This window comes from Petromyzon marinus, chromosome 1 (genome assembly GCF_048934315.1).
Source record: "Petromyzon marinus isolate PM22_M1 ecotype Great Lakes invasive population chromosome 1, UKy_Petmar_22M1.pri1.0, whole genome shotgun sequence".
Lineage (NCBI taxonomy): Eukaryota > Metazoa > Chordata > Hyperoartia > Petromyzontiformes > Petromyzontidae > Petromyzon > Petromyzon marinus.
In genome coordinates this window covers 14,687,639-14,758,510 of record NC_133667.1, presented here as the reverse complement: position 1 = coordinate 14,758,510, position 70,872 = coordinate 14,687,639, and the positions used below count along the sequence as shown (strand labels likewise).

General features: G+C 53.2%; 2 protein-coding genes across 5 annotated transcripts; one reads left to right on the top strand and one right to left on the bottom strand.

Moving 5' to 3' along the window:
* Positions 1–27,647: 27,647 nt before the first annotated feature.
* On the top strand, positions 27,648–42,257 carry CLCC1 (chloride channel CLIC like 1). Of its 4 annotated transcripts, none has more exons than XM_076062914.1 (12): positions 27,648–27,843; positions 29,419–29,623; positions 30,433–30,549; positions 31,505–31,612; positions 32,633–32,884; positions 33,976–34,116; positions 34,959–35,055; positions 35,257–35,354; positions 36,018–36,164; positions 36,654–36,944; positions 37,317–37,899; positions 41,066–41,204. In XM_076062914.1, the coding sequence occupies exons 1-11, from the start codon at positions 27,806–27,808 to the stop codon at positions 37,878–37,880; spliced, it is 2,058 nt and encodes a 685-aa protein (XP_075919029.1). In that variant the 5' UTR covers positions 27,648–27,805; the 3' UTR covers positions 37,881–37,899; positions 41,066–41,204. The 4 variants fall into 4 exon arrangements, with proteins under 4 accessions (XP_075919029.1, XP_075919018.1, XP_032812069.1 ...); XM_076062903.1 differs by having other exon boundaries at positions 27,649–27,843; positions 37,317–37,862; positions 41,066–42,257; XM_032956178.2 differs by having other exon boundaries at positions 27,654–27,843; positions 37,317–37,812; positions 41,066–41,203.
* A 1,761-nt stretch (positions 42,258–44,018) lies between these two features.
* On the bottom strand, positions 44,019–51,877 carry LOC116941623 (uncharacterized). The gene is made up of 4 exons (XM_076060226.1): positions 51,858–51,877; positions 51,188–51,421; positions 50,388–50,550; positions 44,019–49,615 (listed from the first exon to the last, which is right to left on the bottom strand). The coding sequence occupies exons 1-4, from the start codon at positions 51,875–51,877 to the stop codon at positions 49,322–49,324; spliced, it is 711 nt and encodes a 236-aa protein (XP_075916341.1). The 3' UTR covers positions 44,019–49,321.
* Between the last annotated feature and the right edge of the window lie 18,995 nt (positions 51,878–70,872).

Sequence of the window (70,872 nt, the reverse complement as noted above, 5' to 3'; positions counted from 1 at the left end):
ATGGTGCTCGCGGATTGAAAGAGGTCGCTGGAAAGTGCAAAAAAACGATGTCAGGATGCATAAGTAAAACTCGACCCCCACTTGCAGGTAGTGTAATCTCTAGGAGCACGGACAGACACACACCCTCTTCCCCAGCATGCAGCAGAGAGAGAGAGTAATACGGGAGGGAGAAAGAGATGGGGGAGGGCTGGGGGCGAGAGTGGGAGACAGAAGGGGGAATGGAGAGAAAGGGAAATATAAAGAGAGAGATAGGAGGGGAGAGAGAGAGAGAGAGATGGAAGGAGGCAGGGAGGGAGATCGGGGGACGGCGGAGAGTGCGGGAATGAGAGAGGAGAGATGAAGAGAGGGGAGAGCATCTTCTTGTTTCCTCTGATCGAATAAAAATAGTTATAAAAAAGAGAGCGAGAGAGAGAGCGAGCGCGACATGGAGTAGGAAGAGAGGGGGTAGAGAGAGAGGGGGGGCAGAGAGGGGGGTAGAGAGAGAGGGAAGGGGTAAGGAGAGCAGTGCGAGAATTTTTTTTTGTAAAATCTTTCATTTAAAAAGGAGGTGGGGGGGTTTACATAAAGCAAAGCATTAAAAAAAACGAAATGATGAACGAAGCAAAGTGCCGACTACAACGAGCATCTTCTTATTTCCTCTGATCGTAAAAAAGAGAAAAAAGAGAGATTGGGAGAGAGATGGAGGGAGAAGGGGGGGAGATAGAAAGAGCTGAAGAGAGAGAGAGAGGGAGACTCATGGATCCGATGTAATCTGCAGCGCGCGTAGTTGAACGCGGACGGCGCTTTGTGGTGGTGGTGGTGGTGGTTGATGGTGGAGGTTCACGAATCCACCTCGATTCGGGGTCGGGGGAGGTAGTAAGTGGTGGTGGCTCGTGAAAGACGCCGCTGCTGCTGCTGCTGGGCAGTTGGAGGCAGTCGCCCCTCCGACAACAACGGAGGGCAGAGGAGCGACGCTCACAACAACGAGCGGAGCGCTGGGTGGATAAAACGCAGCGAGTTGGCACAGCAGGGGGCACAGGTGGTGCATCGGCCACTCATCGCAGCCAGTCGACCCATGATACCAGTGTTGGCCATAGGTGCTCGCTAACAGAACTTTCCCCAACAGTTTGTTAAGGCTACATAGGGGATCTTTGTCTTCGTGTGTGTGGAGGAGGCTCGTGCAGGACGCTGCTGCTGCTTGGCAGTTCGGAGGCAGTCGCTCCTCCGACAACAACGGAGGGCAGAGGAGCAACGCTCACAACAACGAGCGGAGCGCCGGGCGGGTAAAATTGCGACAAGTTGGCAGAGCAGTGGGGACACAGGTGGTGCATCTGCCAGTCATCTCAAGGCACCACCTGGGTCTGTCCCGTGACCTCCTCCCAGCAGAAAAATGCCTTCCAACACTTCACGTGACAGCCTCAAAGTGTGCACCTAGCCTGGCACAGGCGCCGCCGTGACGTCACCGCCACTTAGGGGCGAATGGCGGTTGTTGTTGTTTTGTTGATGTTGGGGAGCGGTGGTGCAGCGGTTAGCAGTGCGCTGCTGCTTACGAACACCGCCGGCGGCCCGAGTTTCATTCCCGCTCACGGACCACCAAACAAAGACAAAGATCACCCGTGTAGCCTTCAACAGACTGTAGGGGCAAGTGCTGTTAGCGAGCACCTATGAAGGGCGGGCACGGCACACGAGGGGGTGGGTGGCCAGCACCACGCCCGGACGCCTTTGTCTCTCTAATGACGATGTCGACACACCGCACGGGGTCACTCATTTGAGGCCGAGTCGACCTTAGGGGAGGCCCAGGACCGGTCTCGGATATAATCGCTCCGTCTCTCGCTCTCTCTCTCTCTCTCTGGAGCTGCCTCTCTCCGAGGCTCCTTTCCGCCAGCAGTGGAGTGAGCAAGGCAGTCGCAGCAGGCGCTGAGCCCTCAACCTTCCCGGTTATCTCAGGTGGGGTGGGGGAAGGGGGAGGGGTTGTAAAACGTTGGACCTCGCTCGCGCGCCTTGAGTCTCTGTCAGTGCGTGCGTGCGTGAGTTTGTTTCATTGCACCGAGAGCGAAACCCGAAGGTCGCGGCCAAGGTTACAAAAGAACCACCTTGGCGTGAACGGACAATCGCCACTGGGGAGACAAAGGCGGCCGGGCGGGCGTAGCGGTGGCCAACCACATCCGCACCGTTTGCCACAATGCCGGCCTTCGCGTCGGCTGCTGCTGCTGTTAACTCGCTCCTAAGAGCACTTGCCCCCCCCCCGCCCAACAGTCTGTTAAGAGGCTATACGGGGGATCTTTGTCTTTGGTGTTTTTATTATTATTATATCTCCCCCCCCCCGCCCCCCCCACCACACACCCCGGGCACAGGCGGCGTTAATAACGGGCCGCGCTGTCCATTACACAACTGACTGCGGCGTCAGATTGTTTATCCGCCTTCTACTTAGATGCATTACCGCCAGCGCGAAGGTCCCATTAATACTGCAGTGTACCACCCGCATGTGTGGGTGGGTGGGTGTGGGTGGGTGAGTAGGTGTGTGTGTGGGTGGGTGTGGGTGTGTGTGGGTAGGTGTGGGTGGGTGGGTGTGTGTGGTTGTGTGTGGGTGAGTGTGGGTGGGTGTGGGTTGGTGTGTGTGGGTGTGTGTGGGTGGATGGGTGTGGGTTGGTGTGTGTGGGTGGGTGGGTGTATGTGGGTTGGTTGGTGTGTGTGGGGAGCGGTGGCGCAGCGGTTAGTGCGCTGCGCTACGAACCCGGCGACCCGAGTTCGATTTCCGCTCACGGCCAACACCCAATGACGATTATTTGAACCGGTCCTGGGCCTCCCCTAGGTCGACTCAGCCTCAAATGAGTACCTGGTGCGGTGTGTAAACATCGCCACTAGGGAGACAAAGGCGGCCGGGCGTGGTGTTGGCCACCCACCGACTACCTCGTGTACCGTGCCGGCCTTCATAGGTGAGCGCCGTGGTGGCTATGAGATGTTAACTACCTCGCCTGGTATACAGGAGGTTGTGGGTTCGATGCCGACCTTGACGATGCCTGCTGTTGTATATGTGGAGTTTGCGTGTCTCTCTCTCTCTCTCATCATCACGGTGGCTATGAGATGTTAACTACCTCGCCTGGTATACAGGAGGTCGTGAGTTCGATCCCGACCCTGACGATGCCTGCTGCTGCTGTATATTTGGAGTTTGCGTGTCTCTCTCTCTCTCTCCGTGGACCCGTGGATCTTTCTCCGGGTCCTACGATGATTCCCCTCCACATTTAGAATCAACGGTCACGCGTTCGGAGCATTTGACTGCTGTACATTTCCACGTGATAAGCCCACTTAGTTGAGCTATCATTTGTGATGGCCAGGTCGCTTCTTTAATTAAAAAATATATATATTAAAAATATATATTATATATATTAAAAATATATATTAAAAAGCGCTACATAGCTCAGTGGCGCCTTATCTGGTAAAATAACTCAAATGGAAATAGGTCGGTAGATCGCTCTTACTTGCTAACAGCACTTGCTCCAAAAATCTGTTACACCTATACGGGGCAGGAAGGGGGGGGGACTTTGCATTTGTCTTTGGAGTGTACCAACTACCCGATTGGTTGGAGGGGGTGGGGCGCTGTGTGGTGGACTCATCCATCAGTACTGTCGGTAGGCTGCGTCACAGCTGCAGGTGTTCTGTATTAATAATAGATTGTATCAATGTTGATAAAAGAGACGCCTGGGCTTGCGTCTGTGTATATCGCCAGACACGCCGCAGCGGCTTTCGGGCTCAGCCATCGAAACAAAGGCGGTAGGCTTCTGCGGCCGTCTGGAACGCTCTTCCTCACCGATGTTAGGAAGCCACTGGGATCTATGCACTTTAAAAAAAATCTTCGTCTAGATTAACAAACTCTGTTCTTTATAACAGCTTTTTTGTGTTTAGTTCGCTACACACCGCCGCCACCACCGCCACCAAAGATGCCCCGTGTAGCCTCTAACAGACTGTTGGGGCAAGTGCTGTTCGCGAGTAGCAACGCTCTTTCCTTCCGATATTCGCACGCCAATGGGGGCTATGCCACCTTTTACATCGTCTAGATGGACAAATTCATTTCCTTTAGGGCCGCTTTTTGTGTTTAGTTTGTTGTTCTTCCCCCCCAGCCCGTACCTCCGATCAGCACGGTTGGCTACATACATACTGCCCATGGACTAACACTACCTATAGAGTCAACGCTGCGCCTCCGATGAGAGACTGAGAGAGTGGAGAGCGAGACAGAAAGACTGGGAGAGAGAGACTGGGAGAGAGCGAGATACACAGAGAGAGACTGAGAGACACACACAGAGAGAGACTGAGAGAGAGAGACACACAGAGAGAGTATGGGAGAGCGCGAGACACACAGAGAGAGAGAGACTGGGAGAGAGACACACAGAGAGAGAGACTGGGAGAGAGCGAGACACAGAGACTGGGAGAGAGCGAGACACACACACAGAGACTGAGAGACACACACAGAGAGAGTATGGGAGATAGCGAGACACACACAGAGAGAGAGACTGGGAGAGTGGAGAGCGAGACAGAAAGACTGGGAGAGAGAGACTGGGAGAGAGCGAGACTCACACAGAGAGAGACTGGGAGAGAGCGAGACACACACAGATAGAGAGAGACTGAGAGAGAGACACACAGAGAGAGACTGAGAGAGAGACACACACAGAGAGAGACTGAGAGAGAGACACACAGAGTATGGGAGAGAGCGAGACACAGAGACTGGGAGAGAGCGAGACACACACAGAGACTGAGAGAGAGGCACACACAGACAGAGTATGGGAGATAGCGAGACACACACAGAGAGAGACTGGGAGAGAGCGAGACACCCAGAGAGAAAGACTGAGAGATAAACACACAGAGAGAGTATGGGAGAGAGCGAGACACACACAGAGAGAGACACAGAGAGAGACACAGAGAGAGAGACAGAGAGAGACACACACACACAGAGACAGAGATAGACACACAGAGAGAGTATGGGAGAGAGCGAGACACACAGAGAGAGAGAGAGACAGAGAGAGAGACACACACAGAGAGACAGAGAGATAGACACACACAGAGAGAGTATGGGAGAGAGCGAGACACACACACAGAGAGACAGAGCGAGAGACACACACACACAGAGACACACACAGAGAGTATGGGAGAGAGCGAGACACACACAGAGAGAGACAGAGAGAGACACACACAGAGACAGAGAGAGACACACAGAGAGAGACTGGGAGAGAGCGAGACACAGAGACTGGGAGAGAGCGAGACACAGAGAGAGAGAGACTGAGAGAGAGACACACACACAGAGAGAGACTGAGAGAGAGACACACACACAGAGAGAGACTGAGAGAGAGACACAGAGAGACTGGGAGAGAGCGAGACACACAGAGAGAGACTGAGAGACACACACAGAGAGAGACTGAGAGAGAGACACACAGAGACTGAGAGAGAGACACACACAGAGAGAGACTGAGAGAGAGACACACAGAGAGAGAGAGACTGGGAGAGAGCGAGACACACAGAGAGAGACTGAGAGAGAGACATACACAGAGAGAGTATGGGAGAGAGCGAGACACAGAGAGAGAGAGACTGAGAGAGAGACACACACAGAGAGAGACTGAGAGAGACACACACACACAGAGACTGAGAGAGAGACACACACAGAGAGAGACTGGGAGAGACACACACAGAGAGAGACTGGGAGAGAGCGAGACACACACACAGAGAGAGAGACTGAGAGAGACACACAGAGAGAGAGAGAGACTGAGAGAGAGACACACAGAGAGAGAGAGACTGAGAGCGAGACACACACACAGAGAGAGACTGAGAGAGAGACAGGCCTTCAAGGAGCAGTGGGCGCTGGAGGAGGCCGATGGACTGCGAGAAGGGCTGCGTGCAGATGCAGCACTTGTCGTAGTTAAAAAAAAGATAGCGAGAGAGAGCGAGAGAGTGACATGGAGTAGGAAGAGAGGGGGTAGAGAGAGAGGGGGGCAGAGAGAGGGGTAGAGAGAGAGAGAGAAGGGGTAAGGAGAGCAGAGCGAGAAATCTTTTGTTAAATCTTTCATTAAAAAAGGGGGGGTTACATAAAGCAAAGCATTACAAAAAAAACGAAATGATGAACGAAGCAAAGTGCCAACTACACCGAGCATCTTCTTGTTTCCTCTGATCGTTAAACAGAGAGAGAGAGAGGGAGACTAGGGGAGAGAGATATTGGGAGAGAGAGACTGGGAGAGAGAGAGTGGAGGGGGAGACAGAGATTGGGAGAGAGGGAGAGACTGGAAGAGAGCGAGACACACAAACAGAGGGAGACTGAGAGAGAGACACAGAGATGGAGGGAGACTGGGGGAGAGAGAGTGGAGGGAGAGACAGAGATTGGGAGGAGAGAGAGAGTGGGATGCAGGGATTTTGAGAGACGTGACCAAAGCACGCGTGGATGGATTGGCGACGGCCGAACAGACGGGGATATTTGATTTGCGGCTGCTGAAATTGATTCTTGACAAGTGAGTGGATGGGATGGGTGATTTATGGACGCGAGAAAACCGCTGGCGATACGAGAAACCGACGCGACAACATTTGGTTCCGGGGCAGTGGATAGAGAGTGTGCCGAAGGGGTGGAAGTGGGTGGTGGTGGTGGCGGCGGTGGTTGGCGGTAGGGGAAACATTGGATTTTGGGGAACGTTTGGAAAAAAATATGGACGGTTTTGTTCTCGTGTAACGCGGTGTTAGCAGTCGCGTTCCTGAAGCGCACCGCCTTACGGAAACATCGCGTGGCAAAAAATAATTTATCCCATCGGTGAGTGGGGGGGAGGGGTAAAGCAACAGTCCTTGATAACGCGCGAGAAATGCGTAATGCGCGGGGGGCGCCCCCGAACGAAGACCGAGGCGGTGGGGTCGCAATCTGGAAGGATCCAGCAGCATCCCGACGCAGCTACGCCACGAGGCAGCCGTCACAGCGACCGCTCGTTGCTGACTCGCGCGACCCGCTAAGCGGTTCCGCTTCTGCTCGACCGCGTTACGTAAAACAAATAAAATGTTTGCGTTCCCAAACACATTCGTCGCGCTATCCCGTGTGCCCGATTGGCGTTGTGGAACCGACACGCGGCGTTATAGGATGACAGAGCTGCACAAACGTCTGTGGCAGTGGGGGGGAGGGGGGGGTCTCAACCCGGGGGCACGCGGATCCCCTGGTGGGTAACGTGGCAAATGTCCCCGGGGGGGGGGGGGGAAATGGGGGTTACGTGGGGCACTTCATAAACGTGTTGAGATGACACCGTACTTGCGAGTGATCCGTTGCATTCATCGCGTGTGAATCCGCCAATGCGAAATAACCTACGATGCGTTTTTGAATCCGTGTGGTGAAACCAAGGGTAGCGTAGACAATACCTTCCACGTGGTAAAACCTAGGGCGGCATAGACAATACCTTCCACGTGGTAAAACCAAGGGTGGCGTAGACAATACCTTCCACGTGGTAAAACCTAGGGCGGCATAGACAATACCTTCCACGTGGTAAAACCTAGGGCGGCGTAGACAATACCTTCCACGTGGTAAAACCAAGGGCGGCGTAGACAATACCTTCCACGTGGTAAAACCTAGGGCGGCGTAGACAATACCTTCCACGTGGTAAAACCAAGGGTGGCGTAGACAATACCTTCCACGTGGTAAAACCTAGGGCGGCATAGACAATACCTTCCACGTGGTAAAACCAAGGGTGGCGTAGACAATACCTTCCACGTGGTAAAACCTAGGGCGGCATAGACAATACCTTCCACGTGGTAAAACCAAGGGTGGCGTAGACAATACCTTCCACGTGGTAAAACCAAGGGTGGCGCAGACAATACCTTCCACGTGGTAAAACCTAGGGCGGCATAGACAATACCTTCCACGTGGTAAAACCAAGGTGGCGTAGACAATACCTTCCACGTGGTAAAACCTAGGGCGGCGTGGACAATACCTTCCACGTGGTAAAACCAAGGGCGGCGTAGACAATACCTTCCGTGTGGTAAAACCTAGGGCGGCGTAGACAATACCTTCCACGTGGTAAAACCTAGGGCGGCATAGACAATACCTTCCACGTGGTAAAACCTAGGGCGGCGTAGACAATACCTTCCGTGTGGTAAAACCAAGGGCGGCGTAGACAATACCTTCCACGTGGTAAAACCTAGGGCGGCGTGGACAATACCTTCCACGTGGTAAAACCAAGGGCGGCGTAGACAATACCTTCCACGTGGTAAAACCTAGGGTGGCGTAGACAATACCTTCCACGTGGTAAAACCTAGGGCGGCGTAGACAATACCTTCAACGTGGTTAAACCTAGGGCGGCGTAGACAATACCTTCCACGTGGTAAAACCTAGGGCGGCGTAGACAATACCTTCCACGTGGTAAAACCTAGGGCGGCGTAGACAATACCTTCCACGTGGTAAAACCAAGGGCGGCGTAGACAATACCTTCCACGTGGTAAAACCTAGGGCGGCGTAGACAATACCTTCCACGTGGTAAAACCTAGGGCGGCGTAGACAATACCTTCCACGTGGTAAAACCTAGGGCGGCGTAGACAATACCTTCCACGTGGTAAAACCTAGGGCGGCGTAGACAATACCTTCCACATTGTAAAACCTAGGGCGGCGTAGACAATACCTTCCACGTGGTTAAAACCTAGGGCGGCGTAGACAATACCTTCCACGTGGTAAAACCTAGGGCGGCGTAGACAATACCTTCCACGTGGTAAAACCTAGGGCGGCGTAGACAATACCTTCCACGTGGTAAAACCAAGGGCGGCGTAGACAATACCTTCCACGTGGTAAAACCTAGGGCGGCGTAGACAATACCTTCCACGTGGTAAAACCTAGGGCGGCGTAGACAATACCTTCCACGTGGTAAAACCTAGGGCGGCATAGACAATACCTTCCACGTGGTAAAACCTAGGGCGGCGTAGACAATACCTTCCACGTGGTAAAACCTAGGGCGGCGTAGGCAATACCTTCCACGTGGTAAAACCAAGGGCGGCGTAGGCAATACCTTCCACGTGGTAAAACCAAGGGTGGCGTAGACAATACCTTCCACGTGGTAAAACCTAGGGCGGCATAGACAATACCTTCCACGTGGTAAAACCAAGGGTGGCGTAGACAATACCTTCCACGTGGTAAAACCAAGGGTGGCGCAGACAATACCTTCCACGTGGTAAAACCTAGGGCGGCATAGACAATACCTTCCACGTGGTAAAACCAAGGTGGCGTAGACAATACCTTCCACGTGGTAAAACCTAGGGCGGCGTGGACAATACCTTCCACGTGGTAAAACCAAGGGCGGCGTAGACAATACCTTCCGTGTGGTAAAACCTAGGGCGGCGTAGACAATACCTTCCACGTGGTAAAACCTAGGGCGGCATAGACAATACCTTCCACGTGGTAAAACCTAGGGCGGCGTAGACAATACCTTCCGTGTGGTAAAACCAAGGGCGGCGTAGACAATACCTTCCACGTGGTAAAACCTAGGGCGGCGTGGACAATACCTTCCACGTGGTAAAACCAAGGGCGGCGTAGACAATACCTTCCACGTGGTAAAACCTAGGGTGGCGTAGACAATACCTTCCACGTGGTAAAACCTAGGGCGGCGTAGACAATACCTTCAACGTGGTTAAACCTAGGGCGGCGTAGACAATACCTTCCACGTGGTAAAACCTAGGGCGGCGTAGACAATACCTTCCACGTGGTAAAACCTAGGGCGGCGTAGACAATACCTTCCACGTGGTAAAACCAAGGGCGGCGTAGACAATACCTTCCACGTGGTAAAACCTAGGGCGGCGTAGACAATACCTTCCACGTGGTAAAACCTAGGGCGGCGTAGACAATACCTTCCACGTGGTAAAACCTAGGGCGGCGTAGACAATACCTTCCACGTGGTAAAACCTAGGGCGGCGTAGACAATACCTTCCACATTGTAAAACCTAGGGCGGCGTAGACAATACCTTCCACGTGGTTAAAACCTAGGGCGGCGTAGACAATACCTTCCACGTGGTAAAACCTAGGGCGGCGTAGACAATACCTTCCACGTGGTAAAACCTAGGGCGGCGTAGACAATACCTTCCACGTGGTAAAACCAAGGGCGGCGTAGACAATACCTTCCACGTGGTAAAACCTAGGGCGGCGTAGACAATACCTTCCACGTGGTAAAACCTAGGGCGGCGTAGACAATACCTTCCACGTGGTAAAACCTAGGGCGGCATAGACAATACCTTCCACGTGGTAAAACCTAGGGCGGCGTAGACAATACCTTCCACGTGGTAAAACCTAGGGCGGCGTAGGCAATACCTTCCACGTGGTAAAACCAAGGGCGGCGTAGGCAATACCTTCCACGTGGTAAAACCTAGGGCGGCGTAGACAATGTTATTCATTGGTGCCATCGAGCGCGTGAACTAAATTCGTCGACGCACGAACGGAGCGCCTGTCAAATCTTCGTCTCTTTCCCTTTTTGCATTCCGCTTGCAAGTTACCGGCTCGAGGTCGGATAACCTCACATAAAATGGACGATTGGTTGAAACAAAAAATGTTGACGCTCATTGTCCGTCGCACGTTTATTTCTTGGTCAGTGCAAGTGGGGCGGGCGGGCGGGGGGGGAGTTGGGGAGGAGGTGTGACAGTAGCCCAAATAAAAGTTGAGATCAAAATGGGACCTTTTTAACCAGCATCAAAGTGTGGAAAAAAAAATTGCTCACTTCAGCAATTGTTTATTGCTGGGGTTGTTTCCACCTGACTTTGTGTTGCGCCCGAAACGTCGTGATTTAATTAATTTTATTTTCTACCTACGTGACTTTACCGAATGAACCAAAGAGTATGGATCCCTGCAGTCGCGAAAACTTCAAATCTCGATTAAGAATAACCAGCAGGGTGAGCAGCTCATCCCCAGCTATAAGTGCTCTGACACGTGTGGCATTGTCTTTGTACTGTTTGGTGTTGTTCTCTGGTCCAACACTGTTTGAGACTAGGCTCTAAAGAAAGCTGTCTCTGGTGTGGACCAATCAGTTTTAAAGACAATGCGTCATCATATGATACCAGGGCGTGCATTTTTTTTTTGCATGTTCACCACAAGTATACGTGGTCAACGCGCACATGATTCCTTGCAAAAGGTTTCAGTTTGGTGTTTGAACATCTTAACACCTCCCGTTTTAGTATGGCCAGAAAGGGTCAAACCTATTCTTAGTTTTCATACAAAAAGGTGTCCCATGGTGTAGCTGCTCTGATACGCGTGGCATTGTCTTTGTACCGTTCGCCTTTTGGCGCTGTTCTCTGGGTCTGACACTGCTGGTCGTGAGACTTTGGGCCATGAAGAAGGCTGCTGCTGCTGCTGCCGTGTAGGCCAGTCAGTTTCAAAGACAATGCTTCGTGTATCGTTATCAGAGCACGTTTGTTAGCATGTTCACCACAGGTACTGCGCGTGGTTAATGCAGTGACTTGATTCCTAGCCAAAGGTGTCTACCTGGTGTTTGACCATCTTAACACCTCCTGTTGTATTGCCAGAAAGGGTACAAGGTTGAGAACAACTGCTCTGCAGGATTTATCAAGATGATGGGGGAGGGGGGGGATTAAAGAGGCTTTATCTATATGCGGAAATGATACGCGAGGCGTTAAGACGTCCGAACGCCACGAAACAATTTTTCGTTCACCCCTTAAGGCTCGTCGTCATTTGTTTCTCAACAGCGAATCCCACCGCTACTTCCTGGCCTCGTCCTTGAAACCTCGTCACCATCCTCGACCCTTCCCCTTCCTGACCTCACCCCCCTCCCTCTCGCTACCATCACCCTCCCTTACCATCCTCCCCCTTCTCTCTCCTACCATCCCCCTTACTTACCATCCTCCCCCTTCCCTCTCCTACCATCACCCTTTACTTACCATCCACCCCCTTCTCTCTCCTACCATCCCCCTTACTTACCATCCTCCCCCTTCTCTCTCCTACCATCACCCTTTACTTACCATCCACCCCCTTCTCTCTCCTACCATCACCTTTCCTTACCATCCTCCCCCTTCTCTCTCCTACCATCACCCTTACTTACCATCCTCCCCCTTCTCTCTCCTACCATCACCCTTACTTACCATCCTCCCCATTCTCTCTTCTACCATCACCCTTCCTTGCCATCCTCCCCCTTCTCTCTCCTATCATCACCCTTCCTTACCATCCCCCCTCCCCTTCCTAACCCCCCCCCCCTCCCTCTCCCTATCATCATCCTTCTTTTCCCTACCTTCCCCTCCCCAATACTCAAACACCATCCCTTTTACAAACGTATGTTATTTTTTTTAAACAATATTTTGGGCTGATATTAGTCGCGAAAGCCTACGTGTTAAGCCATCCCTTCTCACCATCAGCCAACAACAACTAATGAACATTGTTTTTATTCTTGTAAAACGCCTTGACCGTCCGGTTGCGCGCAACCGATTTTTGTTGTTGTTGTTGTGCCCACGTTTCGATGGCGATGGGTCGCAAGAGGGGTTAAACAGCGGGCGCCAGCGGTGGTATCGCATTTTTGGGGAGCGCACGTGCTGCATATATAATCACGAGCCGAGCAATGAGATGAAAGTCAGATATAAATATGGCTAGGGAAATATGAAGAGATACCCGGGGCTTGGGCTGGTGGGGTGGGGGGGGATACATATATACGAGACAGACTTATACATCAAACATTATTCAGAAAACGAAAAACTGATTGAGAATTTTTTTTAAAAAAGTTAAGCCTCCCTTAAATGCCAGAGGATCGCGACCGGCTGTGAACGTTCGCGTAAGGTATTGGGGGATTTGTGTTGACGTTCTTTAAATTTTAATTCCCGTTCTTTTCCCCATCACCACCCACCCGCTATAAAACTAAACTATAATAAACAATATATTTTTTTTATTATTTTACCAGGCAAGGCCCTACTGAGCTACATTATAAGCTCCTTTTTAGAAGCGAGCTGGCGATCATAAAATGTGGGCTTATCATCATCGCGTGGAAATTTATAGCAGCCAAATGTTGTACTCCGCACGCCGTGATGTTGATGATAAACGTGGAGGGGGGGAAAACCCGGAGAACCTGGAGAAAAATCCACGCGATCACAGGGAGAGAGAGAGACACGCAAACTCCAAATATACAGCAGGCGTCAGACAGGGTGGGAATCAGACCCACGACCTCCTGCATACCAGGCGAGGCAGTTAATATCTCCTAGCCACCGTGATGATGATGATGAGAGAGAGACACGCAAACTCCAAATATACAGCAGGCGTCAGGGTCGGTATCGAACCCACGACCTCCTATATACCATGTGAGGTAGTTAACATCTCCTGGCCACCGTGATGATGATAATGATGAGAGACACGCAAACTCCAAATATACACCAGACATTGTCAGGGTCGGGATCGAGCCCACGACCTCCTGTATACCAGGCGAGGTAGTTAACATCTCATCACCACGGCGCAATGTTACCCCGACAAACCCTATTTACTACCTCCTCCATGACCCCGAGTATAACCCCCAGCCAAGTAAGCTACCAAATAAACTCTTGGTTCTTTCGGTAAAGTCACGTGGGTATAAAATAAATTAAGTAACGACGTTTCGATTGCAACACAAGCAATCATCATCAGGTGGTAAAACCACAGAAATAACATTTTTTGGCTGATTTTTCTTGCTGTGGTTTTCCCACCGTATGACGTTTGCTTGTGTTGCAATCGAAACGTCGTGATTTAATTTATTTTATACCCACGTGACCGAAAGAACCAAAGAATGTGGATCCCTGCAGCCATGAAAACTTCAAATCGAGATTCAGCGACCAAATGTCTGGGAGGATCAACAGGGGCACATGGTGAGCTGGCGGCCCCGCCCACTTTTACACAGCCACGCCCACTACGCTCACCAGTCGCGCACACTGCTCGCGTTAGCTCCACCCGCTCTTCAGGTAGCCCCGCCCACTGCTCGGGTAGCCAGCCCCGCCCACTGCACGGGTAGCCAGCCCCGCCCACTGCGGAGTGACCCCCGTCCACTGCGGAGTGGCCTCGCCCACTACTTTAGTAGCCCTACCCACTGCTGTGGGTGGCCCCGCCCGCTGTTCAGGTAGCCCCGCCCACTGTTAAGGTAGTTCCGCCCATTTCACCTCTGGTAAGCTGATGTCAGCAGTCCCTGGGGTGGTCGATTGATGCTGGTGGTGGTGACGAATTGACTACGGCTGCTGTTGCTGCTTCTCGTGTTGTATCCCCCCCCCACCGTCTATCGCGAGTCCACGCTGGATTTTATTTAATTGCCTATTTCATTGTCCCGTGGGGCGGGGCGAGGCTAAGCTCCGTTGATTAATGGAGTTTCACGCGTGGGTCAATCAGGGCGACGCCTCATGACGCTCCCTTTTACAATGGGTGGTTTGTTGTTGTTGTTGTTCCTCGTTCCCTTTCTTTACTCTCCGCATACCGTGTTGGGGAGTTGGGCGGGGGTGGTTACAACAAAACGCAAAGCTTCCTGATATTGTCTGAACAAGAATGGAATATATTAATATTCATCTTTTTTATATATATACCAGATTTAAATGTTAATCCAGCCAGGTGGAACTGCGTTGCACACTGAGTCGTTAATTAAACAAATAGTAATCCGGTCACGTGCCCGCGCTAGCGGGGGAAAAAAAATACAAAATAAAATCCTGGTGGGGGCGTTGACTCCGTCATCATCATCATCACCCAGACCATCGTCGCCATCCCTCCCTCCGGGGTCGATAAAGTAGGCAAACCACTTTGTTGAGAAAGTCAACAGTGGAGTTTGTCCTAAGGGGGAACTCACCCTCGAGATGTTAACTACCTCGTCTCGTATACAGGAGGTCGTGGGTTCGATCCCGACCCTGACGCCTGCTGTACACTTGGAGTTTGCATCTCTCTCTCTCCCCGTGGTCTCGTGGGTTTTTGTCCGGGTCCTCCGGTTTTTCCCTCCACCATTCAGAATCAACATCACGCGTTTAGAGTGTTTGGCTGCTGCTGCTGCTATAAATGTCCACGCGATGATGATGATGAGCCCACTTCGTTGAGCTATCATTTGTGATAAGCAGGGTCGCTTATGAAATAAAGCTACACAGCTCAGTTGGGGCCTTACCTGGTAAATTTTGTTTTAAACACTAGTATTTTTGTACGGTTGATACACCTCACCGCATTATTAACCAGGGCGGGCCACTGGACTCGAACCGTGAATGACAGTATGTTATCATATGTAACCGACAGACTCTTGTCTGGTGCTAAGATGTTCAAGCGCCATTTAGAAACCTTTCGGAAGGAATCACATTCGCAGTAACCACACACAGTACTTGTGATGAACATGCAAACAAACATGATCCGATAATTACATGCATTGTCTTTGGATTTTTGTCAGTGTTTTTTTATTGTATTGCATGAAATAATAAATAGCGGAAGCTGCGATTGATGTAATCGCTGAGCGATTTTTGTTTGTTTATTTAATTTCCGCAAGAGACCCCCCCCCCCCCCCACGAGAGAGACATCGGGTTTTACGCTTCCCCCCTTTTTTTATTGACGTTAACCACTTCACGTTTCTCGATGGTGCGCGGATTTTGCGGGGAAGACAGGCGGAAGGGAGACACTCCTGCGGCCACCGACAGCGCCTGCCGCCTGCCGCCTCCAGGTGCCACCACGTGTCATTCGACGCTTCCATCGCCCAATCGATTGGCGCGATTGCGTACATACTTCACCACCTTATATACTCATTAAACCCCCCACCGCTTCCATATATAAGCCTCCGTCTCTCCCTCTTTCAACCCCTCTGCGCCTTTCCTTTTTAGACCCCGCCCCCTTCGTACGTAGGCCCCGCCTCTTTGTTTTGAGGCTCCACCCTCTCCCCTGGGGGCCACGGGGTTGGGCTGGTTTTTGGTGGTGGTTGTGGGTTGCTTGCGTAAGTGGGGGAGACGTAAATCGGGGTGTCTCCTGTTCTTAACACCCCCAAAGATGCCTCTAGGGCAGCGGTTCTTCCTAACCTGGGGGTGCACGCAGCCCCTGGGGGTGCGAGACATGGCCAATGATGATTACTTCTTTGCATGGTAATTAATCGGAAATGCAAATTCAGCACGGGCACATAAGTAGCAAATTACTTTGTTTAAAAAAATTAACGATTGCGAATTAATAAAAGGGGTGCAAGGCTGCAGAAAAGGTTAAACACCACTGATGTAGAGGAGGAGGAGGGCTCCCCCCCCCCTATCTGTCTCTCTCTCGCTCTGGAGCTGCCTCTCTCGAAGGCCCATTCCTCCAGCAGTGGAGGGAGCAAAGTAGTTGCAGGCGGGGGGGGGGCGTGTACGACGCTGGGACTCGCGCGAGTCTTTGAGTCTTTGTCTGTGCGGGTTTGTTTCATTGCACCGAGAGTAAACTGAACCGAAACATGAAATATGAATTTGGGGTAAATAAAACATGACAAACTTTCCTCTTGTTTTATTTAAAGTTCATATTTAATGGTGAGAGCGAGGGGAGGGGCTATATGTATATATTTTTAATGAAGTCGGAGTTTCAAACTATACACAGTCGACGGTTCAGTGACCACTTCAAATGCCCTCCCGCCTGCCCCCCCTCTCTCTCCCCGTTTATAGGTAGCGGTGTCTCACTGGGACTGTGATCTCGGTCACGTTGCCACGGTGGCTAGGAGATGTTATCTCCCTCGCCTGGTATACAGAAGGTCGTGACTTCCATCCCGACCCTAACGTCTGTTGTATATTTGGAGTTTGCGTGTCTCTCTCTCACTCCCCGTGGTCGCGAGATGTTGACTACCTCGCCTGGTATACAGGAGGCCGTGGGTTCGATCCCGACTCTGACGACGCCTGCTGCTGTATATTTGGAGTCTGCGTGTCTCTCTCTCTCATCATCATCACGGTGGCTAAGAGATGTTAACTCCCTCGCCTGGTATACAGGAAGGTCGTGGATTCGATCCCGACCCTGACGACGCCTGCTGCTGTATATTTCGTTTTATGTTTGTGTGTGTCTCTCTCTCTCTCCCAGTTGTCGCGTGGATTTTTGCTCCGGGATCCTCCGATTTTTATTCCCCACCTGCACATTTGGAATCAACGCCACGCGTCTCAGAGTCAATTGGCTCCTGCTCGAAATGTCCACGCGATGACGATCGGTTCACTTCGTCGAGCCATTCGCGATGGCCACGTCGCTTCCGACAATTGCGTAGCTCAGCAAAGGGCCTTACGCCCGGTTTAAAATATTAGCGACGACAACAACAACAACAACAAAAATAGTCGAACGGTTTAAATCGAACGTGATCGTCACGCGTGGGCAAACGTGGTTGTGGGGGGGGGTGGGGAACAATCGTGCTCAACGTCGGCTCAACGTTTCACTCGCGCCCGCCTTTCTGTATTCCTCGAGATGGAAATGACGGCGCTGCCCCCGTCCATCTGGGGGAGGAGGGTGGGGTGGGGGCTGCGGGGGGGGGGGTGGCTGGGGGGGTAGATCGATAGGCGAGATTGTGGTAATTAAAGAGAGGCGCACGCCAGAATCGTAAAAAGCTCCAAAATTCCGTCACGCACCCCGTGACCGCACCGCGCACAGAGCGCCCCCCCCACCCCCCCCAAAAAAATGCACAAAAGATTCGCCGCATTACGTCATCGTCGTCATCATCTATCGAGCAGTGGATAGATCATATCTGCTGCTGTTGCTGATGGTAGTGGTGGTAATGATGATGATGATGGTGGTGGTGTTGATGAAGGTAGTGCGCGCGGCGCTACGAACCCGGCGACACGAGTTCGATTCCCGCTCGAGAACAACCACTTAACGACACCAGTGACGATTTAACCCCATGTGTCGATTCAACCTCGGTGGCGAGATGGTAACTACGTTGCCTGGTCCACAGGAGGTCGTGGCTTCGATGCAGACCCCTAACAACGCCCGCTGTACATTCGGAGTGTGCGCGTTCTCGCAGTGGCCGCGTGGATTTTTCTCCGGGTCTTTCCGGGGTCCCCCCCTCCACATTGAGTATCGGCATCACGCGTTTCTATACATTTCAACGTGACGATAGGCCACTTCATTAGGCTTTCACTTGTCATCGCCAGGTCGCTTCTGAAAAGTGTAAACGGCTACATAGCTCAGTGCGTCTTTACCTGGTAATAGAAAACACGTGTGTGTGTGTATATATAGTTTAAATACTCTATGGTTCTTTCGGTAAAGTCACGTAGGTAGAAATAAAATAAAACAAATAACGACGTTTCGATCGCAACACAAGCAAAGCTTCATCAGGTGGAACAACTACAGCAAGAAAATGCTTTCGATCGCAACACAAGCGTGCGTGTGCACGTGTAAGAGTGCGTGTGCACGTGTAAAAGTGCGTTCGCGCGCGCACTTCCACGTGCGCACGGACTCTTCCGCCCGCGAGGGAGCATCGATACCGCGCCACGTGGTCAAACACTCGCACGGGCAGCAGTGAGGCCCAACGAGCGGGTGCGCAGGCGGTGCAACTGCGCAGGGGGGTTAAACGTCACGGGCAGCGGTTCAGACCCGTCGGGTGGGGTGAGTGGGTGAGTGGCCGTGTGTGCCATTGATTGTGTGGGTGAGCGTGTTAATGGGTGAGTGTAGTGAGTAGGTGAGTGTGTGTGAGTAGGTGAGTGGGCGAGTGTTTGTGTGTGCCCGTGGTTGTGTGGGTGAGGGTGTGAGTGTTCTGAGTGGGGCGAGTAGGGCGAGTGGTTGTGTGGGTGAGTGTGTGAGTGGGTCAGTGTGTGAGTGTGTGAGTGGGTCAGTGTGTGAGTGTGTGAGTGGGGCGAGTGGTTGTGTGGGTGAGTGGTCATGTGGGTAAGTGTGTGAGTGTGTGAGTGGGGTGAGTGGGCGAGTGGTTGTGTAAGTGAGTGGGGGAGTGTGTGAGTGGGGTGAGTGGTTGTGTGGGTGAATATGTAAGTGGGTGAGTGGGTGAGTGTGTGAGTGGGTGAGTGTGTGAGTGGGTTGAGTGGGGCGAGTGGTTGTGTGGGTGAGTGTGTGAGTGCCGGGCCACCTCCTGCTCCACCACTTCCTCGTTCATCACCACCACCTTCCTCCTCTAGCTCCACCACCTCCTCCACCTTCATCCACCACCGCTGTGAAAGCACACCGCACGTGGCCTCCCTCGGTGATGATGACGACGATGATGACGACGACAGGCGCCAATGTGTGTTATGATTGATACGCACAATAGCCCCAACCCCCTGCCCCCACCCCCCTCACCCCCACCCCTCACCCCCCCTCACCCCGCCACACGATGGGCTGACTCTGAGCGGGTTAAATCTGCGTTTTGTTGATTTGCGAGCGACGTGAAATCGTTTGCGGTCGCCAGGATCAATGCAACGTCAGCCGAGCCGTAGCCTCACCACGAACCAATCTCATCGGTCCGTTCCGCACCCCCTCCCCCAAACACATGAAGGCAAAAGTCCCCCGGGTAGCCTCAAAATAATGTTGGGGCAAGTGCTGTTTAGCTAGCCATCATACAACACACACACGCACAAGGCAAAGATCACCCGTATAGCCTTCACAGTCTGTTGGAGCAAGTGCTGTTTAGCTCGCCACCATACAACACACACAAGACAAAGATCACCCGTATAGCCTTCACAGACTTTGGGGCAAGTGCTGTTTAGCTCGCCACCATACAACACACACACAAGGCAAAGATCACCCGTATAGCCTTCACAGACTGTTGGGGAAAGTGCTGTTTAGCTCGCCACCATACAACACACACACAAGGCAAAGATCACCCGTATAGCCTTCACAGACTGTTGGGGCAAGTGCTGTTCGCGAGTCGACAGCACCTATGAAGGTCTGCGAAGTGGCACACGAGGGGGTGTGTGGGTGGTGTGGGTTCGTGACCGGCCAGCAAAACCACGCACGGCCGCCTTTGTCTCCCCCCCTACCGCCCGCCCTCAGTGGCGATGTTCTACACACCGCACCGAGTACTCGTTCGACGAGGCTGAGTCGACCTAGGGGAGGCAAACACAGGACCGGTTCGAGAGTTGCCGTTGCCCACCGATGTCGGTGATGGCCGCGAGTGGGAATCGAACTCGGGACGTCGGGTCCATAGCGCCAATGCGCTAACCGGTGCACCACCGCCCCTATGAAGACCGCGCTCACACACACATACACACAATGTTGTTGTTGTTGTTGACGAACGAGTTGAGTTTTTGTTTGTTATTGTTACCGGATTATAAGACGCACCCCCGCCTCTCCCTCCCCCCCAAGGTAAAAGATTGCTGTGTGTACGGAAATGCTCTTCCGAAACGCCTGGACAACACATCCCAACATTAAACTAAACTAACACTGAACTAATTTTCACTTTACCAGGTAAGGCCCCACTGAGCTATATAGCTCTTGTTCAGAATCAACCTGGCTATCATAATGATAGACTCACACAGAGACCCATAGAGACTCACACAGAGACCCATGGAGACTCACACAGAGATCCACAGAGCGTACTGCGGTCACGTGGGTAAGAGGGGTCCATGTGTGCGTGTGGTTGATGGAACGTATTAACGTGTGTAGGCACAGATAAATACGTATAAATAAATATATGAACATATATACACATATATTCAATGTATAAATGTTAATACATTTATAGATGAAGGAGGCTACTGAATGCATTTTGTTCCGGACAACAATGACAGTGCGTTTTGAACCGTATTTGTTTATTTGTTATTGTGGTGGTTGTTGTTGGTATTTGTCCGGAGGCCAACGTTTCACACCCCCCCCACACCCCCTTCATGATCTACAAAGGCAGTGGATAATGCGGTTTGTTATTCACAATCCCTCTAAACCATGCTTTGACACACAGATCAAAAACGCACACACACAGACACACACACGGACAGATCGACGTACGGACAAACGTATTGACAGACGGACGGACAGACGACAGAAAGACAGACGGACGGACGGATGGATAAACAGACGCACGGACAGACAGATAGACAGACGGACGGACAGACAGAAAGACAGACGGACAGATGTATAGACAGATGGACGGACAGATAGATAAACAGGCAGACGGACAGATAGACAGACGGACAGACAGACGAATAGGCAAACGGATGGACAGACAGACGGGCGAACGGACTGACGGACAGACAGACAGACAGGCGGACGGACGGGCGGACAGAGCCAATGCATCATCACCGTCAGTTCATCTGCAAAAGGAAAGCATCACAACAACAACGACGACGGCGAAGTGGAGAACAAACAGAAGTGGTGGGGGCTGGGGGGGGTTTCTGTCAAATAAAATGTAAATTCGTCACACTGGGAGAGGTGGGGAGGGGGGGCGTTAGTGTGGGGGGGGAGAAGGGGCGACGTTGGTGGGGGGGACGTTGGTGGGGGGGGGGGCACATTGGTGGGGGGAGGGGGAACGTTGGTGGGGGGAGGAGGGGACGTTGTTGGGGAGAGAGGGGACATTGGTGGGGGGAGGGGGGACGTTGGTGGGGGGAGGGGGGACGTTGGTGGGGGGAGGGGGGACGGTGTGGGGGGAGAGGGGGCGACGTTGGTGGGGGGGGGGGACATTGGTGGTGGGTGGGGGGGGCATTTAACGTGTACGGCACGAACCACAGATTCGTAAACTCTTCCCCCATCCCTCCCTCCCGTCTCTCGCTCCTCGTGCTCTGCGGGATCCAGGTAGGCCTCGGCAAGGTAAGGTAATTTACCCTTTTCACCGGGTAAAAAGGGTAAAGGTTAAAGGGTAAAGGTGTCGACATGCCAAGGGGTAAGGTAAAGGGTAGGGTAAAGGTAGCTCGGAAGAATTACCCGGTAGGGTAAAGGTAGCGCGAAGTATTACCCGGTAAATACGGTACCTTGTTTACCGCTAAAAACTCCGTGGCGCAGTCAATGGCTTACATTTAATAAGTAATATTTTTAAAAAAACTTTTTTTAAACACGCTTTTATGAAATGTACGATTAATGGCAGAACTCCACGACTCCAGGAAGTGGCCCCGAAGCTTGCCTTAACGTGGACAATTAGACCCAAGCCGAAACATCACATATAAAAAAGAATGATAGATTATAGTATTGTCATCAGTATGACTTAAGTATACCAAGTTTGCAGTCGATACCACATTGGGAAGTGGGTTAAAATTGAGTTACAAGATTTGAGGATGCAACAACAACGACAACAACAACGACAACAAGCGTGTAAAATTGGAATCATCGAGAGTATTTTATATTAATTAAGCGCTCTACCTAGCATTTACCGTTATACACCTTTTTCAGTTTGTAGCACCCCAGTAATTACCCTGTAATCGGGTAATGTGTATGGGGTAAGGGTAAAAGGTAGGGTAAAGGTAGGCTCGTTGTTTTTACCTTTTACCTTACCTGCTAAAGGGTAAAAGGTAGGGTAGAGTGATTGTATTGTGGTAAGGTAAAAGGTAGGGTAAAGGTAGGCTCGTTGTTTTTACCTTACCTGCTAAAGGGTAAAAGGTAGGGTAGTATGATTGTATTGTGGTAAGGTAAAAGGTAGGGTCAAGGTAGGCTCGTTGTTTTTACCTTTTACCTTACCTTGCCGAGGCCTAGGTCCAAGTGAAGCAGGATGAGAGGCAGGCCCAGCAGTCAATGGCGGAGCCAGGATTTTCAGGTAGGGGGGGCAACCCCTCCAGCAATGAAAAATTATAGAGGAGTTGTTAGTAAGTAAGCTTTTTGTTCGACGCGTGTGCGGCGATGGCGCGCAGCCATCGATCGAGGGTCGAATTCGAACCGCGTTGTGCGATCGGCATCGCGCTCGCTGAAGGTGTTGATGCCTTCAGGGAAGTCGTGTACTGTGTACGCAACTGCGCACAATTCTGTGAGTCACTTATAACCGCTTTGCCGTTACTTATTGCCAATTACGGACTCAGATTATTGTCCTATCATCTCATATAGTCCCTGGCACGTACTAATATGCTACACAGTGGCAGTGGGGGTCGCAAAATGCCGATGTATTACTAATAAACCCCAATAATCTGATCGAAATTAGGGATTTCGATTGGATCATTGGGCATGCCACCCCCCCCCCCCACTGGCTCCGCCAGTGGCCCAGCTGTGATGATATTTTGATCGTGGTGGCGGTGGTGTTATTTTTTTCATCATTCTTCTTTCATTCTCCCAGTTTAAACGATTCCGAGTGGCTCTAAATGCCACCATTATCCCCAAACCCAAAATCCATACTTTAAATGGGCGCATTAACTTAATGGAGACGTTTAAATGAGTCCCAACCCTTCCCACCCTCTCCAGATGTAATTATCAAGGCCCCCTCACGGCCCACCTTCGTATTCCCGTGCCAGCCTTCATAGGTGCTATTCGCTAACAGCACTTGCCCCAACAATCCCAAGGATGTTAATGGGGGGGGGGGGGGGGGTCTTTGTATTCCAAGGAAAAGTGGCCTTGTGACCTCCGGGTGGAAGGCGCTGTAGAAGTGTAAATTAATAATAATAGGCGACGTTTCGAGCAATGTCCCTTCTTCCCACACCTTCAATTGGCACGGTCGGCTACGTACGGTACGAAAGAAGTTCAACACACAGTACATACATACACATATGTAGTGACACAGCGCCGACTGCTGTCCAGCAGCGGCAACTGCAGTGGGCAGGTAGCGCACACGCCGTCGAGCATATACACGGTGTGTGTGCCGGCAGGGCAGAGGAACTGGGGCAAGGGTTACGGAAGACCTTATTGGGAGGCCCCTGGAACCCTCTGGTGGGTTCGAGAAGGGAGGCGCGGCCAGGGCGGAGCCAGGCCGCGCCGAGTAGGATAAAAGCAACGGAGAGCGAGAGCTCCGGGCTGCCGGTTCTGGGAGTGGACTCGTATCGTCGTCGCCGTCATCGTCGCCGCCTTCATCGCCGCCGCCTTCGCCCGATAATTCCGCGGCTGGACAGTAGTTGGCCCTTTCGGTCGACGCCGTCGGTGCAACGCGGTCAGGGTTGTGTCTGGGCTGGGCTGCACGGCAACGTGGTCGAGAAAGGAGGCCGGAGTTGGTGTAACGGAAGTAAAGAGAGAGAGAAGGTGCCTCCTGCAACTACCTCGTCTCCGACTGAGTGTGCGCGACACACACACACCAAGGAGGACACTACAGCACCATGTGCTGGCCGAGACTGAATTTTGTCACTTTGAGGGTCGCGGTCGATTGTCGAACCGCCCAACCGAAGGTGGGCACACACATTGACAGGACGAATCAAGATTCTGATCCTGGGCTGGAGAGTTTGGGGGATTTGGGGACCGGAAAGCCCCAGGCAATGCAAGCGTCTATAAATGTGGAACTCGTTAAACGCAAAAAAAGCCCAGGCCTCTCATAATCCCATAATTGATGAGCCCATAGAAGGCAAATAATCAACTACACGGCGGAAAACATTCACGTGTGCACGGTTATTGTTAATTTCATGTGCTTATTAAACCCGTCTTCTGCAATGATGATGATGATGATTTTGCGATTTGACTATTGCTTTCAAGCACTCCGCTACCCCAACGCGTTTGTGAAGAATTTCAAAGAAGAGGTTTAAAAAAATAAAAGATGAATTTGCGTGGAGAATGTTGCCGTCGCTGCCGCTAAGCAAAAATAATTGGGGCGCGCTGATATTTTATCGTACGTGTAGTGACGCTGACACACGTTGCGACTTTTGAAGGGCCTTTTATCCAGATACACCACTAACGATGCCCAGGGCTCTGGTTCCTGAGGATTTAGCTCCGTCTCCCTCTCGAACATTCCCTCTCCCTGTGCTTGTCTCCTTTTATACCTCCCAAGCCCCCCCCCCCACCTCTAGAAGCTTCTATCATCCCCACTCCCTTCGGCCAATCCTGACCCTTCCCCACCAACGGTTCTCAACTGTCCTTCGACACTCCACCCCTTGCTTTTCCCGCCTTTATACCTTTCACATTTCTCCTCCAATCCCTTTTAATCTCGACCTCCCGACCAATCACTCTGGAGGCCTCTCTGCACCAATGGGAGGCCTTGGCCTACTTCCTGATTGTTTGTCTGACCGTACACTTGTGTTAGGTGAGTGGTCTGTTATCTCGGTCGTAATGTACCGCATGTTGAACTTCTTTCACGCCGTACGTAGCCAACCGTGCTAATTGGAGCTGCGGGGTAAGGACAGCAAACCACGCGATCACGGGGAGAGAGAGTGCGAAATAGACACACTGCACACCCCAAATATACAGCAGGCATCATCTTCATCGGGATCGAACCCACGACCTCCTGTATACCAGGCGATGTAGTTAACGTCTCGCCACCGTGGCGCCCTAAAACCACCACCCATAGCACACAGCGATCCCTCCCCAACAGCCGATAGAGGGGAGGGAGGGTGGTCTATTACCTTCCTGAATTATCACCGGCACCAGAGAACACGGTCGAATTTCTTTGGAATTGAATCACTCTGAAATCTCATCCTTTCTGTCCCTTAATGGGAGCGAACCACGTGGCGGTCAGAGGGCCAGACTCCATATCGTTATATCGCCAGTGGTAAGCGATTGGTAAGCTAAAACTAAACTATTTTATTTTACCGAGGTAAAAAGCCCCCGCTGAGAGCTATATGGCTCGTCTTTGTCAGCAGCGTCCTGGCCACAAATGACAGCTCAATGAAGTGGGGCTTAAATGTGGAGGGGGAAAACAACCGGAGGACCCGGAGATGAGATCCACACGACCACGGGGAGAAAGAGACACACACAAACTTCAAATCTTCAACAGGCGTCAGGGTCGGGACCAAACCCACGACATCTAACCAAAAAAAACTCTACTGTATTATGGATGATATTGGTCGCGAAAGCCTACGTGTTAAACAAACCCACGACCTCCTGCATACGAGGTGAGGGAGATAACATCTCGCCACCGCGGCACAATTATTACTGCCCAGTTTACCAATGACTACTACAATAGCAATAACAGCAAAACGAGCGCCGTTCGCCACAAAATGGCAGTAACGTCACCAGCGCACCTGTGCCAGGCTAGGTGCACTTTGAGGCCGTCACGTGAAGTTTCGAAGGCTTTTGTTGCTGGTAGGAGTTCACGGGACAGATCCAGGTGCAATGGGTTGACTGACTGAGATGACTGGCAGATGCACCACCTGTGCCCTCCACCTTGCCAACTTGATGCGTTTTAGCCACCCGGTGCTCCGCTTATTGTTGTGAGCGTCGCTCCTTTGCCCTCCACTGTTGTTGGAGGGCGACTGCCTCCCCATGCGTCCTTCACGAGCCTCCTCCTCCACAGAGGTCGATCCTCACACCGCTGGCATCAGTCATTGGCAAGTCTACTCAGCGCCACATCCGTCTGGACCGCATTAGTCCATCTCTTCTTTTAGCCGTGCAACTCACCCACCCACTCACTCACCCACCAACTCACTCGCCCATCCACTCAGGAAGTACACTCAGCTCCACTTACTCCTGTCCCGCGGCAGTCATTTTTTTTTTTACCCAGTCCGTGCTACTCACTTAGCCTGAGTCGTGAGCGAGAACCGAACTCGGGTCGATGGGTTCGTAGCGCAGCACGCTAACCGCTACGCCACTGCTCTCCACATCACAAAACAAAAATCCCTTGCCGTATAGCCTGAACAGACGGTTGGGGCAAGTGCTGTTAGCGAGCAACTATGAAAGATGGTAAAGGCACACGAGGGGGTGGGTGGCCAAAACCACGCCCGCTCGCCTTTGTCAGATAATCGTCACCGTTGTTGGCCGTGAGCGGGAAATTGAACCAGGGTCGCCGGGTTCGTAGCGCAGCGCGCTAACCGCTGCACGACCGCTCCCCACACATACACACAAGCACACACACAAAGCCCATCATGTGCAATGGGCAAAATTCCAGCTTCTGCGAATTTGAACAAAAAAAAAATCATAATCGGATTGACTGATCGTCCGACGAGCCGTGCGCATTGACTCTCCGTGGAAGGGCGGGCGGGCCACGTGCGGGCAAGTGGCGCCCCCTGGTGCGGATGTATGTGAAGTCACGTGAAGAGATCTCACAATGAGCTCTGTGACGACAGACGACTACTCGGACAAATCGAATGCGCCCCCCACCCACTCCCACCAACCATAATTATCGTCTTCGCTTTAGTCTTCTTGTCGTACGGCTGCCGATGTAGATGATGCAGAGCAACGACCACGATTTAACATTTAGGTGGGTCCAAGGGGCGGTCCATAAATGACGTCAGATGATTTTGGACGATTTTTGACCCCACTCCCCCCCTCGTCACACGGCGTCACAAAAAGTCAGACCCCCCCCCCCTCAAATATGACGTCACAAAGCTCTGATCCCCCCCCCCCCCCAAAAAACATGCTTCAAATCGCTTTAAACTCTTGTCATTGTAGTGCTTATTTAATGTGGCGCCGCACTCGATGCTGTAGGAGAAAACATTTAATAAAAAAGTCTATTTAATTAAGTAGAACGTGTTGTCTATATTTATTTAAAGTTGCGCATTTTGATGTGACGTCACATTTCTCAACCCCCCCCCCCTCGTCACACATCGTCACAAATGTCTGACCCCCCCCCCCAAGTGCGTGACGTCATTTATGGACGGCCCCCAAGCCCAGACAACCGCGTCAGGAGTAGGGGAGTGGTAGCGTATATTGACTTAAAGCTGTCGTGACTGCAGGAATTCATAAGGGGAGAGCTAAATTGTAGGTCAAAAAATGACGTCATGGCGAGCTGCCTTGTAACTCAACAATTACTCCATTGCGAGCTACATTGTATCTCGACAATAACGTAATTTAAAACTCCATTGTAGCTCAACAATGACGTCATTGCGAGCGACATTCCAGCTCAGCTATGACGTCATCGCGAGCGCCATCGTAGCTCGACAATGACGTAATCGCGAGCTCCATCGTATCTCGACACAATTTAAAGCTACATCGAAGCTCAAGAATGACGTCACGGATAATTCCCCCCCCATCCCCATGACGTCACGATCTGGCTCAGCCGTACGGAGTTGTTGGTGAGTTAACCCCCCTCCCCCCCGCGAGATGTTAACGATGTTGTCATTTCTCATTATTGTTCTCATTATTAAGATGATTATTGTTGGTATCTGCTGTTGTCGACGATTGCTGCTGCCGCTGCTTTTTAAAAATAAAAAAATAAAACGTGAGGCGAATCGGCAGGCGTTCGGGTTAGCGGGCAAGAGGCTTTCCTCTTACCGGTAGGCCCCGAATCATAGTTTCATAGTTTATATTTATTTCGGTATAGCCCTGTGAGCTCATTCGGCTCTTGAATCGTGTGCAACCGCAACAAACAAAAACATGAACAAGAACAACATCTTAAAGTGACTACGTGACTGTGCAAACAGAAAATCCAGGAAAAAAAACATCAAAATATTCCTGAAATAGCACCGTACACCAACGCTGTGTGCAAAAAATCCCAGTCATCAGCTTCCCCCCCCCCCTCCATGGTCTATCCACTGCTAGGCTTGGCCACACAAACCCACAACCCCCCCCCCCCCCCTTAAATCCAGTGCTGACACGAGTTCGTGGGGTGTTATTTGACCATACTTCACCACGCTGGTCAGCGTGGGTTGATGAAGGCGGGGACCGTAGCCACTGGGAGCGTAGATAGGACCAAGCAAATGGCATTTATGAAGCAAATAGCAGGACTTAATTGTGTATCTCCACATTCTATGCGGTGTTTTTTTAAGTTTTGCTGGCTGGCAGGACGTCATATCCGGACGGACTGTCAATTACAAAATACGCGCGCTGCTCGTGAAGTCTAAATTTAGATATGTTTTAGTCCAACAGCCTAATGGCTTTCCAGACCAATACAATACTATTCAGCAGCTTCTGTCGAAGGAAGTCAACTCTAGACCGGGTTTGACCTATTTATTAACTTAAAACAAGTCAACTTTTTTATTTTTTTACCAGGTAAGGCCCCCTGAGCTATGTAGCTCTTTTTCAGAAGCGATCTGGCCACAAATGATAGCTTCACAAAGTGGCTTATGTGAAGATTTATAGCAGCCAAATACTCTAAACCCATGTTTCTAAATGTGGAGGGTAAAACCGGAGGACCCGGAGAAAAATCGCGACCACGGGGGAGAGAGAGAGAGAGAGACGCAAATTCCAAATATACAGCAGGGTCGTCAGGGTAGGGATCATCACCGCGGCACCCCACATAGCAAAGTAGCCCTGGTCGGGAATCGTGAATCGAATCCAGGCCTTTCTTGCTGCGAGGGACGAGAGTTACCAACGTGCCTGCCTGCCAGCCGACCTTTGTGCCCGCCTGTAACGTGTCGCACGTGTCACTCTCACTCTCCTAGCATGCCCCGCGGTGGTGACGCGTGCACTACCTCGCATGGTATACAGGAGGTCGTGGGTTTGAATTTTCCCAGTATTTGTCCTCCACATTTAGAAACGGGCGTTCAGATGATTTTCCTGCTATACATTGCCACGCGATGATAAGCCGCTTTCCTCGCGCTATCACTTGTGGCCAGGTCGTTTCTGGAAAGAAAAAAAAGCTATATAGCTCAGTGGTGCCTTGCCTGGAACAAAAGTTGAAAATAAATAACAAACATTTACTCTCACAGGGGGATGGGGGGGCGGAAGATGGCGAGGGCCATGTGGCTGCTGCTGACCGCCTCGTGCGTCGTGCTGGCGTGCGCGTGCGGGGTGAGCGTGGCGGCCGATCCTCCTTATCCCGACGACTGGCTGGACCCCATGGACATGGTCAACTACAACCCCACCACGCGCACCATGCGCCGTGGAGATGGCAAGACGGCGGGCACCGCGCAGGTCAGGGTCCCCACTGGCCTGGTGCGGGGTTGGTGGGGGTGGGGAAGGGGGTGTCGTAAGGTTTTGACGACGAGGCGGTGCTGGGTATTCGAGGAGGTGTTGAGGATCGTCACGGTGCTTGAGGAAGGTGGGTGGAGGGTTGTAAGGGAGATGCTGAGGGAGGTGGTGAGGTGCTGAGGCGGGTTCTGAGGGAGGTGCTGAAGAGGTGGTGAGGGAGGTGCTGAGGAGGTGCTGAGGGAGGTGGTGTGGGAGGTGTTGTGAAGGAGGTGCTGAGGAGGTTCTGAGGGAGGTGCTGAGGAGGTGGTGAGGGAGGTGCTGAGGGAGGTGCTGAGGGAGGTGCTGAGGGAGGTGTTGTGAGGGAGGTGCTGAGGAGGTGCTGAGGAGGTTCTGAGGGAGGTCCTGAGGAGGTGGTGAGGGAGGTGGTGAGGTGGTGAGGGAGGTGCTGAGGGAGGTGCTGAGGTGCTGAGGCGGGTTCTGAGGGAGGTGCTGAAGAGGTGGCGAGGGAGGTGCTGAGGAGGTGCTGAGGAGGTGCTGAGGGAGGTGCTGAGGTGCTGAGGCGGGTTCTGAGGGAGGTGCTGAAGAGGTGGCGAGGGAGGTGCTGAGGAGGTGCTGAGGGAGGTGCTAGGGAGGTGCTGAGGGAGGTGGTGAGGGAGGTGCTAGGGAGGTGTTGTGAGGGAGGTGCTGAGGGAGGTGCTAGGGAGGTGGTGAGGAGGTGGTGAGGGAGGTGCTGAGCGAGGTGCTAGGGAGGTGTTGAGGAGGTGCTGAGGGAGGTGGTGAGGGAGGTGCTGGAGGCCTCTGTGCTCTTGCAGGCCAAGGACGAGGTGCTGCAGAAGCTCCAGGACGAGTTGCTCTCCGTGGTGGACGAGCTGTCCTCCTGCCTCGCCCAGACGAGCGCGGCGGACGAGGACAAGCGATGCCATAACGAAGTGAGTGCACGCCTCCTTTCCGACCCGCGGTTCATTCCCAAAGACGTCCGATGCTTTGGCTTGGTCAGAAACGTCACCGTCGCATCTGCGACCGCCTAAGGCAAGGTTGGGAGGGGTGGGGGTCGGCAATCGAAACAACAAGAGGAGCCGTATTTATTTCTTCGAATTCGGTAAAAAAATGGACACTTTGAGAGCCGCAACGCACGTGAATACGAGTCGGTGGTCCTTGATAGATAATGATTATAGATAATGTAAGCCGCACGCGGCTCTCAAGAGCCGCAGGTTTGCAGACCGCTGTCCATGGCACACCGGACTTCGATAGTGAACTGGACTTTTAAGGTCAGGGGTCGGAAACCAAATTCACAAGAAGAGCCTTGTTTTTTTTTTTACCAAGAGCCGCACTTCAGTCCTTAGAGCAGTGGTTCTTCTTAACCTGGGGTGCACGCACCTCCTGGGGGATGCGAGACGTGGCCAGATTCTTTTAGTAGGTAAATCATCGAAACACAAACTAAGCACGGGCACATAAGCAACTACTACTTTGTTTCATCAAACCCTACGTATTTTTTTAAAATTAGACTTTTTTCTACGATTGAGAACCAAAAGGGGTGCAAGGCTGCAGTATAGGTTAAGAACCACTGCCTTAAAGATTCACCGCATACACAGGCCTAGGGTCTCCCCCCCCCTCCCCTTTCTTGATGCGCAAACTCCCGCCCCCGACCCCCGACCCCCGACCCCCGACCCCCGCCCCCGTGATCCGCGGAGCAAACAAATCAGTCGAGACACCTATACCGGTTACGGCAGCAAGAGCAGATTTTTGTTTGCCAATGGCTGTCGCTCGAGGTCACACCTGGACGCAACGGTCGTTCGCCGACTTGCGCGTGACGAACGAGTGAGTGAACCCGTGATTAAGCGGCGCACGTCTTTCCCTCCCCCGCGTGCCCCGCCCGTGCCCCAGCTGCACGAGTGCCGTGGGCAGCGCGCGCCGGACCCGGACAGCCGCGCCCGCTCCACGCTCACTCGCTACCTGCGCCGCCTGCTCAAGGAGATCGCGCGCGTCGGTCAGGTGAGGCACGGCTTTCCGGCGGAGGGGGGGTGGGGGTGGAGAGAGTAGAGGGGGGGGGGGTGGAGCTGGGGGTGGAGGGGGGAGGATGGAGACAACTGAAAATAAACTCGTTTAAAAGAAGTTTTTTTTTTTTAAACAACGGTTTTATTAACAACTTCGTTTAACTCGCGGTCGAGAAGTACGTCAGTGGCGCCTGAGATACGCGGCGCTTGCTTTTTGTGCGAGCCGATTCCAGAGTTTAGGGACCGCGGCGTTTTTGACCTACACACAAATATATATATATAAATAGTAAGGTGTCCATACAACATGTGAATTGCTTTAAAGTAGCGAATTAATTGATGCCGATTTTGATACAGGCATGCAGTGTCACCGAATCCGAGTACGTGTGCAAAACGTGGAATTGATTGGACAACGGGAAGTAGACGAAATTTTGATTACAAGATTTGACACAGACAAACAGAGGAACCAAGTTAAGTGAAACCGTTGAAAAACGGTGAGACTGCTGTAAAGAGCGTGGGCACCGCCACCAGAGACGACGGAAGTCCTTGTGCTGCGCAACCGATCGCTCAGCCGTGGACGCACGGCCGTGGACGAAGCCGCTAAGGGGCTCTAATTGTGCCGCGACCCTGCGTAACTAAGTAACTAGACTCACGAACCTCCCCGCACCCTCCCTAACTCATTAATTATCCACCCCCCCACAGCACTCTCCCTAACGATTCCCTTCGTACCCTGCGTAATGAAATATCTAGCGAACCGCAACGTACCCTCCCTAACTAATAAATGACATCCCCCCACCCCCACCCGCACACTCCTTAACTAACGATCCCCTCCCTGCACCCTCCATGACTAACTAAACTAAAATTAACGAACCGCCTCCCCGCAACCCTCCACCTCGCACCCTCCGTAACTAACTAACTAACTCGCTAACTAACCAACCAACCAACCAAACTTAACAATCCCCCTCTATCTCCGCCCCCCCGCGCTTGCGGGCCGATTCTCGCGTCGGCGCTCCGGGCACAGCCCAGCGACTCGGAGCCGGAGCTGCACTACGACGGGCACTTCGAGGTGCGTCTGGAGGACATGCACGCGCTGGCCGCCTTCACCCTCGAGTCCAACGGCGGGGCCACCGCCACCGCCAGCGGGGAGTTCCCGGCGCACGCCGTCTCGGCGCTGCTGGAGAGGGCGCCCGTGCGTCTGCGCCAGCACGACCCCCAGCGCTGGCTCTGGAGCTTCGCCAACAGCTTCGGAGTGGAGGCGGCTACCGTCGCGTGGGTGAGGCGACCCGGGGGGCGGGGGGGGGAAGAGGGGGGGAGGTTGGTGGGGGGGGCGAGTTAGAGAGAGAACGAGAGTGAGGATGAAAGAGAGCGAGGGAGAGAGCGTTGGCAGGAGAGGCGATCGCGGTTGAGTGAGTCTAGAATGAGAGGGTGCAGCTTCCCAACTTTGGAACAACACTTGCGCCTTTGCTGAGAAGACAGTCGTGTTAGCTATATTTAAGTTTCGTCTTGAATAATCACCTCTTTAAATTGGCCTTCACACACCTCCCCCCCCCCCCTATCTAATGCTGGCCGTTTACCCAGCTGGTTGATGAGTACGTGAGTGGGTGAGTGAATGAGTGAGCGATTGAGTGAGTGAGTGGGTAAATTGGCCTTTAGCCCCCGCCTATTTCTCGCCATTTACCCAGCTGGTTCTGTTTATTTGCTGCTCTCAATACCCGGTGGCGCATTGGTGGGATCAACGAATTAAATGCGCCTTACAAATGTAAATCATTATTATTATGATTAAATAAATGTCACACGAAATAATTAACTGCTGTTGATCGCTCTACAGTCATGAGACTCGGGCGAGTCGTTCCTGGGTAAACACGCATAACGATAATAAAACTAAATGATTGAAACAATTTTTTGTTATTTTACCAGGTAAGGCCCACTGAGCTGTATAGCTCTTTTTCAGAAACAACCTGGCCACAAATGATAGCTCACCGAAGCGGCTTAACACGTGGACATTTATAGCAGTAGCCAGATACTCGAGACGCACATCGATTTTAAATGTGAAGGGGAAAACAAGAGGACCCAGAGAAAAATCCACACGACCACGAGGAGAGAGGCACGCAAACTCCAAATGTAGAGCAGGTGTCGGGGTCAAACCCACGACCTTCTGCATACCAGGCAAGGTAGTTAACGTCTCATAGCCACCGCGCAGCCCTAATTAAATTCCTCATGAACCTTGTCCAATTCACACATTGTGCCTTTTTACAAAAAACGCGCCTTGAACGCTCGCTCGCGTTCGCTCATTGCCAAAAATTGACGACGCTTGATCGTTGCACTTAAGTTGCCGTGTGCCGTCCCGTCGCGTGCCGTGCGAAGGTGTTGGTCGCGCTGCTGGCGGTCGTGATGATCGTCGCCACGGAGCTGTGGTCTTACGTGTCCTGGCTGACACAGATGTGGAGGTTCATGCTGGTCATCTTCTTCCTCAGCATCCCCTGGACCTGGCTTCACCTGTACAAGGTAGCCGTGCCGACGCCGCCCGGCTCGATTGCACGACGAGGCGGTGTCGTTTGCCCTCGGCGCGGCGGTTCACACTTGCGTTTCGGAATCTGTTAGTTTGTTAATGCTATCCAAATGATGATGTATGTATATACGTTGAACTTCTTTCGCATCGTACGTAGCCAACCATAGCTAATCGGTAGATGCAGGAGGAGGGGAAGGACAGTTCTAAAGAAATTATATTTAAAGAAAGATTAAAAAGTGTATAGCTCCAGTGCCTTCCTAACATCGAATGGAAGAGCATTCCAGACGGCCGCAGAAGCGCATCTGGAAGTGCCGCGCGATGCGCGGTGACCACCGTCTATGTTCGACGGCCGCCCAAAAGCCGCTGCTGCTGCTGCGAGCATGACAATGATAGTTACAATAATGCTTTGCTTTCGGTTAAAAAAAGTTTCACCACGGGAAGGAGAGTAGAGTCACTTGCGCAGAAGGGTAGCGGGTGGGGGTGGGAGGGGGGGGCAGGGATGGAAGTCCCCGTGAGTGACAAAGAGGAGGAGGGCAACGGAGGTGAATGAGGAGGAGGAAGATAATGAGGGAGGAGGCGGGAAGGGGGGGGATGAGAGAGGGGGAGAATGAGGCAGGAGGAGAATGACCAGGCCAAGAGAGGAGTGAAGAGAGAAGGGAGCGAGCAGAAGTGAGCTGTACGGAGGAGGAGCGGGCATCTGCTTTCACGGGGGGGGGGGCCCGCTCCTCCTCTGTGAGGGGAGGGAGTCAGGCTGGGGGTGGCCACGGCGGGTGGACGCGGTGGTCGGGTCCGCGACGTTCAAGCCCGGCCTTGACGCTCGCGTCTCATCGCGCCGCAGGTGGCGTTTGCCGAGCGGCAGGCGCGGCTCATCTTGAACCCCCCGCCGGCCCAGTGCACGGGCAGCGAGCCCAGGAGCTGGCTCGACAGCCTCGCAGGTGAGATCCCAGCATTGTTCGGGAAGGGCGGGGGGGCACGCACGTGGTGGGACCGGGTGTGGGGGGGCGGGGGAGGGAGGACCCTCTCACCATAACTCAAACCCTCATCCCTTACTCTCACCCTCACCCCCTATCACCCTCTCGCCCGGTACCCTCGGGTTTCCGCTCCCTTCCCTTCCCTCCACACCCCTATGCGCGCAGAGTGGAGCCGCCAGACCTTCACGCTGCAAGACGACCCCTGCTTCGCCTACCACCGTGACCTCATCGTGGACCCCTTCTTGGAGGTGCCGCCCACCAAGGTGAGCTCCCACCCTGCGACGACCGCAATCGGCATCGTCGGAATCGTCGGAATGTTTACCGCTCGTTTGTGTTGGGTGCCCCCGTGTGGTTTAACGTGGGCCCAGTTTGCGCTGAATTAATCGGGATCGAGAATGTTTATTTGTGGGTGGGGGCAGGGTGAGCACGTTGCAACATACAAAAAAAGAATGATACAAAACAAAGCACATCATGGGACCTCCTTTGCCAGTACCAAAATATGATAATAGCTTTTTCCCCTTTTTCCTGGCCACAAAACAGGTGTTAAGATGTTAAAACACCAAACTGAAACCTTTTGCATTCTGACCACAAGCATTGTGGTTAATGCAGACATAATTCCTTGTTAAAGGTTTCAGTTTGGTGTTTTAACATCTTAACACCTGTTTTGTTGCCAGAAAAAAGGGGAAAACCTATTACAAAAAAAAACACAATCGGAGTGCAAAGAATAGGAAAGCATTTTGCTAAAAAAAACAACTAAACTTTTTTTTATCTTAACCAGATAAAGCCCACTCAGCTCTTACCTTCTTTTTCAGAAGCGGCCTGACCATCACAAACGATAGCTCAACGAAATGGCTCATTATACCCACCCCTCCCTAATAAATCCGGCGCCAGCGCCGCCGACCATTCTCTCTTCTGTCTCTGCGCAGGCTCTGATGGTCACGCTGGTGACGTTTGTGCTGGAGCCAGCCAAGTACTTTGGACAGGCGCTGAGCGACTTCTTGCGAGCCACCTACCGCAACCTGCCCTTGCACCTGCAGCTGCTGGCCACCGTCATCATCATGACCTGCATCGCCGTACGGCTCGCAAAAAATATAGATTTATAAATAAATATTAATAATAAACACGCGGCGGCACCGTCGCCAAAAATTCAGAATCACTAATATTCGTTTACGCAGTAGTCCCTCGGTTAACGTTTTTAATGCGTTCCACGAAAACCACTGTTAGCCGTTTCCAATTGGCGTCGCCGATTGGCTAAGGGCGTGGCTCGGCCCCACTTAACGAGCTTCTCGGATTGGCCGAAATTGGCGCTATCGCGCGCACGCATATAACGTGAACGTGACCGTTACGTCAACATTTTAACAGTCAGTCGAAACGCTGGCCGCGCTCGTGCAGACGGAGGTTGGTTGACACGGAGAAACGGTGGGGGCGCACGTCAGAAGGGGCTGCACTAAAAGCCAACCAGGAAGGCTGAGGCCACTAGCCCCCTCTCTGCGGGCCTTTCTTCGAAGAACGCTTCGTTGATCTAAAACCTGTGCGCGTGCGTGTGTCGTCGTCTTTGTCAGGGCTTGTTCTGGTGCATGGCTCAGGGCAGGGGGCAACCCAGGGTGAGGCTGCCCATGCTGGAGGACGAAGAGCCGCAGGGGCCCAGAGGAGCGCCTAGGCTCGGGGGCCGGCCCCCGCCCAGGCTGAGGGCGGCACCCGGGGGCAGGGCCCGGCAGCGGGAGATCGGCGCGAGGGGCGACCCGGGGGCCCAGGCGGAGGCCGAGGAGGAGCCTCCGTTGGATGAGGAAGAGCGACCGGACGGAGGAGGAGGTGGAGGAGGAGGAGATCGCGTGCAGGACGTGGAGCCGCAGGTGACCGAGTCGCAGGTCGCGCTTAAGTCTTAAGGTTAACGAGCCGTTGATTGGCTGCGAGCTTGGTTCCGATAGATTTGGTGGTTCTGATTGGCTTGTGGTCTCACAGACGGTTGTAGCTTCTCATTGGCGGCGAACTGGGGACTAATTGATTTCCATTGGCCAGGTGAGAGGCCCCACTGAGCTATGTGGCATCACTACGCCAGTGACCTAGCCCGAAATGTACTCATGACTCAAATAGTCGGCCGCAGTTAAATCGCTCAGTCTAGTCGCAGACGCAAGGAGCCGCTCGAAAACTGCACCTGAATCTCTGCCCCCTCTGCCACCCCCCTTACCCCCTCCCCCTCTGCCACCACCCCCATGGTGTGACAGCCAGCGCTCCGGAGGAGAAATGTCAGCAAAAGAGAAGAACCGGGTGAAGGGAGGGAATCCGTGGGCGGAGAGTGGGAAGCAGTGGGCGGAGGGAAAGAAGCAGTGGGCGGAGGGAGGGAAGCACCGGATGGAAACAGGGAACCACCGATTAAATTGAGAGAGGCACCGGCAAAATTGCGGGATGGGCCAGGCAGAGAGAGGGAACGACGGATGGAACCGAGGGACCCGCCGGGTGGTGGGGCAGAAGCGCTGGGCGCTGACGACGGCGGCGGGGGGGAGGTGGGCGATGCCGCGCCGGACGCGTTCCGCTCCGTGAATTACTCGGCGCCTGTCCAGGAGACGGAGCCCGTCTCTCTTGGGCTCCCCGTGACCTTCGGGGAGCCCAAGAACGGCCCCCCGCGCCGGCGACCCCTGGGCCGACGGGACAACGGCGGCGACGACGGCGGCGACGGCGGCGACGGCGGCAGCGCGACCGCCCTCGCGCGACGGCAAAGTGGTTGGTCAAATGCCGTTGCCGCTGCGAGGATGAGCGGTGTTTGCGCGATGGTGAATTGCGCTCCTTGACGAGATCAGCAAGGGATTAGTGAGTCTCTCTTGGTCATCCAGGAGGTGGAGGTGGTGTGGGTGGGGGGGGTTCCTGCTCTGGGATATTCTTCCACCGGCGTAGGCACCGCTCCTCCATGGCAGCCAACCTCCATCTGCACGATCGCGGCCGGCGTTAAATTTGCACCTTTTCTTAGGGGGGGGGTGGGGCACTTGAAGCAGCGCCCCCGCCCAGCCTCTTTCTCACCCGGCTTTCGAGTGACACCCGGCTTGGCTGTCCACGGTAAATTTGTAACGTTCTGACCCCCCACCGTGCCCCCGCTTACTGGACATCTGTCATGGCTGATCGGATTCCTCCTCTATATATAAAAAGGGAAATTGGTGAATATGTGTGTTCGAAATGTTTAGCATACTTCCCAACATGCTACAAACTTTACATTTGGCATGTGGGTAGCTTCCAGACTGTACACAATGCAAAAAGTCTAAAAATAGACTTTTGTATTTTGGGGTGGGGGGGGGCGCAATAATGGATATAATATATTGCACGGAAAGTGAGCGGTGACGTCACATCTCTGATGTTACCCGCATGCGCCAGCGTCGCGCAGTGTGCCTGCTGATGTCACGCATTCCCCCCCCCCCAAACCCTCCACGTAGGCCGTGTATCCCGCACAAATGCGCGGCGTAGCCGTCTCGATTTTCTGAGTCAACGCGACTATTTTCAGCTCGCTCTTAAATATCAAGCAGAAAATGCATCTGTTTGTGTGAAGCAGCAAAAACTCTCGAACGCTGAGCTCTGACGTGATGGAATTTGCACAGCTTCTGCTGTCTGGAATTTCTAAGGGAACGCGACAATGTTCAGCTCGCCACGTCGAGTTGCCTAAATCGACCTTAACGAATAAGTGGGTCAAGGTTGCATTTCCTTCAGTGAAAAACATCCGATTTAGTAAAATTTATTTGTTTCGCCTTTTTTCTTTCTTGCAAGCATCAACTTTTTTTCAGGGTTTTTCAGTGAAATATCAGGGAATATTGAATTAATCCAAGATAAGGATCCAAGTCCCGGGCGAAGCCAGGTCGTCAAGCCAGTCCAATATAAACAAACATTTGCGATTATGAATTTCTGCCAGTGCAATAGTGTGCTCGCTACGAATTGCCAATTACTTCACGAGCGTAATTGTTTTTTTTATTTTTGTTGTTTTGTGCTCAAGGTTAGTTGCCCTTCCCCTCGCACCTCCGATTAGCACGGTTGGCTGTGTACGGTGCGAAAGAAGTTCAACATACACACGTACATTCTGCCCATAGACTAACACTGCCCACAGACTCAACACTGCCCACACACTCAACACTGCCCACAGACTCAACACTACCCATTGACTCAACACTGCCCATAGACTCAGCACTGCCCATAGACTCAACACTGCACCATAGACTCAACATTGCCCATAGACTCAACACTGCACCATAGACTCAACACTGCCCGTAGACTCAACACTGCACCATAGACTCAACACTGCCCATAGACTCAACACTGCACCATAGACTCAACACTGCCCATAGACTCAGCACTACCCATAGACTCAACACTGCCCGTAGACTCAACACTGCCCATAGACTCAACACTGCATCATAGACTCAACACTACCCATAGACTCAACACTACCCATAGACTCAACACTGCACCATAGACTCAACACTGCCCATAGACTCAACACCTCACCATAGACTCAACACTACCCATAGACTCAACACTGCACCATAGACTCAACATTGCCCATAGACTCAACACTGCACCATAGACTCAACACTGCCCCGTAGACTCAACACTGCCCGTAGACTCAACACTGCACCATAGACTCAACACTGCCCGTAGACTCAACACTACCCACAGACTCAACACTGCCCGTAGACTCGACGATGCACCTCCGATTAACGCTCTCGGCCATGTACGGTGCGAAAGAAGCTCAACGTTCCCCAAATCACGTCGCTCTCAGAGCAGAATTTGAGCGCCGAGCGCGCGGAGTTTGGTTACAGCGCCCTCCGTCCCCTGGAGCTCCTTGCGGTTTCCGTTTCATAAACTGTCCGTCTGGAGCAGGGGTCGGCAACCTACGGCTCGCGAGCCAGATGTGGCTCTTTTTGATGACTGCATCTGGCTCGCGAATAAATCTCAGCTGACATTTCTTAACATGATAAGTCTTATAAGTCGTATCATGTTAAGCAATGTCAGCTGAGATTTATTCGCGAGCCAGATGCAGTCATCAAAAAGAGCCACATCTGGCTCGCGAGCCACAGGTTGCCGACCCCTGGCTCTGGAGCAACAGAAGAGAAATCATCTCAACTGGCAACTTTTGTCAGCTCCGATTACTGCCCAACAAATATCTATTAAACGCGACAATTTTTACACGCTTTTTATTAACTCACTCTGTCTGTCGCTGTTGTATCCTCAAATCTTGTAACTCAATTTTAACCCACTTCCCAATGTGGTATCGACCACAAACTTGGTATACTTATGTCAGACTGATGACAATACTATATTCTATCATTAAAAAAATTTACTTATATATAATTTTTTATATGTTAAGTTTCGGCTTGGGTCTAATTGTCCACGCTCAACTAACGTTGGCTGTAAATCACCACGGCTCCCTTACGTTATGGCAAGCTTAGGGGCCACTTTCTGGAGTCGTGGAGTTCTGCCGTTACTAGTACGGTACATTTCATTAAAGCGTGGTTTAATATTTTTTTTTAATATTACTTATTTAATATTTCTAACGATGATAATATGCCATTTTGTCAATCCACCGCTGCCGCCGCGCGTACACCTCAGCCCCCACAACGTGCTGGCCGTTGTTTGACCAAACTTCACCACACTGGCGGGTGAGCGTTAGTGTAGCGGGGCAGTGTTGCGGGTGAGCGCTACGCTGCGCTACGAAGCCGGCGACCCGAGTTCGATGCCCGCTCATGGCCACCAACACCGGTGACGGATATCTGAGCTCGTCCTGGGCCTCCCCTAGGTCGATTCAGCCTCAAATGAGTACCTGGGCGGTGTTGGCCACCCCCACGTACCCTCGTGTTGCCGTGCCGACCTTCATAGGTGCCACCACTCTTTTAACAGCACTTGCCCCAACAATCTGTTGAGGCTATGCGGGGGGGGGGTCTTTGTCTTTGTGTGTCTGTGTGACTTCATGGCGTGGCGCTGCTCCGTCTCGTTGCAGGGCGCCGGTGTTGACGTGGCGGTGGTAGAGGAGGTCGCCTCCGGCTTTGTGATCGTGGGCGCGCGGCATCTCCCGCCCACGTCGCCCGCACGGCCGCACGGAGGAGACGCGGCGAGCGAAGGCGGGGGAATGAACGAATCAAGCAGCGGCAGCCGCGGCTAAAGAGTGAGCAGAGAAACACGGAGGAAGAGGGGGAGAGAAAGAGAGGGGGGTGAGTGTGTTATATTTTGAGTGTGACACGGGAGAGAGAGGGAAAATGGAACGAGAGCGAATGAGGCCTGGGGAGAGTGAATGAGAATGAATGATGGTGCGGAAACAAAAGTGGGATATAGAGCGAGTGGCCACTAGAAAACGAAAAGGAAGAGACGAATGAAAGAGCGAGTGTTTTATTGAGCGCCGGTGAGTGATAGCAAGAGGGGGGCGGCCACGGTGGAGAGATGTTTACTACCTCGCCCATATCTGATCTGCTGGGTCAGCTCAGATTTTATTTTTTCCCGTCAGAAAAATGCCAACATTTGTTTAGTTTCGGTCACGTGACCATGACCAGGCAGCACCACCGGCCGTCACCAGGGGCGACACACTGGGTACCGTACTGACAAACCAAGCGAAATTGTAGGACCCCAAGCGGCTCGGGGGGGGCCCGCAAGTTCATGGAAACACATCCATCTCGGAGAGAGACGCAACCTTATGACTGCCCTCCGCCTGCGGCTTCGTGAATAAGCGAACGAGAAGCGTGAATGCGTGTAACTCGCAAGGTATCCCGTGAAACGAACCCACAAAGACGCGTGCGACGAGACACGTGGGCGGGCGGGCGGGCGGGCGGGCGAGCGTAACGTACAGCTTTGAAAGCCTGCCAACGCGATCCGCACGCGTAACTTTCGGAGCGCCCCTTATTTTGTACTTCGAGCCGGGAGCGGTCGTGAAACCCGTCAGCCGATAACGAGCAGCGCCCGGGGGGGGGGGGGACTCCCGTGTCAGCCACGTGGCTGACGCGAGAGGTGGACTTTGGGCTCGTGACGGCACCCCCCGGCGGGCTTTGGGAGGAACGGCGTTGAGTCCACCCGCCGTTTTTTTACGCGACCGTGGCTCTGCAATATTTTTTCTAAAAAGAGTAAAATGAAGAGCTGTAATCTTTGTAAATTTGTCTGATTGTATATGTATTGTGTGTTAAATAAAGAGAAATGAGCTGCAATGACGGCGTGCGAGCGTCGTGCGGTGTAAAGTTGCGATCGTTTAGAAAGCACAGCGAAAGCACGGATGCAAACAAGAATTTAAAAACGAAACCGCTTGAAGCTTTTATTTTACCAAGTGAAGCCCACTGAACTATCAACTCTTTTTGAGAGGCCACACATGATGATAACTCGTAACGAATTGGCAAGTTTTGTTTACGTGACACAAACCCCTTACCAATTGGCTGTGTCGGGTGATCTTGGCGGGGTTTAACGACTCATATTTACGCGTTCTAAGTCAAAATATGGTGGGGGGTGGTGTCGTTAGTGGAGCGATCTTAACTCGCTGCCGAGCCGCGGTGAGTACTCGCGTGAATGTGCCGTTAAACCCGCTACCACCACCCGACACAGCCTATTAGTAAGGGGGTTTGTGTCGCGTTAACAAAACTTGCCAATTCGTTGCTAGTACAGCACGTCGGTTGTGTGTTTGAGAGTACTCGGATTTGAGATGTTGTGGCTTTACACTCCAACACACAAGCGATTAGTCCTGTACCGGTAACGAATTGGCCACGTTTCGTTGACGTGACACGAACTCCCTTACTAACCGGCGGTGTCAGGAGGTGGTGGCGGGTTTAATGACACATTCACGCGATCTGACCCAACGGCAGCCTCGCGGGTAATATTGGTAGCGAAAGCCTCCTACTACGACTACTCGTGTTAAAGTGCCACGCTTGTAATAGGTTCCTCTTAATAGTTCGGTAAGATCGGGATTGTAAATATGGGGAGTGGGTGGTGTCGTTAGTTGAGTGATCTCAACTTGCTGCCGAGAGGCGGTGAATACGGATCGAGTCATTCCACCCCACCAGCCAATCGGTAGCCAGGAATTCATAAACAAGAAGCTATTTTAAACACGTAATATTAGTCTTTCGCGACCGATATCCATAATAGAGGGGGGGTTTTTATGTTAGATTACGTAAATATATATGAGTGCTTCCATTAGAAGTTTTTTTGGGGTTACAGATTGTAAATATAGATCGATATATATGCATTTTTATCATATATGTTTTTATATATGTGCGTGTCTAGTCTTGTGCCGGGAAAGGTCCTTTATTCAACATCGCCTTGCCCATGCACGTTGAGGAGAGGCTTGCGGAGCCCAAATGTGGTTTCAGATCAGGGCGGTGCCGCACGGAAGCCATATTCACTGTCCAATCTGCTACAGCAGAGGTGTAGGGAATTCCAATAAGACCCATACCTCTGCTTTATTGACCTGGTAAAGGCCTATGATACCATCAACAGGCCACAGTTGTGGGCAATTCTTTGTGCTTTCGGAGTCCCTGACTCTCTGCTCACAATCATTAAAGGGCCTTCATGATGGTGGGCAGGGCCGGGTAGAGCTACATGGCCAGGAGTCGGAGCCATTGCCTATTTACCTTGGGGTGCGGCAGAGATGTCCACTGGCTCCCACATTATTTAACATCATCTTTGACCACGTGGTTCGAGAAGCTTTCCATGGCTATACCTAGTGGCGATGTTCACACACCGCACCAGGTATTTATTTGAGGCTGAGTCGACATAGGGGAGGCCCAGGACCGGTTCAGATAATCGTCACTGATGTTGGCCGTGACCAGGAATCGAACTCGGCTCGCCAAGGTTCATTGCGCAGCACGCTAACCGCGACACGACCGCACAGGGACACACAACAACAACAAAAAAACGCAACCAACACAACACCAACAAACAACGCCAGCGCGCCGTGAAATAAACACGCGCTCAACCAAAGCTCTCGGCCGTCTCACGCTTTTATTGAGGCCCCCTCCCCACCGACACAGTCCAAACAACCACTCGCACACACAACCACACACGGCGGTGGGAGGCTCCACACGCGTCTCCTCATCACCACCCCTCCCCCTCCTAACCTCACCCTCCCACCACCGCCACAACCTCGGTGGACGCGGCGGCACGGCGAGCCCATCGCGATTCGCCCGTCGCCATCCGGAGTCCCGGTAACGTGGTCGCGCTTTTCCCGGGAGCCCTTCATGCACGTGGGGAGGTCGCCGGTGCCGTCGCTTCCGCCCTCGCTCCCGCCCGACCTCGAGCGTTCGGTCCGTCAAGTTCAGTCGATTGGTCCGTCCGTCCGTCCGACCGTCCGCTCGGGGGGTTCATCCTCGGCACGCGTGATCGCGACGTGTCGGCGCTACCTCTCACCGGTTCCTCTCGCCCCCCCCCCCGCCGCCGCCGCCCGCCACACGCCGGGGATCGAACCCAGGCCGGAGGCGGGCGGTCAACGTCTCGCGGGGAGGGGTGGGGGGGTCAGGAATCGAACGTCGAAGCCACGGACCTCCTGCACGCCAGGCGAGGGAGTTAACATCTCCTAGCCGCCGTGGCTCGCGCCCAATTTTGGTGTGACCTCCCCCACCCCCCCCCCACCCCCACGATGGGGGTGGGGGGGGGCGAGAAGAAAGCCGTCGTTATCGCCGATTATCATTTTATTTTTAAATGTTTAAACCACTTCATAGACTAGAGAGAGATAGTTAAGAACAAGTTGTACGCGTCGCGTCGTCCGCGGGGCTGTCGTGGGGAGCGGTCGTGCGCGTGTGTGTACGCGCGTGTGTGTGTGTACGCGCGTGTGTGTGTACGCATGTGTGTCTGGCACGTGCGGGTTTGTGTGTCTGTGTATGCGTGTGCGTGTGCACGCGGGTGCGTGCGGGTGAGACGCTTGCGTGTGTGCGTGTGTGTGTGTACACAATCCCCACGACAGCCTCTCACAACACGAGTAACGGTTCGCACCCGACAGCGCGAACTATAACTAGGAAACAAGATCAACATTAAGAAATAAAAAACAGATCGACCTTCGGTCACATACTGTGTGTGCGTGTCCGTTGTATGCGTGTGTACATGTGCGTATGGACGGGTGTGTATGTGCGTGCGTGTGTGTGTACGTGTGCACACGCATGAGTGTATGTATGTACTTGCATGCGTGTACGTGCGTGTGTATATGCGTGAGGTATGTGTGTACGTGCGTGCGTGAATGTATGTAGGCGTGTGTGTGTATGTGTGCGTACGCGTGCGTGTGTGTATGTGTGTGTACGCGTGCGTACGTGCGTGTGTGTGTACGTGCGTGTGAGTACGTGTGCGTATGTATGCGTGCGTGCGTCTGTGTATGGGCGTGCGTGTGTGTGCGTGCACGTGCGTGTGTGTATGGGTGTGTATGGGTGTGTGTATGGGCGTGCGTGCTTGCGTGTATGTGCACGTGCGTGTATATGCGTGCGAGTGTATGTGTGTGAGTGTATGTGTGTGTATGTGTAAGTGTGTTCATGCGTGTGTGTATGGGCGTGCGTGCATGTATGTGTGCGTGCACATGCGTACGTGCATGTATGTGTACGTGCGTGTGTGCATGTGTGAGTGTGCGTGTGTGTACGTGCACGTGTGTGTACGTGTGTGTGTGTACGTGTGTGTACGTGTGTGTGTGTGTGTACGTGTGCGTGCACGTGTGTGTACGTGTGTGTGTACGTGTGCGTGCACGTGTGTGTACGTGTGTGCGTGGCCCTACTCGACCACTCTGCCCATAACCCAGGGCGCCCCCCCCCCCTCCCACAGACCAACCCCCGCCGTGACCGCTCCCCCGTTCCAGCGAAAGCCCCTACGGCGTAGTTTCTGCTCCCCCCTTCATGTGCGCGACCCCCGCGGGGGGTGGGGATGAAGGAGTGGGGGGGGGGCTAACCCCGGGTAACCGAATGGGGGCAGCAAAATAATAAAAAAATAAATTCCCAAAAACTTCACCCAAGCTTTTGAGTCGTCCGTCCGCTCGTCCGGCCGTCATCCCGCTCGTTCCAACCCATTCGCGAATTCGCTCGGCAGCGGCGGCGAGATGCGATCGACCCTCGCCTGGTGTGCACGAGGTTCCCTCTGGGTTCGATCCCGACCCCAACCTGACGTTGGCCTCTCTCCATCGATCTCTCTGCCCCGTGGACGTGTGGATTCGCCTCCGGTTGCCTTCCCACGTTCCGAATGGACGGCGGAGAGCATCGGAGAGCATTCGGGCGGCCGCTCTGAATTTCCGCGCGAGCGATTGAGCCCGCTTCGCTGGGCGATCGTTTGTGTCTTGGCCAAGTTCGCCTCTGAAGAAACGAGCTATGCGTAGCTCAAGTGGGGACTTCCCGGGTCAAATAAATGATAGCCCGCCAACGAATTTACGTCGATTCTACGAATGCGGATGGGGGGAGGGGGGGGTAAAAAAAACCCCGAAGACCCTGGAAGAAAAATCCAAGCGACCACGTGGGTAGAGAGAGAGACACGCAAACTCCAAATATACAGCAGGCGTCTGCCGTCAGGGGTCGGGGTTGAACTCACAACCTCCTGCATGCCAGGCGAGGGAGTTAACATCTCGCCCGATTCAAAGAGAACGGAGGGGCGGCTTAGTTGTCTGGCGCCGCGGGCTCGGGGTCAGAGGTCGGAGGCCAGCACTCAGGCACAGGGTCACCCGGGTGACCCCCCACCCTCCCCCGGCCACAGCCTTGCCCGCTCCTCGCTTTTATTCACTAGTTAGTCACTTTCATTCACTAGTCTACTCCTTTCATTCAGCGGTGAGTCATTTTCAGTCCTTCACTCCCTCCTTTCATTCACTGGTCAGTCACTTTCAGTCCTTCAATCCCTCCTTTCATTCACTGGTGAGTCACTTTCACGCCTTCACTCCCTCCTTTCATTCACTGGTGAGTCACTTTCAGTCCTTCACTCCCTCCTGTCATTCACTGGTGAGTCACTTTCACTCCTTCACTCCCTCCTTTCATTCACTGGTGAGTCACTTTCACTCCTTCACTCCCGCCTGTCACTCACTGGTGAGTCACTTTCACTCCTTCACTCCCTCCTGTCATTCACTGGTGAGTCACTTTCACTCCTTCACTCCCTCCTGTCATTCACTGGTGAGTCACTTTCACTCCTTCACTCCCTCCTGTCATTCACTAGTGAGTCACTTTCACTCCTTCACTCCCTCCTGTCATTCGCTGGTGAGTCACTTTCACTCCTTCACTCCCTCCTGTCATTCACTGGTGAGTCACTCTGAATCCTTCACTCCCTCCTGTCACTCACTGGTGAGTCACTTTCAATCCTTCACTCCCTCCTGTCATTCACTGGTGAGTCACTTTCACTCCTTCACTCCCTCCTGTCATTCACTGGTGAGTCACTTTCAATCCTTCACTCCCTCCTGTCATTCACTGGTGAGTCACTTTCAGTCCTTCACTCCCTCCTGTCACTCACTGGTGAGTCACTTTGAATCCTTCACTCCCTCCTGTCATTCACTGGTGAGTCACTTTCAATCCTTCACTCCCTCCTGTCATTCACTGGTGAGTCACTTTCAGTCCTTCACTCCCTCCTGTCATTCACTGGTGAGTCACTTTCACTCCTTCACTCCCTCCTGTCATTCACTGGTGAGTCACTTTCAATCCTTCACTCCCTCCTGTCATTCACTGGTGAGTCACTTTCACTCCTTCACTCCCTCCTGTCATTCACTGGTGGGTCACTTTCAATCCTTCACTCCCTCCTGTCATTCACTGGTGAGTCACTTTCACTCCTTCACTCCCTCCTGTCATTCACTGGTGAGTCACTTTCACTCCTTCACTCCCTCCTGTCATTCACTGGTGAGTCACTTTCAATCCTTCACTCCCTCCTGTCATTCACTGGTGAGTCACTTTCACTCCTTCACTCCCTCCTGTCATTCACTGGTAAGTCACTTTCACTCCTTCACTCCCTCCTGTCATTCACTGGTGAGTCACTTTCACTCCTTCACTCCCTCCTGTCATTCACTGGTGAGTCACTTTCACTCCTTCACTCCCTCCTGTCATTCACTGGTGAGTCACTTTCACTCCTTCACTCCCTCCTGTCATTCACTGGTGAGTCACTTTCAATCCTTCACTCCCTCCTGTCATTCACTGGTAAGTCACTTTCAGTCCTTCACTCCCTCCTGTCATTCACTGGTGAGTCACTTTCAGTCCTTCACTCCCTCCTGTCATTCACTGGTGAGTCACTTTCATTCCTTCACTCCCTCCTGTCATTCACTGGTGAGTCACTTTCAATCCTTCACTCCCTCCTGTCATTCACTGGTGAGTCACTTTCAATCCTTCACTCCCTCCTGTCATTCACTGGTGAGTCACTTTCAGTCCTTCACTCCCCCCTGTCATTCACTGGTGAGTCACTTTCACTCCTTCACTCCCTCCTGTCATTCACTGGTAAGTCACTTTCAATCCTTCACTCCCTCCTGTCATTCACTGGTGAGTCACTTTCAATCCTTCACTCCCTCCTGTCACTCACTGGTGAGTCACTTTCACTCCTTCACTCCCTCCTGTCATTCACTGGTGAGTCACTTTCACTCCTTCACTCCCTCCTGTCATTCACTGGTGAGTCACTTTCAGTCCTTCACTCCCGCCTGTCACTCACTGGTGAGTCACTTGCAGTCCCTCCTTCCCCGTCAGTCACTCGTCAGTCACCGTCAGCCCTTCGTCGCCGCCTTTCATTCCTTCTTACAGTCGCCGGCCAGCGGGCGTCAGTCGCCCGCCGGTCACCTTCAGTCGCCCGCGCCGCCTCCCTCCACCGCCTCCTCGTCCCGCGCTGCCGGCGCCCGGCAACGTCACCGTCACTCGGAGCACCGTGCGGCGCCGCCGCTGCCGCCGCCGCCGCCGGCACCGCGTCACTCCGCGACTCACCGTCACTCGCTCCGCCCGGCGGCCGGCGCCGGCTCTCAGCGTCACGACCGCAGCCGCTTGTCCGTCCGACGTCAGTCGACGTCCGCCGTCCGGGGCCGTCACTGTCACGTCTCCTCCTCCGTGGCGGCGATGTCGCCGCCGCCGCCGCCGCCGCCGGCCCGTCACGTGCACGACGCCGGCAGGTGCGTCGCCCCGAGGCACCGTCAGCTAACGCTCGCGACGACTGCGGCGGCGCCGGCCCCGTCGTCGCCCGGCGGTGCTTTGGCCGCCGGGCCGAACGTCCGTCAGTGTCACCGTCACGCGACGTCACCGCCGCCGCCGACGCCGCCGCCGCCCGCGCGCTCCATCGCTCACCGGTAGCCAAAACGAACGCGACCGGGCAGCAGCGGTCACCGGCTACCGCTGCCGGCGCCGCCGTGACCGTGGTGGTGGCCGTGGCCGTGGCCGTGGTGGTGGTGGTGGTGGTTTGGAGGCGGCTCTGACTTCTTGAGCTGCCGTCTCAGCGCGTCGATCTTGCCGCGCGTCTCGGCGTCTTCTTCTCCGTGCGCCTCGATTTTCTTGTCGTCGTCGTCGTCATCGTCGTCGTCTCTGCAGTCGTAGTCCACGCTCGCCGGCCGCCCCTCCCCACCTCCTCCGCCGCCGCCGTCGCCGCCGCCGTCGCCAGGGCGAACCTTCGCGACGTCCTGCGGGTTTTTTTTGGAGGGGGGGGCCGGGGCAGAGCGGGCGGGAAGGTTCGTGGCGACCGAGCGATTTACCGTGCGCGGGCGCGAGTCCTCGCTTATAAGCGCCGGTTGCGGTGTTCGCGCTCGCGACTGCGACACGTTCCCCGTTTCCCGCTGTGATGCCGGTCCTTCTTCCGGTGACGATGCTGGTGGTGGTCGTGATTACCGGCGAAACGTCACGGTTACTCGAACCGTAGATGCTGTTTAACTCTCCAACGCGCGACAACCGATTAGTGCTGAACCAGCAACGAGTTGGGGCACGTTTTGTTTACGTGACACTACCCCGTCACTAAATTGGCCGCGGTGGCGGCTTTAACGACACATCAATATTCACGCGATGTAATCCATCCCGTTAGGGAACTACTTTTCACACGACCGCGATAACGCGGTTTCTGAGTGGTCAACAACTACTTTCTTAAAATGGTACACGCGGAACAACACGGTAACGTGCTGGCGGCGGCGGTGTACCCTCAGTTACCTGCCACGCCACCTCAACCGCGCGGTGTGCGTGGTAGTGACGTCGCTTCTCGCCGAACTTTTATCGTTGTTACGTTATTTACAGGCACGTCGTTTTCGCTCGGCGCGCTGCGCTTTTCACGAATGCGTCTTCTACGACGACGGCTACCACCCCGCGCGTCGGGGACGCGTGGGCTGCAGGCGAAAACAATAATATTATTAAAACGTATATATATATAAATCGTTCGGCTGGAACGATCGCGGTGACGGCACTCACAGCGGGGGCGGCGGTGGCGGTGTCGGCGCTGCCGGGGGCCTCGCTGCTGGTCGGGCAGGCCCCGCACACCTCCTTGGTGTGGGTGGCCACGATGGCCGACTCCACGTAGGGGAAGTCCAGGAAGGAGTAGGGCAGTGAGAGGCGCACCGTGAGGCGACCGCACCTGCACGGGGGAGGGAGGAGGTGGATGATGATGATGATGAGGAGGAGGAGACGCACGAGGGGGGAGACGCTTTGACGGAGCCGCTCAAGATGAAAGCAACTCTAAACTATTTAAGCTTAGTTTTTTTTTTTTGCTATCAGGTAATCAGGCCCCACTGAACTGCGTGGCTCTTTTTTTTTCAGAAGCAACCTGGCCGTCACAAATGACAGGTCAACGAAGTGGGCTTTGCATCAGCATCATCACCGTGTGGACATTTATAGCGGCATACCAGGCGTGACAGTGACACTCACGGACACTCGGCCCGGCGGCCAACTGGACATGGTTGACTGCTGTGCCAGGCTAGGTGCAGGAGGAGGTCACGGGACAGACCCAGGTGATGCCATGGGCTGACTGCTGTGCCAGGCTAGGTGCAGGAGGAGGAGGTTCACGGGACAGACCCAGGTGGCGCTATGTGTTGATGAACTGAGGATGACTGGGGCAAGGCTGGTGCATTTGCACCAGCTCCCACCACCCCACCACCATCACCACCGCAGCACCCACAAATCAACCAGCGCACGTGCACGGTAATTACTGGACGCGGTGTGCCCATCGAGAGCCCCCCCCCCGCCCCTTGCCCCCCCACCCCCGGCTCCTCGACCTGTCGTAGACGAGGATGTCGTTGCGCTGCCCGCCCAGCAGGGTCCACAGGTCGGGCCCGGACGAGGCCTGCGCGTGGGCCGTCACCGCGGACGACGACGAGGAGGCGGAGGAGGGGAGGCGTCGTGCCAGGCGGCGGGCGGAGGAGCGCGAGTGAGGGCCGTGCTCGCTGAGCAGCGCGTAGGCCACGTCGCTCAGGCCGCGCGCGTCCAGGCGTGCGCGCAGCCTGTCCAGCCTGCGTGTGCGTGTGTGCGCGCGTGTGTGTACGTGTGGGCGCGCGTGTGTAGGTGTACGTGTGGGCGCGCGTGTGTAGGTGTACGTGGGTGGATGTGCGTGTGCGCGTACGTGTGTATGCACGTGTGTGGGTGTACATAGGTGTGTACGTGTGTGTGGGTGTACCGTGTGTGTGGGTGTGCATGCGCGTGCGTGTGTACATGCGTAGGTGTGCGCGTGTGTAGGTGCGCGTGTACACGGGTGTGTGTTCACGTGTGTGTGTGTGTACATGTGTGCGTGTGTGGGTGTGTGTGTTTGGGGAGCAGTGGTGTAGCGATTAGCGCGCTGCGAACCCGGCCCCCTTCGTGGGTTCAATTCCCGTGCAAGGCCAGCACCAGGGACAAATATCCGAACCAGCCCTGAGCCACCCCGAGGTCGACTCAGCCTTAAATGAGTACCTAGTGCGGCGTATGACCATCGCAACTGGGGAGACAAAGGCGGCCGAGCGTGGTGCTGGCCACCCACCCCCTCGTGTGTCGTGCCGGCCTTCATAGGTGCTCGCTAACAGCACTTGCCCCGACAGTCTGTTAAGGCTACACGGGGAGATCGTTTTTTTTTGCTTTGTGTCCCCCGACTCCCGCGACTCCCCCAATTGCGCCACCACCACCACTCACTCCAGAGATTGTCCACGAGGCAATTCAGATTTACAAACACAGACATAATTTCAACCGAGAGGATGGTTTCAAATTAAGAAAATCATTGGAAAGATGTTCTAAATCAAACCAAACATTAAACTAGTTTTCAATGGTACAGTATATTTTTTCAAGTAGTGGTATCCCAAACTTTCACAGCAGCTTATTTCCCTTCACACCAACATTATGTAAACCCCCCCCCCCCCCACCATGCCGGTCCAGTACATCATTGTTATGCTAATTCCTTTGTCAAGGCGTTTTTTGTTTCCTCCCACACAGCTTAAAGGACGCGACCTGGGCTTGGCTGTCTTCACTCCAACGCTGTCCTCTGGACAGTCCAGTCCCTTCACCTGATGAAGGCCACTTGTGTTGTGGCCGAAACGTCGTGATTTTTTTCTTCTTTTATTTGTACCTACGTGACTTTACCGAATAGAACCAAAGAGCACTCACTCCACGGCCTGCGATCGTCAAAGGCGGCAGCTTCCCGCCAGCAGCGCCAGGACGCGCACGCAGCCTGCGTGGTCCCCCATCGGGTCGACGCCGTCCGCGTCCCTCCAGGGGGGCGCCGGTCGGCACAGCGCGAGGGCGCCCTTCGCCTCCTCCACCCTCCCAACCTCGTCCCCTCCTCCTCCTCCTCCTCCTCCTCCCCCTCGTCGTCCTCCTCCCCCGGCCGGGACAGACGCCAGCGCCGCGGCTGCGACGGCGGCGTGCCGAGGTCTAGCCGCCAGAGTGGGCGTGGCTCCGGCCAACAGGGCCAGGACCGCCACCGCCACCGCCACCGTCACCGTCACCGTCACCGCCCGTGGTGGCCGTGACGGCCGTGGCGGCGGTGGCGGCCGTCGCCCCGGGGGTTTGCCCCACGGCCGAGGCCCCATGGCCCCGCCGGGAGGCCTGGCGCCTCAGCGCGCTGTCGGAGAGAGAGAAGAGAGGGTAGAGAGAGATGAGAGAGACATGGGTGATTATTGGTGGTGGATGCCGACGCGAGGATTAAGGTGCCGATCTTTTTGAATTTGCGATTGGATTTTGTTTTTTTTGTGGGAGGGCGGCAGGGAGGGTGGCTCTGTTCTAAACATTGGCCGTGTGACAGAGAGAAAGAGCTACCCGTCGGAGGCCGTTTGACTGTGGGAAGGGCTGCGTGCAGATGCAGCACTTGTCGTAGTTATGAGAGCGAGAGAGTGAGCGAGAGAGAGCGAAATGTAGTAGGAAGAGAGGGGGCAGAGAGGGGGGGGCAGAGAGGGGGGTAGAGAGAGAGGGAAGGGGTAAGGAGAGCAGAAAAAATTGTTGGGTTTTTCATTTAAAAGGGGGGGGGGAGGTTTACATAAAGCAAAGCATTAAAAAAACCGAAATGATGAACGGAGCAAAGTGCCGACTACACCGAGCATCTTCTTGTTTCCTCTGATCGTAAAAAAAAGTGAGGAAGAGAGAGAGATACATCGGTGATTGATGGTGGACGCTTGGACAACAGGGCCGATCTTTTTGAATTCGTCATTGAGTATATTTTTTGGTGGTGGGGGGAGAGGAGACGGTGGTTCTGTTCTAAACCCTGGCCGCGTGACGGGCAGCAACAGCAGCAGCGGCAAGGCGGCTCAGGAGCTCGATGCTGCTCAATGTGGAAGTCCACATTGTGCTTTTGCTGCTGCTGCTAGCCATAACGAGAGGCCTTTAGCAGCAGCAGAGAGAGAGAGCGTTCGTGTGGCCCCTGCTGTTCCTTCTCCAGCATTTGTGTTGTTGTTGTTAGACGGTTAGGGGGTTAGGCCACGCACGCGTCGTTTGAGCTGTGGACAAATCAGCGGTCGTTAGGATCCCCCCCCCCCCCTCTCCGCCACAGGGCCGCGTGGCGTAATGCGGGAGTGTGTGACGATGCCACCACGGGCGATCGTTTCAGCTTCGCCGGAGAGTTGAGGAAGCGATGTTCACAGCCACCCTTTTATTTATCACATTTTTTACGACACAAAAAAACATTTTTTTTATTACAGCACCAGGGAATGTCCCCACTGAGCTGTCGACAGATTGACAGAAGCGGCCTGGCCATCGCAAGTGATATAGCTCGGCGATGTGGAGCCTCTCAGCATCGTCGTCGTGTGGACATTTATAACAGTAGCCAAATGACGCTCGAACACGCGCGATGTTGATTCTAAATGTGAGTGAGAGGGGAAAAACCCGGACGACCCCGGAGAAAAATCCACGCGACCACGGGGGGAAGTGGTGGGGGGAGGAGAGACACGCACACTCCAAATACACAGCAGGCGTCAGGGTCGGGATTGAACCCACGGCTTCCTGTATACCACGCGAGGTAGTTAGGGGCAATCCATAAATGACGTCACGCAACTAGGGGGGGGGGATCAGACATTTGTGACGATGTGTGACGAGGGGGGGGGGGGTTTGAGAAATGTGACGTCACAGCAAAATGCGCAACTTTAAATAAATATAGACAACACGTTTCTACTTAATTAAATATATTTTTAATACATGTTTTCTCCTACAACATCAGAGTGCAGCGCCACATTAAATACGTACTACAATGACAATAGTTTAAAGCGATTTGAAGCATTTTTTTTGGGGGGGGGGCAGAGCTTTGTGACGTCATATTTGAGGGGGGGGTCTGACTTTTTGTGACGCCAGGTGACGAGGGGGGGTCAAAAATCGTCCTAAATCGCGTGACGTCATTTATGGACGGCCCCTTAACATCTCCGAGCCACCGTGGACATGCAAAGTCCAAATATACAGCAGCAGCAGGCATCGTCAGGGTCGGGATCGATCCCACGACCTCCTGTATACCAGGCGAGGTAGTTAACATCATTTTTGGAGCAGTTGACAACACACGTACACATCGGTTGTCAATGTACTTTGCAGTTGTATTCTATTTTTCTTTATTTATAATCTTAAAAGCTGTCAGGCCACATTCAATGCAAAAAGCAAATACCGCAAATACAAAGATCCTCCGTATACCCTGAGCAGACTGTAGGGGCAAGTGCTATTAGCGAGCACCTATGAAGGCCGGCACGGCACACGAGGGGGTGGGTGGTCAGCAGCCATGCCCGGCCGCCTTTGTCTCCCCAGTGACGATGTTTGCACACCGCATCGGGTACTCATTTGAGGCTGAGTCGACCTAGGGGAGGCCCGGGACCGGTTCAGATAATCGCCACCGGTGTTGGCCGTGAGCGGGAATCGAACTCGGCTCGCCAGGTTCGCAGCGTAGCGCTAACCGCTACTCGACCGCAAATACACACACATGCACACACACACAGATATCATGTGTGTTGTGTATCCTGTTGTGTTGTGCATCCTGGTTGGCAGAGTTAGCGGAGTGACACCAACCACCCCCACCCCCCCCCCAATTTGTCCCATTCCTTCACGCCCGCTCGCCCCAGTGTGGGCCAGTCAAGGGAGCAGTCATGCGCGTGTGTGTGCAGGGTGTGTGTATGTAGTGTGTGTGTGTGCAGGGTGTGTGTATGTAGTGTGTGTGTGTGTGCAGGGTGTGTGTATGTAGTGTGTGTGTGTGCAGTTGTGGAGAGAGTGGAGAGTTTCCCATACCTGGGCAGTGTGCTCCTGACCGGCTCCGGTTTAACAGCAGAGGTCTCACTCCGAATCAGTCGAGCGGCAATATCTTTCATCGGTTGCGTAACGCTGTGTGGAAGCTACCTGGTCTGTGACTCCGCACGAAGCTTCAGGTCTTCTCAGCCAAAGTCATGCCCTCCCTTCTCTACGCTTGCGAAACGTGGACCGCCATTATGGAACATCTCCGCCGGTTAGAAACATTTAGGCTGGCTTGCCCACGATCCATCCCGGGTTTAACCAGGCTGCATTGTGTGAGGAATTTACAAATCCTCGAACGATCTGGGCAAAGTCCCATCGGCGAGCACCTCCGGCAGGCAAGGCTGCGTGAGCTGGGTCATGTAGCCCGCATGCCCAGCCACCGAATGCCCAGCCACCGAATGCCCAGCCACCGCATGCCCAGCCACCGCATGCCCAGCCACCGCATGCCCAGCCACCGCATGCCTAAACAGCTTTTGTTTGGCCGGATAGAGGGGGCTAAACGGGCGCGGCACGGGCTAGAGAAGAGATGGAGTGATGTGGTACAGGAGGATGTGGAGCTGAGTGGACTTGCCGATGACTGGTACCAGCGGTGTCAAGATCGTTCTCTGCGGAGGAGGCTCGTGAAGGGCGCTGCTACTGAGCAGTTGGAGGCAGTTGCCCTCCAGCAACAACGGAGGGCAGAGGCGCGACGCTCACAACAACGAGCGGAGTGTCGGGCGGCTAAAACGCAGCAAGTTGGCACAGGTGGTGCATCGGCCACTCATCTCAGTTGACCAATGGCACCTGGGTCTGTCGCGTGACCTTCTGCTAGCGGGCTTTCGACACTTCACGTGGCCTTAACGTGCACATAGCCTGGCACAAGCGCGATGGTGACGTCACCGCTACTTAGTGGCGAATGGTGGTTGTTGTATGTGTATGTAGCGTGTGTGTGCAGTATGTGTGTATGTAGCGTGTGTGTGTGTAGAGTTTGCAGTGGTGTGCACACCACGCGTGTGTGAAATCTGTGCAAGGTGTGTGTAATGTGTAGTGATGTTGGTGTGGGGTGGTAGTGTAGCGGTCAGCGCTACGCTGCGCTACGAACCTGGCGACCCGAGTTCGATTTCCGCTCACGGCCAACATCAGTGACAATTATCTGAACCGGTCCTGGGGCTCCCCTAGGTGGACTCAGCCTCAAATGAGTAACCTGGTGCGATGTGTGAACATCGCCACCTAGAGAGACAAAGGCGGCTGGGCGTGGTGCTTGCCACCCATCCCCTCGTGCGCCGTGCCGGCCTTCATAGGTGCTCGCTAACAGCACTTGCCCCTACAGTCTGTTAAGGCTACAAGGGGGATCTTTGTCTTTTCTGTGTGTGATGTGTGTTGTAATGTGTACATGCGTAAGGTGTGTGTGTGTGCGAGAGATGTGTGTTTTGGATGTGATGAATGTGCGCGCGCGTGTGTGTGTGTGTTGCTGTTGCTGTGGGGGAGTGGTGGTGCAGCGGTTAGCGCGCTGAGCGACGAACCCGTCGACCCGAGTTCGACTCTCGCTCGCCGCCAACACCACCCAGTGACGATTATTTGAACCGGTCCTGGTCAATAAGGCTAACCCCTCAACAACAAAGGGGCAAACAAACCATGTGTAACAATGTACGACGTTTCGGGCAATGGCACCTGTTTTGAAGTGTTAAAGAGACAATGGGAGAGCAAGCAATGATATCGCTAAACCCGAGTAGGGGTGGAATAATTGAGTTGCATAGTGCGTGTTTAGTTTGTTGTCCTTGCTCTCACGCACCTCTAAGGTTGGCTACGTACGGTGCGAAAGAAGTTCTACATACATATTACCCCATAGACGCAACAATACCCATAGACGCAACACTGCCCATAGACTGAAAATTGCCCTATAGACTCAATACTGCACCATAGACTCAGCACTGCACAATAGACTCAGCACTGCACCATAGACTAAACACTGCCCACAGACTCAACACTGCCCATAGACTCAACACTGCACCATAGACTCAACACTGCACCATAGACTCAACACTACCCATAGACTCAACACTGCCCATAGACTCAACACTGCACCACAGACTCAACACTGCACCATAGACTCAACACTGCCCATAGACTCAACACTGCACCATAGACTCAACACTGCACCACAGACTCAACACTGCACCATAGACTCAACACTGCCCATAGACTCAACACTGCCCCATAGACTCAACACTGCCCCATAGACTCAACACTGTACCATAGACTCAACACTGCACCATAGACTCAACACTGCCCACAGGCTCAACACTGCACCATAGACTCAACACTGCACCATAGACTCAACACTGCACCACAGACTCAACACTGCACCATAGACTCAACACTGCCCATAGACTCAACACTGCCCACACGCTCAACACTGCACCATAGACTCAACACTGCACCATAGACTCAACACTGCACCATAGACTCAACACTGCCCATAAACTCAACACTGCCCCATAGACTCAACACTGCCCCATAGACTCAACACTGTACCATAGACTCAACACTGCACCATAGACTCAACACTGCCCACAGGCTCAACACTGCACCATAGACTCAACACTGCACCATAGACTCAACACTGCACCACAGACTCAACACTGCACCATAGACTCAACACTGCCCATAGACTCAACACTGCACCATAGACTCAACACTGCACCATAGACTCAACACTGCCCATAAACTCAACACTGCCCCATAGACTCAACACTGCTCCTCCGAAGAGCACGGTTGGCTACGTACGGTGCGAAAGAAGATCAACATACGCAAACCACTCAAATAACGCGAACATTGTACAACAACAACAATAACCGTCGACGTTTCGGGCTATGCGTGGGCCCCTTTTTCAACTCACCCGTAAGCGAGGGCGACTTCAGCACGGCTGTTCGTGTCCTCACTCTTTTTAGAGAAATAGAAAAACAATAATCAAGGAACGGGAGAGAGACGGGGAGATGCCCCACGCACTCCTTCCACTCTCTGTCTGAGAGTGTGAGATGTCTGGGGCAGTCTATTTATCTTGGCGGGGGGGGGGGATCTCCCTCCCTCTCTCTCTCTATGAGAGTGGGAGATGTCTGGGGCAGTCTATTTAACTTGGCGGGGGGGGGGGGATCTCCCTCTCTATGGGAGTGTGAGATGTGTGGGGCAGTCTATTTATCTTGGCGGGGGGGGGATCTCCCTCCCTCTCTCTCTATGAGAGTGGGAGATGTCTGGGGCAGTCTATTTAACTTGGCGGGGGGGGGGATCTCCCTCCCTCTATCTCTCTATGAGAGTGGGAGATGTCTGGGGCAGTCTATTTAACTTGGTGGGGGGGGGGAATCTCCCTCTCTCTCTATGGGAGTGTGAGATGTGTGGGGCAGTCTATTTAACTTGGCGGGGGGGGGGGGATCTCCCTCCCTCTCTATGAGAGTGGGAGATGTCTGGGGCAGTCTATTTAACTTGGCGGGGGGATCTCCCTCCCTCTCTATGAGAGTGGGAGATGTCTGGGGCAGTCTATTTATCTTGGCGTGGGGGGGGGCCTTGGGGAGAACGTGGGACGGACGAGTGGGGTGGAGGAGCGGTGGTGAAGCGGTTACCGTTGCGTTACGCAAACTACGAACCCCGGCAGAGGACCGGTGCTCGCTAACAGCACTTGCCCCAAGAATATATTAAGGTTATACAGGCGATCTTTGTCTTTTTTTGCCTGTGTGTGTGTGATGTGTGTGTTGCAATGTGTGTGTGCGGCATGTTATGTGTGTGAGAGATATTTGTGTGTGTGTGGTGTGTGTTACATCTGCGGATGTGATGAATGTGTGTGCACGTGCGTGTGTTGTTGCTGCTGCTGTGGAGGAGCGGTGGTGCAGCGGTTAGCGCTGCGTGAACAAATCGCGATTGCTAAACCGGAGTTCCAATTCTCGCTCACGCCCGACACCAGTGACAGCGATTCATCTGACGCGGTTCCTGGGCCCTCCCCTAGGTCGACTCAGCCTCAAATTAGTAAACCTGTTGCGGCGTGCCGTAGTGCTAAGTTGTGTGGGACGGGGGGAGCGGTGGTGTAGTGGTTAGCGCACTGCACTACGAACCCGGCGATGACCCGAGCTCGATTACACGCTCACGGCCAACACCGGTGACGATTATTTGAATCGGTCGCGGGCCTCCCCCCTAGGTCGACTCAGCCTCAAATGAGTTAACCTATGTAGTAAACATCGCCACTGGGGGGGGGGGGGGGGGGAGGAGACAAAGGCGGTCGGTGCGTGGTTGCTGGCACCCTATGCCGGCCTTCATAGGGTGCTGTTCGCCAACAGCACTTGCCCCAACAGCTTCTCTCTGCTGTGCCTACTGCCTTCCACAGGCACTGCAGCTTCTCCCTGCCTTCCACCGATCACCTGCGCCCACCCCCCCTCTCACCCCCCCCCCCTTTCTTCCTTCTCTAGCTCCGCCCACTTACCCTTGGGTTGGGCCCACCACAACTCTTTATAAACTATTGTTGTCAGCAGCTCTGTCTCCTATGTCAGCGGTTGTCCTGCTGTGTCGGTGCCACCTGATGAAGGTCGCTTGCGCTGCGATCGAAACGTCGTGATTTGTTTGATTTTATTTCAGACTACGTGACTTTACCGAAAGAACCAACGAGTATTTATAACGCGGTGGATATTGAACTGAAGCTTGGCTTTAAAAAAATTGTGAATCGCGAATCAAATCGCAATATCTGTCCGAAAAAAATCGCAATGAGATATTTTCACCAAATCGTTCAGCCCTACATCACAGCACCACTCCTGTCACCAGTCGGGATTTGTTTGATGTTTAAGGGGGGGGGGGGGTAAAGAACAACCCGAGCTGATTGACAGGACGACGACAAGCGACGCAGTGGTTCCTCAGCTCTGGAGTGGAGGAGCGGTGGCGCAGCGATCGGCGCGCCGCGCGCGACGATCCACGCTGACTAGATATAATCCTGTATGACAGACGGCGTTGGAATGTTCTTCTATGACGCCGCTCCCGTTCCACCTCCGCGCCTTCAACCAACCCACACTGACCAGCGCGGTGAAGTATGGTCAATCAAACAAGCAAATAAGCGAGGCCTTCATCCAGCAGTGGATTGACAGAAGCCACCATCCATAAGAGGTTTTTTTGTTGGGTTAGATCTCGTAAATATATAAAATGTTGTGTCGTTAAACCCGCCACCACCCGATACAGTCAATTAGTAAGGTTTGTCACGTCAACAGAACGTGGCCAATTCGTCACTAGTACAGCACGCCGGTTGTGTCTTGGAGAGCAAAGCCACTATTTACAATCCGAGTACGACGTTTCGCCAGTAATTACAACTAGCTTCATCAGGCGCACAACGAGATTTGTCTGATTGTAAATGTTGTGGATTTGCTCTCCAACACACAACCAGTCTGCAGTACTAATAACGAATTGGCCACGTTCTGTTTACGTGACGAACCTTGCTAATTGTCCGTGTCGGGTGGTTGGCGGGTTTAACGACACAACATTTATATATTTACGCGATCTAACACCCCCCTCTCCCCCCAAAAAAAACAACCTCTTATTACGCATGACAATTGGGTCACGAAATCCTTCCACGCGTTCCACTGACGCCACCATCCACAACACCCCCCCCCCCCCCCCTGTTTGTGGTTCACCACTTGGACGAGTCCACCCGCTCGTGCGCAAACTTCTCTCGCCCCGTCCCTCCATCTGCCCCCACCCCCGCCGCCTCCTCTCCCCGATCCGCCCCAAACAACGCGACCGAACCCATTCGACTCCCTTCGTGACACAAAACAGCCTTAACCTCACCACCCACCCACCCCAATCAATTTTTTTTATTTTTTTTATTTTACTGCGGGATTTTTTGCTTTTATTATTTTAAATTAATTAGTTGTATTTTTATTTAAATTATTTTAATTTAGAATGGGAACTTTTTATTTTATTATTTATATAGGGGTTTTTTTGCTATTTACGTGACTTTACCGAAAGAACCAAGAATATAAATTTTGATTTAAAGCTTTCGTGACTGCAGTGATTCATATTCTTGGTTCTTTCGGTAAAGTCACGTTGAAGGGAAACAATAAAATGATAATATATATATAAAACAATAAAGTTTTATTTTTTATTGTGACTTTACCGAAAGAACCAAGAATTTGAACCAAGAATATGTATACCAACAAACCCTGTTTACCCTCGGCTCTCTAAACGTCGCTTGCTTGTAACTCACACCAGCTGTTCTGTCACCCCCCTCCTCTCAACCTGCCACCCATCCCTTACCCTCCCCCCCAGGTTTCGCTACTTCAAAATATATTTGGTAAAATCGTTCTTTATCCTGCAGAAATCCGATGAGCTATGAAGCTCTCCCCCCAACCCCCCAACTCACAATACCCCCTCTGTACCCCCTCCCCTAGCCGGTGACCCACACCCCTTTACCCCCCTTTTCGCGTCTACGCTGACAACAACATCCCCCCCACACACACACAGCAAAGAGACAAAGATCCCCCGTGTAGCCTTTACAGACTCGTCGGGGGGGGGGGGGGGGGGGCAAGTGCTGTGTTCGCGAGTCGAATGACCGCCTACATAAAGGCCGGAACGGCAAACGCGAGGGGGTTGGCCAACACCACCAACCACGCCCGGCCACCTTTGTTTCCCCAGTGCTGATGTCCTACACGTGAACGCGGCCGAGTAATTCCGTCCACCGATGCGAGATGGAGCGGTGAAATCGGTAAGCGTGCAGCAGGTGCACCAAGGTGTTAGTGTGTGTGTGTGGGGGGGGTGTAGATCTTCATCCAGCAGTGGATCGACCATGAAAGTCTCGACAAGGCGAGAATATTTGTTGACCTTTGACCCTAAACTTTGCAAAAAACAAACACCCCCATCCCAAGTTCGAGTTGGTACAGCCCGGCGGCTGTAAACATCACGAGATCGCATTAACCATCGTCGCGCAAACAACTCCGGCCCAGATTTTTGGGCTGAGCCATCGAACAAAAAAAGACGGGGGGGGGGGGGGGCGGTGGTGGTGGTCACCCCGCGGCATCGCGTGGCGCTTTCAGATGCGCTTTCTGCAGCAGTCTAGGAACGCTCTTGCCCTTCCAATATTCGGAAGCCACTGGGAGCTGCCACTTTTAAATCATCATCATCTAGATTGAAAACTAATTTATCTTAGAACTCCTTTTTTGTGTTTTTAGTTTGTTGTTCTACATACACACATAACGCACATAGACTAACACTGCCCGTAGGTAGACTCAACGCTGCACCTGTGATTAGCACGGTTGGCTACTTGCGGTTGCAAAAGAAGGTCAACATGCATGAATATAGTCCGTCGCCCCCCCCCCAACTCGAGTTGGTACAACCCTCCCATGCGGTTCTAGTAAACTTCACGAGATCAACTCTTCTCGCTCCCTCCAAGTCGAGTTGGTACATTCCGGCTGCTGCTGAGGTGACGGACAAACGTCACGATATCAACTCCACCCCCCCCCCCTCCAACTCGAGTTGGTACAGCCCCTGTTCTTGCAAACTTCACGAGATCAACTCCACTCCACCCCCCTCCAACTCGAGTTGGTACAGCCCCTTGTTCTGGCAAAACATCACGAGATCAACTCCACTCCACCCCCCTCCAACTCGAGTTGGTACAGCCCCTTGTTCTGGCAAAACATCACGAGATCAACTCCCCCCTCCCTCCAGCTCGAGTTGGTACAGCCCTTGGGGGTTCTGGCAAACTTCACGAAAAAAAAATATTCCCCCTTACTCAGCGAAACGAATCTCCCCCCCACTCCTCCTTACCCCCCTCCACCTCCCCCCACCCAACCCCACACGTCACCCACGCGTGCCTTTGTTTATCGCGCCTAAGCACTCAAGTCACGGGTCCACTGCACGGGTTTACACATTTGCCCTGTATGGCTCGGTTCATTATACGGAGGTGAAGAGTCGTGTGGGTGCGGTAAACAGGGGAGCGGTGGCGCAGCGGTTAGCGCGTCGCGCCGCGAACCCGGCGACCCGAGTTCGATTCCCGCTCACGGCCACCAACACCCGGCGAACTGGTCCTGGGTCCTGGGTCCCCCCCCCTCCCCCCCTTTAGGTCGACTCAGCCTTCAATGAGTACCTGGTGCCGTGCGTAAACATCAACACTGGGGGAGACAAAGGCGGCCGGGCGTGGTGTCGCTGCGCACACACCCCACCCCCTCGTGTGCCGTGTCGGCCTTAATAGGTGCTCCTCGCTAACAGCACTTGCCCCAGCAGTCTGCTAAGGCTATACGGGGGATCTTTGACTTTGTTGAGAACAAAAATACTGCACGTCCGTTACACGTTAAGTGTCCCGACAGCATCATTGTTATTAAGAACAATCACTGCTGAACAAAGACAAAGATTCCTCCGTATAGCCTTGACAAGTGCTCTTAGCGAGTGGCCAGGACCACGCCCGGCCGCCTTTGTTTCCCTCGTGGTATGGAGGAGATCGTGGGTTCGATCCCGACCGTGGCAATGCCTGTTGTATCTTTGGAGTTTGAGTGTCTCTCTCGCCCTGTGGTCGCGTGAAGGCGAGATGTTAACTACCTCGCCTGATATACAGGTGATCGTAGGTCCGATCCAGGCCCTGACAATGCCTGTTGTATCTTTGGAGTTTGTGTGTGTCTCTCTCTCCCTGTGGTCGCGTAGAGGCGAGATGTTAACTACCTCGCCTGATATACAGGTGATCGTAGGTCCGATCCAGGCCCTGACAATGCCTGTTGTATCTTTGGAGTTTGTGTGTCTCTCTCTCCCTGTGGTCGCATAGAGGCGAGATGTTAACTACCTCGCCTGATATACAGGTGATCGTAGGTCCGATCCAGGCCCTGACAATGCCTGTTGTATCTTTGGAGTTTGTGTGTGTCTCTCTCTCCCTGTGGTCGCGTAGAGGCGAGATGTTAACTACCTCGCCTGATATACAGGTGATCGTAGGTCCGATCCAGGCCCTGACAATGCCTGTTGTATCTTTGGAGTTTGAGTGTCTTGCGGGGGCTGCCGTCCCCCGCCTCCTCCGTCGCAATCGTACTACTACCCCCCGACTGCTCTGTCGGGTTCGGGCTACCGACCTCCAATTCCTCGCCCCCCTGTACCCCCGACTTTGTTGCTGCCCGCGTAGGCATGATCCGCGGCTGGCGCTTAGCCCATTCGCACACACGCCCTACGTGCCCAGGTACTAACAAACCTGACTCCGCTACCTGCCCGGCTCCATACACCAATCACACGTGAGGGACTTGGGGTCAGGGGTCAGAGGGCAGGGGCGTCCACCGCGCGCTCGCCACCGATTGGCGGGGACATCTCTGAGCCGATTTAAAGACCGTTTAAACAGCCACGCTTGTACGCGAACACCAGACGCTACACTCTCCTCTTTACCGTAAAGAGCCGCGCATGCACGCGAACACAAAGCACTCTTCCCTTCTCTTCACGCTCACAAAGACCACACGACACAGTTTACCCTCTACTGGCGGCTTTATTCCCCGCGAATAACCCGCTAAACTACGCGTGTTTGTGTGGGTCAGTAGACGCTAGCCTATCCCTCGGGGATCCTGGACTCAATTTATCCTGCCTGTCGCTCAACTTCCTACCCTCTGATTAATTAGCCCAAACTCACCTCTCCCTTACTTACGCTTACTTCCAATCTGATGCGCCGGAAGCTGTAGAAGGGCGCTGCTGTGGGTTGTCTCCGTGGGGAATCGGGCCTGGCTGCGTTGAACGTCGTCACACGGACGACTCGAACGGCTGGCTCCAACACCCCGCTGATCTCGGTGCCTTGAAGGACTCTGTCTTTTACTGCCTGAATCACCCTCTTTTATCGTCCTAGCTTGCATCGAGAAGAGCAACGTGCTGCCCCGCCCCCCTGGCCTCCCGTCCAATCGGGGGTCCGGATTTTCCCGCCCTTTTGATATTCGGATCCTAGCTCTGGTGATGTCACCGCAGTGGTCCCCTCGACGTCCGCTTTCTGTTCTTCCCGCTACCAGCCTACTGACCCGTGTTGCGTGTGCGCGGTTCCACCCGCGGTGGCTCAACAGCCCCTGCCGTGACCATGCAATTACAATATCAGGTCACGGCGCCGCGGTGCACGTCAGCCTCGGGAGTAGGTCGCCCAATTTCCCGGCCGCAGGAAACCATGAAGCTTGATCCCATTAGGGGCTTCTGGACGAAAACCTGTCGGCCAGGTGGCTCCCCCTCGGGCCCTATGTGGGGTATGCGTGCATTCATGTGGGGGGCGGCGAGGGGTCGCGCAGCGTCGGCGTCGTCACTCCCCGGGGGTCGGCGTCACGGCGGTGGGCACGGCCCCGACGGAGCGGCTCCGCTGTGGCGGCACCACAGTCTCTCTCTCCCTATAGTCGCGTGGATTTTTCTCCGGCTCCTCCGGTTACCCCCCCCCCGCGCCCCCTCCACATTTCTAATAAACATCACGGCGTGTCAGTAGACACGCGATAAATTCTCACGCGATGACGCTGACGACGACGACGATGATGATGCTAAGCCCAACTTTGACCATCATTAGACCTCCTTTGCCAGTACCAAAATATAATAAAAATGCAAACAAAAAACATACTATGATAATATATGCATTGTCCTTGAAACTGATTGGTCCACACCAAGGGACGGCTTTCTTTTGAGCCTCGACCCAATTGGCGCTCGACCAGATGACGCCAAAAGGCCAAAAGGCGTCATCTGGTCGAGCACCAATTGGGTCGAGGCTCAAAAGAAAGCCGTCCCTTGGTGTGGACCAATCAGTTTCAAGGACAATGCATATATTATCATAGTATGTTTTTGTTTGCATTTTGACTGCAGGTATTGTGGTTAATGCAGACATGAATCCTCGTAAAAAAAGGTTTCAGTTTTGTTGCCCGAAAAAAGGGGAAAAACCCCTATTATTAAACTTTGACCGTGTTGTTTATCCGGTCTGCTCGTGAACTGATTTCACCCCCCCCCCCCCCCCCCCCCCTCTTGCTCAACGGTATCTGGATCCGCTGGCTCAGCTCGGATGTTTTTTTTTCATTACCCTGCGAACTAAATGGCCGGTGGACCGTGGGTGGTCTGGGTTCGTCCGTCCGCCACTGCACGGATGACCCCCCCCCCCCCTCACCCCCTACCCCCCACCCCCTTTATACCCCTGCGCAGTGAATGCCGATGAACAATAAAGGAACCTCCGAGTCACCCACCCGAGTTCGCGTTCCTGGCCATCGCAAATGACAGTTCGGCGAAGCGGGCGGTGAATCGTCACCGCCACGCGCAAAAGCCGGAGGAGTGCAGCCAAGACATTCTTATCTCTAAAATAAAAACACCACGCACGCGTTGACTTCTAATATGTGGAGGGGTGACAATCGGAAGGACACGGAGAAAAATCCGAGCGACCGCAGGGAGAGAGAGAGAGAGAGACACGCAAACTCCACAATATACAGCAGGCATGAACAAAATAAGATTCGGTGTTTACCCTTTGTGGCGATAAAACAAGAGGTGTTAAGATGTTCAAACGCCAAATAGATTCCTTTTGCAAAGGAATCAAGTACTGCATTAACCACACACAGTACCTGTGGTGAACATGCAAAACAAACGTTGCTCTGATGGTATTTATAAAGGCATTGTCCTTGAAACTGATTGGCCCACACGAGAGATAGCAGCCTTCTTCATCGCAAAGTGGCACCAGTGTCAGACAGTGTTCGCATTAACGTCGTTCTCCCGTTGGTTGAACATCGTAACACCTCTTTTATTGCTAGAAAGGGTAAACGCCTATTCTAATTTTTAGCATACGTTGATCGTGGAAAAAATAGGTTTACCATGATATATACAGCAGGCGTCAGGGTCGGGATCGAACCCACGAACTACTGCATACCAGGCGAGGTAGTTAACATCTCCTAGCCACCGTGATGATGATGAGAGAGAGAGAGACACCGCAAACTCCAAATATACAACAGGTGTCAAAATCAGGATCGAACCGACAACGTCCTGTACACCAGGCGAGGTAGTTAACATCTCCTAGTCACCGTGATGCTGATGATAAGTGAGCGAGACACCGCAAACTCCAAATATACAACAGGTGTCAGGATCGGGATGGAACCGACAACCTCCTGTATACCAGGCGAGGTAGTTAACATCTCCGAGCCATCCCCCTCGTGTATCATTCCCGCCTTCATAGATTGCTACCCGCTAACAGCACTTGCCCCAACAGCCTGTTAAAGGCGATACGCCGAGGTGGGTGGGGGGAGTCTTTGTCTTTGTGCGTGTTCAGTGTGCGCTGCTTGGGCTTTTGCCGACTCAGCAACAATCCCACGGGGAGAGGGGAGGAGAGGTCGAGGGGGGAAGTGGGGGCGGGGTGGGGGAGTTTAACCTTGAAGAGGGAAGGTCTCTCTCTCTCTCCCTGCTCCGCTCTTAGATGCAACAGCAGCACAAAGAGACAAAGATCCCCCGTATAGCCTTAACAGACTGCTGGGGCCAAGCGCTCTTAGCAACAGCAGCAGCACCTATGAAGTGCGGCACGGTGCACGAGGGGGTGGGGGTGGTGGCCAGCACCACACGCACGCCCGGCCGCCTTAGTCTCCAAGAGTGATGACGAGTTTCTTTTTACACGCCGCAGCAGGTGGCTCATTTGAGGCTAAGTCGACCTAGGGTAGGGTCCCAGGTCCACCACGTGCGTTTGAGACTTATTTGGTGTCCGCTATAAATTTCCACACGACGACGATGATGATTATGATGATGAGCCGCCCACTTTTCTCGAGCTATCATTTGTCAAAGGCCGGGTCGCTCATGACGAAATAAAGAGTCGTAGACTGGGACTCCTCTACTTATGAACGAGTTACGTTCGGGAGGTCTGCTCCGTAAGTTAATCAGTTCGTAAGTCCAACTTCACTTCAAACATGTTGTACGGCATGTACACTAAACACGGGGAATGGCTTCAAAGGTTGTACCATCTCCTGTTGATGTAGATGCCACTGGGATCTTTATGTTCTGCAGATGTAGATGCCACTGGTGTCTTCATGTTCTGTAGATGTAGATGCCACTGGTTCTTTACGTTCTGCAGATGTAGATGCCACTGGTTCTTCACGTTCTGCAGATGTAGATGCCACTGGTGTCTTCATGTTCTGTAGATGTAGATGCCACTGGTTCTTTACGTTCTGCAGATGTAGATGCCACTGGTTCTTCACGTTCTGCAGATGTAGATGGCACTGGTTATTCAAGTTCTGCAGATGTAGATGCCACTAGTTCTTCACGTTCTGCAGATGTAGATGCCACTGGTTCTTCACGTTCTGTAGATGTAGATGCCACTGGTTCTTCACGTTCTGCAGATGTAGATGCCACTGGTTCTTCACGTTCTGTAGATGTAGCTGCCACTGGTTCTTCACGTTCTGCAGATGTAGATGCCACTGGTTATTCACGTTCTACAGATGTATATGCCACTGGTTATTCAAGTTCTGCAGATGTAGATGCCACTAGTTCTTCACGTTCTGCAGATGTAGATGCCACTGGTTCTTCACGTTCTGTAGATGTAGATGCCACTGGTTCTTCACGTTCTGTAGATGTAGATGCCACTAGTTATTTACGTTCTCCAGATGTAGGTGCCACTGGTTCTCCACGTTCTGCAGATGTAGATGCCACTAGTTCTTCAAGTTCTGTAGATGTAGGTGCCACTGGTTCTCCACGTTCTGCAGATGTAGATGCCACTAGTTCTTCAAGTTCTGCAGATGTAGATGCCACTGGTTCTTCAAGTTCTGTAGATGCCTCTGATTTCTCAAATTCTGCAGATGTAGATTCCACTGGTTCTTTAATATCTGTAGATGCCACGAGTTCTTCATGTTCTGCCGATGTAGATGCCACTGGTTCTGCAAGTTCTGCAGATGGAGATGCCACTGGTTCTTTAGTTTCTGCAGATGTAGATGCCACTGGTTCTTCATGTTTTGCATATGTAGATGGCACTGGTTCTTCACGTTCTGCAGATGTAGATGCCACCGGTTATTCAAGTTCTGCAGATGTAGATGCCACTGGTTCTTCACGTTCTGCAGATGTAGATGCCACTGGTTCTTCACGTTCTGCAGATGTACAGTGAGGGAAAACGTATTTGATCCCCTGCTGATTTTGTACGTTTGCCCAATGACAAAGAAATGATCAGTCTATAATTTTAATGGTAAGTTTATTTGAACAGTGAGAGACAGAATAACAAGAAAATCCAGAAAAACGCATGTCAAAATGTTATAAATTGATTTGCATTTTAATGAAGGAAATAAGTATTTGACCCCCTCTCAATCAGAAAGATTTCTGGCTCCCAGGTGTCTTTTATACAGGTAACGAGCTGAGATTAAGAGGACACTCTTAAAGGGAGTGCTCCTAATCTCAGCTTGTTACCTGTATAAAAGACACCTGTCCACAGAAGCAATCAATCAATCAGATTCCAAACTCTCCACCATGGCCAAGACCAAAGAGCTCTCCAAGGATGTCAGAGACAAGATTGTAGACCTACACAAGGCTGTAATTGGCTACAAGACCATTGCCAAGCAGCTTGGTGAGAAGGTGACAACAGTTGGTGCAATTATTCGCAAATGGAAGTAACACAAAAGAACTGTCAATCTCACTCGGCCTGGGGCTCCATGCAAGATCTCACCTCGTGGAGTTGCAATGATCATGAGAACGGTGAGAAATCAGCCCAGAACTACACGGGAGGATCTTGTCAATGATCTCAAGGCAGCTGGGACCACAGTCACCAAGAAAACAATTGGTAGCACACTACGCCGTGAAGGACTGAAATCCTGCAGCGCTCGCAAGGCCCCCCTGCTCAAGAAAGCACATATACATGCCCGTCTGAAGTTTGCCAATGAACATCTGAATGATTCAGAGGACAACTGGGTGAAAGTGTTGTGGTCAGATGAGACCAAATGGAGCTCTTTGGCATCAACTCAACTCGCCGTGTTTAGAGGAGGAATGCTGCCTATGACCCCAAGAACACCATCCCCACCGTCAAACATGGAGGTGGAAACATTATGCTTTGGGGGTGTTTTTCTGCTAAGGGGACAGGACAACTTCACCGCATCAAAGGGACGATGGACGGGGCCATGTACCGTCAAATCTTCGGTGAGAACCTCCTTCCCTCAGCCAGGGAATTGAAAATGGGTCGTGGATGGGTATTCCAGCATGACAATGAACCAAAACACACGGCCAATGCAACAAAGGAGTGGCTCAAGAAGAAGCACATTAAGGTTCTGGAGTGGCCTAGCCAGTCTCCAGACCTTAATCCCATGGAAAATCTGTGGAGGGAGCTGAA

What these genes read in the sequence shown, in the direction of transcription:
- CLCC1 (XM_076062903.1), top strand. Translation starts at nt 27,806, where the DNA reads ATGACGTCACGATCTGGCTCAGCCGTACGGAGTTGTTG. An exon ending in CCTGGCTTCACCTGTACAAG is followed by an intron (nt 34,117 to 34,958) that starts GTAGCCGTGCCG and finishes ATCGCGCCGCAG; the next exon opens with GTGGCGTTTGCCGAGCGGCA. An exon ending in TGCAGGACGTGGAGCCGCAG is followed by an intron (nt 36,945 to 37,316) that starts GTGACCGAGTCG and finishes ATGGTGTGACAG; the next exon opens with CCAGCGCTCCGGAGGAGAAA.
- LOC116941623 (XM_076060226.1), bottom strand. Translation starts at nt 51,877, where the DNA reads ATGGTCATACGCCGCACTAG. An exon ending in GACATCCTCGTCTACGACAG is followed by an intron (nt 50,551 to 51,187) that starts GTCGAGGAGCCG and finishes TCCCCCGTGCAG; the next exon opens with GTGCGGTCGCCTCACGGTGC. An exon ending in CCGCCACCGCCGCCCCCGCT is followed by an intron (nt 49,616 to 50,387) that starts GTGAGTGCCGTC and finishes AAAAACCCGCAG; the next exon opens with GACGTCGCGAAGGTTCGCCC.